The sequence below is a fragment of the Sceloporus occidentalis genome, unplaced genomic scaffold (assembly GCF_023333645.1).
Source record: "Sceloporus occidentalis isolate IW3139 unplaced genomic scaffold, rSceOcc1.0.p SCAF_36, whole genome shotgun sequence".
NCBI classification, from domain to species: Eukaryota; Metazoa; Chordata; class Lepidosauria; order Squamata; family Phrynosomatidae; genus Sceloporus; species Sceloporus occidentalis.
Genome location: NW_028317016.1, coordinates 9217139 through 9289227, shown reverse-complemented (window position 1 = coordinate 9289227; position 72089 = coordinate 9217139). Strand labels below are relative to the sequence as shown.

At 39.5% G+C, this 72089-nt stretch overlaps 3 protein-coding genes across 3 annotated transcripts; 2 read left to right on the top strand and 1 right to left on the bottom strand.

Annotated features, from left to right (window-relative positions):
• Positions 1-13943: 13943 nt before the first annotated feature.
• LOC149297921 (CREB3 regulatory factor-like) lies at positions 13944-20325 on the top strand. Its single transcript, XM_089488111.1, has 8 exons — positions 13944-14033; positions 14682-14807; positions 15725-16820; positions 17990-18184; positions 18396-18585; positions 19088-19161; positions 19937-20059; positions 20210-20325. The coding sequence occupies exons 1-8, from the start codon at positions 14025-14027 to the stop codon at positions 20323-20325; spliced, it is 1929 nt and encodes a 642-aa protein (XP_089344237.1). The 5' UTR covers positions 13944-14024.
• An 11017-nt stretch (positions 20326-31342) lies between these two features.
• On the top strand, positions 31343-38087 carry LOC149297920 (vesicle transport protein SEC20-like). The gene is made up of 6 exons (XM_089488114.1): positions 31343-31426; positions 32032-32124; positions 33959-34050; positions 34350-34451; positions 37516-37634; positions 37894-38087. The coding sequence occupies exons 1-6, from the start codon at positions 31343-31345 to the stop codon at positions 38085-38087; spliced, it is 684 nt and encodes a 227-aa protein (XP_089344240.1).
• Positions 38088-68920: 30833 nt separating this feature from the next.
• On the bottom strand, positions 68921-71254 carry LOC149297919 (homeobox protein Nkx-2.5). Its single transcript, XM_089488117.1, has 2 exons — positions 70960-71254; positions 68921-69525 (listed from the first exon to the last, which is right to left on the bottom strand). The coding sequence occupies exons 1-2, from the start codon at positions 71252-71254 to the stop codon at positions 68921-68923; spliced, it is 900 nt and encodes a 299-aa protein (XP_089344243.1).
• Between the last annotated feature and the right edge of the window lie 835 nt (positions 71255-72089).

Here is a 72089-nt window from a genome sequence, read left to right as displayed (position 1 = left end):
TCCAGCCGGGGCAGCGGGTTGACGTCGCCTTCTGCTGCAGCCGGAAGGAGGTGGAGTTGGCAGCGGGGGTTTGTATGCGTCCGTCGCGTATACTTTCCCCGGCTGTCAGAGATCAGAGATCTCTGACAGTCGGGGAAGGTCTACGCGACGGACGCAGACAACCCCCGCTGCTAGCCACACCTCCTTCCGGCTGCAGCGGACGTTGTCTACGCGGATCGCGTAGACGTCAACCCGCTGCCCCGGCAATACAGCAGGAAGCACCGGTAAGTGTGTGTATGATGGGGGGGGGGGGTGAGACAGGAGGATCCAGGTCCCCTGCAGCGGTGCGGGGGATCTGGATCTTAGTCTCCTAATCAGACTCTATTTGAGGTCTGATTAGAAGACGACCCCGATTAGAAGACGAGGGGTATTTTTCAGAGCATTTGCTCTGAAAAAAACCTCGTCTTATAATCGAGCAAATACGGTATATGAAATAATCATATATATCTATCTGAAATGATCATATATATATATATATATATATATAAAAATATATATATATATATATATATATGAAATGATCAATATTTTCTTAGACCACGGTCAGGTTCTGACATATAATGACCACTGAGCAAACTAGATTTTCAGCAGTCTGCTAATCGTATATTCTGTATACCATTAGCTATACACATGTCACAACCGCAGCCTAAAATGTTTCAGGCACGTTGTTCTGGTACCGCGGGACTCCTTTCTAACCTCTGCGGTCTGCGGAACTGAGATTATACATTCCATCATAGGTGTAGCTGATATATTTTCCCTTCTCTGCCGCATATTAATAGAAACACGCTCAGAAATGTGTTTTCTTTCAACCACCACATTCAGCCTTGTTTTAAACAAAAAAATTGTGGGAAAGTGGCCTCTGTCGATAATACTGAATATTTAATAGATGGAGTTAAGAGAATAATAAGTAATTCCACCATTAATTAATTGCACGCCGCTTGTTATTAATTCATAAATGCTGTACAGTAAAGATGTAACAATGCTCTTGAGCCTTCCTAAAGAAGTCCTTTTCAAGGTCCCAATGCGATGGACAAGATGCGTCTTTCGTGTTCATGTGTAGTCTAATAACCGATTTGCCTGTGAGATGTATCCAGCTCAATATCCAGTATCAATTCTTAAGAGTTCCACTGAAGAAAAATAATATGAAAATATATAAATATATATACTATAGTGAGATAACTTGAATTAGGTAATGCCTAAATCCTGGACCTCTGGTCTTACTTGTGAAAGCAGAACATAAAACACAATTGGCATGGTTCCAAATATCTCCTCACACTCCAAGAATGTTGTGTCCTAGTAGCAAAGACATATCCCTCCAATTAGACAGGAGCCCCATGGGTCCGTGGGTGCCGGCCTAAGCAGTTGTATAGGTTACACATATGGTAGTATTACCTACGCATAAGCTCCAAAAAGGTCATGAAGCTAAGCTGAAAACGATATAAAATGCAAAAAAAAAAAAAAATGGCTCCATGTTCTGTGGCCTGCTGCCCCCCCTCCCTTGGAGCTGCTGCCCTAGGCCTTGTCAGCCTATCCCAGAATACGACACTGGATGTCTCGCTGGCGAGTGTTGTAGACTTTGTAGTTCAGATTCCAATTGTGATGCCCTCTTATATTCTTATTTTCAACTTGTACACAAACTAACGCATCCCTTTTAAAGTCTTTCCTTGGGAAACAAAATCTCTTTTATTAAAGCCTTAATGACGCATTCACTTTTCATGGGCTTTTCACTTGTGACCTTTTTGGAAACGGTTCAGATGCACCGATGAGAATACTGAAATTGTAGAAATAGCTGTGCTCCAAGCCAGTAGACAAAATAATGTGATCCAGAACGTATTACAAAAATGTATATGTTATCAGATGAACTGGTTTAATCCACTGCAAAAACTATTCTAATATTCTGGGACTGAAACGCCAACGTTTATTGAAGGCTATGAAACAAAAATGGGCCGACACCATAAGAGAATATGTTTTAGCATTAGTATCGAGCTTAATTGGTTTAATTAGTGTGCAGCATTCAGGTGCTTGTTGGTAGTAACCATGCACTAGTTTTTACGTCTGAATATTCCATAGAACTTTATTGGGAAGAAATCCCAGAATTGAAGAGGATATATATGTTTGCTGTTTATTGGGTAGAAGCAAATTGGTTATGTCTCTAAAGTACTGGGCTACTAGCATATAAATAAAACAATACATACAATTTGGTATTGACATCAAGTATGAAATACAGGGTTCTTGTTCAGAGGTGACTTTGATATGGTTCGCAGTCAGGCTTCTTCAGAGGTGAAAAAATTACTGTAATGTGTGGCCTTAACGTGCCAGGACTGCCTTGTTATCCCAAGTCCGACCCTGGCTTAATTAGTTATTGTAGGAGAGGCAAGCAGGCAGCATTCTACAGGCCCAAACTGGTGATTACCAGTTTAAGAGCAGTGGCCACCTGGAAATGCGCAGGAGCAGGCAACATTTTCGTGGTCACGTAGCGTGTGGCCGGGTAAATCCAGCCACTGGACGTATGCTGGTGGCCAGTGTTGGCCCGCATGGGAACTATTGGTAAGTTTGCAGTTGACCCTTGCATCCTATGGAAGACAACAGCTATGGCGGTAGTTAGGCCATATACCGGGAGTATTGCCAAAAACGTACATGGTAATATAAGAGATTAAGATAAAAACAGGAGCTTCGATGGAAAAATTGAGTGGGAGAGACGCCAACAAGAAGGACAGGCAGTACCGAAGAGAGATATAATACAAGGTCTAGAGCTGACACGTCTGCTGGATGAGGTGGATGTATAAGAGGCTTTTCTTTAGGACCAAAAATGGCAGTGGGTTACCCAAACGACAGCAGAGTGACCTGCTGCTAAATCCCAGGCATCTTGAAGGAAATACCAGACATGGGGGCCCCATGTCATATTTAATGAGTTCCTGCATGTTTTTCTTGGCCAATCTGATTGTACGGCAGTGATAAAGCAAGGAAAAAGTCAAATATGGTTATAACATGTGGCTCATATCAAGTTATCTGACAAAAGCCAAGATGTGGTTTCCAGAAAATCTCCCAAAGAACAAGTATTCACTGAATGTTAGAAACCGTCATTTAAATGGTAACAATACCTAATAATACAAAAAAGTATAGCAACCACTGGAATGCTTCTGATGACAGCACCTCTTTTACCAATTTAAATCTAAATTGGTCTTTATATTTAGACTCTTGGTACTTTCCACAATTAGGTCCTTCTGATGTACCATATGCGTCATACCATGGACTCAACACAAACATCAATGGGCCATGTGCCGGAAACTCCTGAACCCTGTTTCTCCTTCTCTTTTTGCTGGTGGCATAGTTCTGTAGTTAGTAGGGGGTACCTAGTAATGCTTTGTAGGTAGGTGTTAGATGAAACAGTCTTTTAGAAAACTTACCTGGAGGTTTGCACGGGTCACCTTACTTCCTGAATTCCTCTATGCTGTACCATCATTCTTCACAAAGCTCCAGCATTGCTTCTTCCAGCCAGACCTCAGACCAAATGAGGAGATGATGTCCTCTACTATGGTCAGATGCCCGATGAATGAAGTTATGTGTTGGACTACGCAACTTCCATATGGGACATCAGACACTATTTGCATCCTCTGTATTTATGTGATTATATTTCATGCTTCCTTACACGTTACGTTTAAATCAGTGTTCTGGGCTCCATATGGCTTTCAGGTCGCAAAACAGAAGATCGAAGAGAGCCAGAAGATCACGGGTAGGGGAGCACTTGCGTGAAACATGATGGTTAATAAAATAATTATTGAGGTTTTAGATAAAACATTTGTATTACTTAATTAATACAATTAATTTCTTAATTCTTTGTTCCAAAAAATGTTGGGTATGGTGGCAACCATCTTTAAGATGGAAAAAATCTGCATTCTATATATTTTATTTGTGTGTGTTTACATGAAAATGAAAACCTTAGTCTTTGTTGTCACGGAGCTGGCTAGTCCGACCGACTACCTCCGCTGTCTTGTGCTCCCTTAGCCTGGGACAACACACTTTCCCCGGTTCCCCAGTCACTAGCCGAGACTCAGTGTAGGGTAAAACCAAACGAAGACTGATTTATTTTGGACACACAGGACTGGATATATCCAGCAAAACACACATTAACATAAAACAAGATATTGGGACACAAACCGCCCCCTTAATCTGCCAGAGACAACAGGGGCAGTAACGGGATTAACAATACAATAGGTGTGGGGGGGGGGGGGGGGAGACTGATTTATACAACATTAAACATCAAAGAATGGTGGTCACTCCCTGGTGGCAGATCCTGGCTGTCTGCTGGAGATAATCCCCTCAGTGATGAGAAGATACTGCTGGGGGTAGCCACAGAAGTCTCTACAAACCCAGGGCCCATAGTCAATAGGGAGGAGGCTGGCAGTCAGGCTTCTCCAGTGGCCCCAGTGATGGAGGCTTCCGTCACAATTCTTCCCCCTCCGAATTGGACTGACATAGGATGAGACCCCAAACGCGTTGACTCCGTAGTCAGTCAGTTTATTTGGTCCATTAATGCCCTCCCAAAATTGTTGCTCCTGCTGCTGCTGGGAAGATGGGCCAGCTGCGCCATCTCCCGGGTACCGCTGGGGAGGGATGCCTCCTGCATCCCCTCCCTGGTGCTCCTGCTGCCGTTGAGGAGGGAGTTCAGGTTGATCCGGTCCCAGAATTAGGTTCTGCCGCTGGGGAGATGGACCGGCTGTTCCACCTCCCTGCTTCTGCTGGGGGGGCGGGTCGGCCGCTGTATCTCCCTGAATTCCTGCAGCTTTGGTAGGTGCTGGGCAGAGGCCAGCGATGCTCTGCCCTGTTGCCAGCACTTCAGCTGGGGTTAGGGCATCTTGTGGGTCGGCCTGCCGCTGGGGAGGGAGGGCCGCTTCCTCCGCTCCCGGACATGTGAGCTGCCGCTGGGGAGAAGGGCCGGCTGCCGCATCTCCCTGGATCCCTGTAGTGATTGCAGGTGTGGGGCAGAAGCCAGCAGCGCTCTGCCCTGTTGCCAGCTCTTCAGCTGGGACTAAGAGATCTGGGCAGACTGCCTAGCATTCTGAGGACCCAGGTGTGGAGACTGCAGTGTTATCCACCCCTCTTGGGTTAACATCCTCAGACAATAAATCAAATAAATCCCCAGTCTCTGGTTGTGGTGTAAAGTCGCGCAGCTCCAGTATTGGATCTGGATTAGCTGTCCAGCATCCCTGTGACTCAGGGGTGGAGACCGCAGTCCCATCCACCCCGCCTGGGTCAACATCCTCAGCTGACCACTCAATCACATCCACAAAATCCACACAATCCCTGGACACTGGGGCATTCTGTTGAACGCGTTCGAACAGTTTTTTATACGCCTTCTCCAGTTCCCACTCCTGTGTAATTAAAAAGTCTAAATCACCTTTAAGTTCTAGTGCATCTGGGAGGTCCCACTCCCTGAAATCCCGGATGTCCTCAATCCGCCACTCCGCTGTGCTGCCGAAGTCCGGATCCTCCTGAAGACTATCCCATAATAATCCCAGGCCACCGAAGTCATAGCCCTCTGGAGAACATTCTTTCGCAGTTCCCCAATATGCTTGCTCTGTATACCACTGCAGAGCCCTATAGTGATCTTCCAGCTCTACCTCCTGTTGGACCAGCTTGTCCAATTCGGATACCCATTGCTCCTGGGGTTGCTGTCCCAGGAAAGACATCCGTAGTTCCCGCTGGTCTCTAATCTTTTGTTCGGAGCTTGGAAGACACTGACCCCGGCGTATAACAGCCCTCTGCCATACTGACCGTCGAACCACTTGCCTCAGGTTCTGGTATTGTTCTGTAGGCAGGGCAGTGGTGTAGCAGGAGAGGATGACCCGCAGCAGCCCCTGGAATTCTGATACCACATCCATGTCCTCGTCAAGGCGACTGAAGTCTGCCGTCCTGTCGGTTAATCCCGGTAGAAAGTAAGTGTCCCTCGGACTAAGAAGCAATCCCACCGCTGCCACCAATGTCACGGAGCTGGCTAGTCCGACCGACTACCTCCGCTGTCTTGTGCTCCCTTAGCCTGGGACAACACACTTTCCCCGGTTCCCCAGTCACTAGCCGAGACTCAGTGTAGGGTAAAACCAAACGAAGACTGATTTATTTTGGACACACAGGACTGGATATATCCAGCAAAACACACATTAACATAAAACAAGATATTGGGACACAAACCGCCCCCTTAATCTGCCAGAGACAACAGGGGCAGTAACGGGATTAACAATACAATAGGTGTGGGGGGGGGGGAGACTGATTTATACAACATTAAACATCAAAGAATGGTGGTCACTCCCTGGTGGCAGATCCTGGCTGTCTGCTGGAGATAATCCCCTCAGTGATGAGAAGATACTGCTGGGGGTAGCCACAGAAGTCTCTACAAACCCAGGGCCCATAGTCAATAGGGAGGAGGCTGGCAGTCAGGCTTCTCCAGTGGCCCCAGTGATGGAGGCTTCCGCCACATTTGTGTTATATAATCATTGTAGCGGCGGGTTCCTTTGTATAAATATTTATAGAAAGAACAGACTGTAACACCACTACTAAAAGTTAATCTTTGTCCCGTTACTCACATTTAAAGAAATGGGGGGTAATCAGTCCACATTCACCATGATAGACTGTATGTGTTTCTAAAGCGCTGCTTTATTTATTTATTTTAGTTAGTTGGTTCTATGCCTACAGAGATGTCAATGCAGTCTCTGGATTTATTCACTTGGGTGGTATTTGCCGCCACACATTTGCTTATAGGGCTCACTAAGCAGGTTTAAGTCAACTTTGCCTTCAACTGAGCACCAGCTCTTCAATCTTGTAAACATTCTTAAAATTATGTCTATTGTATTTTCTGGCCCTTGGTGAACAGGCCACATACATTCCATACTATGCCCAAAGTTCCATGTCACCCATTCCCAAGATAAATGTTCTCCCCACCGCTTCTCAAGAAAGGCCCCCATCAAGAAATTCTGCCTGTCCCCTACTCATCTGACAAAAATAAAAGACTACTGAACCCCAATAAACACAATTTTTTCTAGCATTCTTGAGAAACAAGGGGAAAAATCTTAAAATATGGCTAGAAAATGTGAAAAACCATAACAGATTTATTTCAGCTGTATAAAAAGGTTTTGGCTCATATAGTACTGTCTCATTTGTAATGACCATGGTTGCGTGTGAGCTGGTATGTGATGAATTTGTTCTGGTTTGACATCATTTTGAGCCTGCAGCTATAATTTTATAATGTTCCAGATATATTTTCATGTTCGTTCATTTGGACACGTTATGGCTGGCATGCATTATTTGATTACAGGGAAGGGAGTAGCGTATGTGATTAGCCGCTCATGGTGGAAGTCACTTCACTTACCCTTAAAGTCAGCAAGGTCCACCAAGGAGCTGATAGTCACGCAGATTAGTTTTAAAGGTATGTATTTTAGCAGTAATGGAATTGTTTTATCAATAAGAACCGAAGTCTGTAGGCCATACTGGATTGAGACTTTGGCTTCATTTGTATTGTGGACATCATGATGTAACAGAACCCAGGTTCTGAACAGGCAGGTGGTCAGGTAGACTTGACACCTGCCTTTGCACATAACAATACCACCATCAGGTCCATCACTACATTGCTGAAAGTCCCAACAGTGCACGATCATAACCAGGAACTTGCTGGATTTGACCTGTATTTTCAGCAATGTCTCTGGTCTCCACTGACATCAAAGGAAAACAGGTGTCTGGCTGCACCTGCTGAGCATCACCGCCGAGTGATGTGTCATCCATTATTAAGATCAGTACATTGTAGACGCCGGCCACATGCGTCTTTTCCCCGTGTGTTGGTCAGCATGCTGGGGTTGCTCTCTAGTGAGTCCTACTTGAGGCTGAAATGAAAGCATAGCTTCACGTTGAAATGAGCTTGCCCCTTTAATCGAGTCTTGCACGTTCCAAGCAGGGCTGCTGCATCCAGGAAGAAAGGTAGCCCCGCCACTTTAAGGCCAGCGACCGCTTAGTGATGTCTGTGCGGCAGCTGGCTTGGTAATTATGCTTAATTCTTACGCATCATGTGTGATCGGCAGGAAAAGTAAGAGGCCTGCGCCAACCAGCAACCGGGCCAACAGGCGTTCGCCTGGATCGCCAGACAGACAGTATGGCTCTGTCTCCCAGGAAGCCATTTCTTAAAGTTCTCAGGTATATGCAGGACATGATGGGGATAATGTATACAAAGCAAATATGGTGGAGGAAGCAGTGGGACCAGTCCATTGGTTGCTATGGTAATAACTACACACCCATTACATTCCTAAACAAAAAAAACTAGTCTTTTATAAAAGTTGGTAATCATGATAAAATGGGTTAGCGTTAAATCTGTTACTGACCATCTTTGCAAAAAGTGAACGGCATAATTCCAATTTATATGAAGATTTGTCGGAACAGAGCAGAAGCAGAATGAATGCAGAGCTGGCTACGGTCACGTGATTACAACGGAAAACTACAGAAACCTCTTCTAACAGATCTCCCCATCCCCTTCCTAACAGCGCTGTATTCTATCCAGCGGGAATAAACCACCCCATCGCCCATGTAAAGGGAAGGCAGGTATTTACCGTTATAATTAAAAGGTACCCATACACTATTAACGCCAGTAACGGGATCTTCCATTGAACATTCCCAATACCCTTCCACTTGTTTCCTCTCATTAGCAGGACGTGCTGATGAGTTCAAACCTATCAGTGACTGCATCACACACACGTTTTAATAAAGCGATGCATAATACACCCCTCCGTATCGCGCAGCAGTGACAGGCGCGTCTCTCCTTCCGAATCCGTGAAAGCCCCTAATTATGTAAATGCATGGTCCCGACCCCTCCCACCCAGGGATTCCCTATCCCGACATAGCCAACCCGATGCGGATTCTCATACGTCGATCTCATCCTATGTATTCGGGATAGCTCCTATAAAGGAACTATCGCCAGTTAGCACGAGCGTACTAGGCTTATAACGATAAGGAGGGGCCACTCGCTCTAGACATGTCCCGGTTAAATAGTAATAGATTTCAGGACGGGTTTTAATAGATCATGCACTGAATAATAAAAACTTTCCCTTCCCGGTAGAGCCCTCCACCCTCACCGCTTTTACATGTCTATGGCCTTCCCGCAGCCCCATCCTGCTTAGAAATAAGCTACCCCGCCTCGTTATTCCCACCCCTGCCAGTCGCGCGGTGATTGGTTACATTGGGGTGCCAGGCGGCCCTGATTGGTCCACTGGTATGTCACATGGGTGGAGGAGTCACGCGCTTTCCGGGAACCCGTCAGGAAGGAAATAAACAAAACAAACCAAAAAGCATGGAGACCGTATTGGGGTTTGATCGGCAACAACGGGGACCCTGAGCATTCACTGGACGGCCCAATCACTGCTGCCAGGTGAGGGAAGTGGTAGGGAGGGAGGTGATCACAGGTAGGGGGATTCCTGAACATGGGCATGGAATGCACAGGTGTGTGCAGAGGATGCTGAGGCTGTTACCGAACAGGATACATTACTCTGAGTGGGTGTGAATAGCAAAGGGGGGGGGATAATAACAGTCTATTGAATGGGTCCAACTACTGACAATGGGCTGTTGGCACTATAGTGTGCTGTGGACAGATCCACGAGCAGATAGTGTCAGTTTCACGTTGTGATTTCTTACATAACCAGTTCTGATAATATAGGGGGTGTGGTATAGTGGGTAGCAGTGTCACCAGTGCTTGGCGATCGTGGCGTGGAGTGTTTGTGACCCACGCGATTCTTTCTCGGTGCTTTGAGTGGGTTGTTTATGAAAAGCGATGTAACTGAAAGACCCCGCTTGGAATGTGTCTCTGCAGGTCTCGGGGTCTGTTTTTGTATCCACGGCAGGGAGGGCTCGTGATATGAGGAGCATATAGGGGGCGTGGTGCGCTTGGATACAGTGGAAGCTGCAGGAGCGGGTGTGTTGGGGAAAGCGGACAGGACAAAAACAAACATCTTCAGTGGCCATTAATTGATACGATTAACGCTTTGATGTCACGGACGAGTGTCTTTAGCACGCAGGGTTTAGAGGGAGATCTGTTTATCTCTCCCGATAGGATGAATGCTGTCTCCCCCATTCCCGATAGAAACTTCCAGTTAAAGCAAGAATTGGAAGCGGGTGTAATTTCTACTAGGGACAAGTGGGCGGAGTGTCCTCAGTCCTGCATATATGGGGCATGTCTGCTCCTAAATGAAACACGTGGATCCTAGTATGACTAATGCAAAGGAATAATCGGTATTTTGTTTTGTTTATTTAATTGATGTTCTTCATTAACTCTCTGGGTACCAGAAGGGATTGGAAGCTAATGTGTCGCACGCCCCCTCTGGGGCATTTTAAGTGTTGATGCATCTTTGGCCCCGTCCCTGGTGATTGCATAACCCCTGTTTACTTCCATTGCAGTCGCTAACGTACTGGGTGCGCTTCGTAGCGCATGTACGCGTTTGCTATACTGCGGGTGCTCTGAACCCCCATGTTCCTTGTTTACAGACTAGACGTGCAGGAGAGCGTGTTGCTGGGTAGAGGGGTCTCCTGTGCTGTGTCTATCTAGGGGGGTGTGACTAAAGGGGTGGAGCCTGGCCCTGTGTTTTACATAACCATATTCCCAACTATCAGAAACCATCACAGGCCTCCCCGGCCCTCGTCATCCATGGAGAGAGGCGGGAGCCTGCCTTCCCTAACACGCGCCCCCCTATTCTGAATGGGAGCTGACGATTGTTTACATGTCGACGCACAGAAGCTTTGCAGCGAGAAAGAGGCGGGATTTTGACGAGTGGCAGTAGCAATTGACCAATCGCGGCCGGCACTTTTTCCTTTTCGTCCAATGAGAAGGCGTGCAGGCGCTAGTAGCAGGTTAGGCTGTCACTGGGCAGGAGGTGAGGCCATATTGGCTGTGTACAGTGAAAAGGGGTGTGTGAGAAGAGTCTAATTATTTGTATTTAGCGAGCTGTCTGCTCGCCTTCAGTCTAGTATTAATTAAAAGCATAGAATTGTGTAGAATTACCGAGTAGCTGCTGCTTTTTTCTTTAATTTTGTACCAAAGTTTTTCGGTGTTGTGTCTTAATTGCTGTCCGTGGCACGCTAGAGACTTGACTTTCTGAGGTATAGGTATTTGCAATGTGGCACGGGCCTGGTCCAAATGACATTTAGGAGCTTTTCAGGCAGAAAAAGGAATAAAAAACACGTCTGTAAATATCCTGCAGGGTGTGCACGGTTAATTTTGGTTGAAATGTGGGCATCCTGTTCTTCATGAGGTAAATTGGGTATATGTTATGTGGCTGTAAATTCTACATATAAGATTGAAATCTAGTGAAATACGTTGGTAAGGAATGTAAGATGTTAATTATTAAGCGGTTGAGTTTGTTTGTTTAATTGGAGGGTGCGGTAGCTTCTTAACAAAACGTGTTGCTTTTTCTACTGTTATGTGCGCTATCATAGTGAATGTCACGACGGCCCGGTGAGATCATTCGCTAGCTGCAATAATGCCACATGGAGTGCTTGTTCTCTCTTGTTAGGTCATGTTCATGACCTAATGTCAAGCAGGGCTCCAAATCAACAGCGAATGCCATCCGTAATGTTTATTGATGCACTGTACAAAATGCCCATGAGAGGGCGCCACTGGCATTCTCTGTTTATGTTCGCTTAGATGCTACCAGAAGAAAACAAAGGTCGGGATATAGTCGCCACGATCAAAATATTTTTATTAAAGAGCTGCCGTTTAAACGATTGGGGTCACATTTCTAGCTGTAACGTGATTGCAAAAGGGTTTTCTAATGATCAATTAGCCGTTTAAAGTTAGACTTGGATTAACGAATACAGTGTGCCAGTGGAACACAGGAGTTGATGGGAGTGATAAAGGGCCTCGATACACCTATGATGATATTCCATTAAACATCAGCCGTTTCCAGCTACAAGAGTGATTTACAGCATTAGCGACGTCTGCGCTGTATTTCTGATCCTTTTTTATGTTATATTAATTGGCAAAGTTTGCTTTTCTTAAAAAAACAAGGACATTTTTTAAGTGACCTAAGCGTGTGTTTTTATATATGTATATGTATATAAATGTTGTGTTAATAAACTTACTGCATTGCCCCAAGGTAATTGCCAGGGTTATTGCTGCACAAATCCTTGGCAGTTTTTCATTAAGACAAACCGTTTAGCTTTGCGTATTAAAACAAAGATTGAACGCTATCAACATCGCGACCAATGAAAATCGTGCAGTTGGCAGGAACTAAGCGTTCATTGGTTGCTATGACGATAACATATTTCATACCAAGTCACCTTTTAAACATAGCCCCGTTGCCCAATGTTGCATTAAGTATGTTTTCCCCTATGGAAACTGGTGTGCTTTTTGAGTGTTGTGCTTCCGTGATCGCTGGCCATCACTGATTATTTTGGGGACGGTGTTATTACAAAGATGGTTGTAAAACCAGGTTTGCCTCTAATTCCAGTTTTTCAACTGTGCTTGTTGTTTGCGTGTGATCCACAGAATCGGGCCTTCTGCACTAACCCTTCGTTAATTCGAAATATTTTTTTTTCATTAAAGGAACAATAATGCCATTTTTTTTTTTTATGCGTCTTTTCTTCTTACTGTCGCGGCTCTACCTTTTTTTTTTTTTTCTTTTTACAGCTAGTCAGGAGACTAGCGTGGCATTGTGCTGGGCAGGTGTCAGCAGCAGGGTTCAATCCTAGGGTAGCAGGGAGACCATTCGAAGACTGTCTCCATGGCAACATCATGGAGTGCCACCATGACATATTCATTTTGGCATGAGTGGGTAAAATTGGTCCCCTATAAAGGTTGGGCAATAGTTTTTACGATGTTGGACCTGGTTTTGCATAAAGCCGCACAACTTCAGTGCTTAACTTTTTTGTTGTTGTTTGGAGTATGACTTGGCATTTGCGATTTTGCTCTACTCACATCTAGTGTTTCCGTGTACTAAATGCCTACTGTTGTAATTCAGCCGGCTGCCGACAAGAGATTGCGGTGAATGTTGAACTTTCCCGTTTATAAAGGTGTGTGTGAATGAACGACTGGGTCAGCGGCTTTATATGTGCTACTTGACACATTGCTTTAATGAGAAGAAACACAGCCGGTAATACTATGTTTCACAGGCTGGTAGGGTTGCCACAGGCAGAATATGACAAGCAGGCATGCTTCACCCATTTACTGTTACGTGCACTGGATTTACAGCAGATCGGTCATAGACGTCTCTAAGTATATGAAAAAACGAAACTACGTTGCGATCCCCGCTATTAGGCAGAGATCGCAGAGACAGCTGCCCCACCACAATTCTAACCCTCCTCTCAAAAATAATGTAAGAAAAATTTTGAAAAAAATCAAATAAAAGCAAGGCTCGATTTCACAGCTAAGTGGGGCCGGTCAAGAGAGACCCTTTTGATTTCCCTAACCAGCTCCTTTCTACTGGCAAAAGCCGGGCAGTAAGGCAGCTCAGTGACACACTAGGCAGGTACTGGCATTTAAGGGAATGCTCTGGTACCGGTTATTGGAGTTACCATGTTGGTTTTCTGGAAGGCCTCTAGAGGGCAGCATTTGTTAATAAATGGATAATACATCCCTTAACATTGAAGTGCTTGTGCCTCCTATTCTAAATACAACAAAGCAGCTATTAAATCATTTTTTTTGCTTGTGTATCATAAACTGGTAATTTGCTTGTTCTGTTAATGCATTAATATCCCATAACATAACCAAACTTTTGTGTTTATTTCCAGAGGAATTCAATTTTGCCTTTATACCTTGCCTTTTTGTCTTTCTCTAGGAACCGCGTAAAACATATTCTTTGGATGGGACGTCTGTGACTCCTTTTTCCTGTATTTGGCAAACGGCGACGTTTTATTGCATGTATAATTTTCTTGCCACTGATAACAAGGAAAAGCTGGAAAGAAGGCCCAAGGGGAGGCAAAAAAGGAATTTAGGATTTTGTCTGGAAGACCTGGGCTTTGAGATGCCTCAGGTAATTATTTCAGTTGTTTTCTATTAAATGCAAAATCAAACATGTTGGACAATGAAAAAGTCTCATGTATCTCATTGTAGTTTTACCTTTTGAGTTGAACTTTGTCTATTATTCCTTTGTTTTTATGTATATTTTATTGAGGCTGTTTCAGCTCAACATGCATTCTTGTCATTTAGTGGGTACAATAGATGAATGGGAAACAAGAAAGAAGAGAAGGACCATCTAGCCTGCCCATTTTTCCATCCGGTGTCTTAGGCTTGAACTTTTCTTCATGTTTGTGCTGTGGACTTTAATGCATATGATAGGTGCATGTTCTCTTTAAGATGATTATGCTGTTCCAACTTGCAAATGTGTGGAGGTAATTTTGTAAAATCCACAGTTATGCATTTGCTCATTTGCCCCCCCCCCCCCCCCCCCCGCTGCTTTCCTTGCATCTTGTCACTGCTCATCTACTGGTCAGTGTTAGTGAAAAATCACTTAAAGTGAGCTGGACTTGATGAATGTGGTAAAGCTTCTTCAGAAACTGACATTTAAACTTAACCACACCTTTTCATTGATATGGCACTGCAGATTTATTTTCTCTTTCCTTTAAATCAAAATGGGAATGTTCCTGTGTAGCTTGCTTTAATCACTCTGTTTTCCCCATAGCCCAGTATCAGTGGAATGGACCCTCCTTTCGGGGATGCGTTTCGAAGCCCTGCATTCGCAGAGCAATCTTTGATGAGCACTGATCTACTGGCAAGTAGCTCAGATCCAGACTTCATGTATGAACTGGTAAGCCTACATCAACATCTGTGCTCCCCTAGCTTTATTATGGAACACGGCTAGACTATGAAATGGTACCGGACAATAATTTAAGCCATTATGCAATACTATGGATGCATGGCTTTACTGGTACTGTTCCTCAATTAATGCTTGATTTTCTTTACAATTATAATCTCGTTAAACCTCTTATTTTACTATGTGAAGCAGCTTGCTCAGAAAATGCTTTTCGCTTTATAACTTGGACAGCAGCTAATGCTGTGGATTTCATGGTATCCAGGAAGGACCTATAGAGTCCGTAAATCTACACCTTTCTGATTTATTAGAGTTTCTTGTACCCCTTTTAACTTCAGAATGTATAGTGTTGTTTCATGAGGGTGGCCAAGTTGGATGGTGAATAATTTTTTTTCTAGGGACTGGAGCAGTCCCTGCGGTGATCCATCTTCAATATGGATTAGAGGAGAAATTAATCCCCCCCCTTACCATGATGCATTGAGGTACAGATTGGACAAAGGACAAATAAATGGGTTTTCTGTTTTACAAATTGTAACGTGTTCTTAATATTCCAATTTACAGTTTTGACTGTTAACACTCATGTATAGTTAGATATTAGTTCCGTATTCAGGTAATCTACGCTTGGTTTCTAGTTGTGTTGCTGAAATATGGGAAAGTGTGCTTTAGACATTTTGCTTTAAATGTGTTGGTTCACTTAGATCAATATTAATTGCACGCTCTCAAATGTTTAAAAAATACCCGTGATTCTTTCCCTTGAAAGGTTAATTGTACAATAACACAAGAGTTTTAACTTGTCTTTTCAATTTCTATGGCAACAACCTAACAGTGCCTGCTTTTTCTGGGAAGTGTTTAGTTACAAAGTGTTGAACTTGGAGCTGAAGGAACTTTGATTTAATTTTCTGAATTTCTTTCAGGATAGAGAATTGGGCTATCAGCAAAGTCCAACAGAAAACTTGCTGACACTGGAGGACTGCAGAGACTTTGAAAACTTGGATTCCTTCACAGATATCTTTGAAACCAGTCCACCTTTGTGCTCCAACTGGGAGCAGTGGGACACATACTGCGAGGACTTGACCAAGTACACAAAGCTGACAAGTTGTGAAATATGGGGAACCAAAGAGGTGGATTACCTTGGCCTTGATGACTTCTCTAGTCCATATCAGGATGAGGAGGTGATCAGCAAAACACCCACACTTGCACAGCTTAACAGTGAGGACTCTCAATCAGTCGCTGACTCCCTTTACAATACAGATGGATTCTCATGTCCCAAGATGACCTTTTTCCCAGCAAAGAAAATTGCATCTGCCAGGGCCACTGCTCCTGTGTGTTCATCCAAAGCTACTGTTGTAGATGTGCCATTGGCTGACTGGTCACAAAAGGCTGCTAAGCCAGTGGCCACCACCCAGATGGTGGTGAAGACTAATGTTGCATGTGAAGAGAAAATAAATATCCACGGAGAGTGCAAAGATTATGTGAAGAAAGCTAAGGTCAAAATTAGTCCAGCGCTTCCTAGCCAGCTGTCGGCTACAGTCGTCTCAACAGACGCAGCCAAAGAAAATACTTGCTTTTGTGGTGCCGTGCCCAAAAAGCCAGAGAAGACAAGTGGGGAGGTCTCACTTGGACGAAAAAGTTGTGCTATTCTGCCTTTCAAAGAGACTCAAAAACTTTTCTGCCCACCACCAAATGTGACAACAATTGGTGCGGGGGATGGAAGTGTTGTTGTAGGTGCCTCAGTCTCTGACCCCTTGCAAAAAAAAGAGGAGCACAACTACTCCCTTTTTGTCTCCGAGGGGCTTACAGAGTCAGTAGTAAAGAGTGAGAGCCCACAGCATGAAGAGGATGAAGAGGAGGTTGATTTTGATGAGGAAGATCACGATGAGGGATTTGGTAGTGAGCACGAACTATCAGAGAATGAAGAAGAAGAAGAGGAGGAGGAAGAGGAGGAGGAGGAAGAAGAAGACGACTATGAGGATGATAAGGATGATATCAGTGATACGTTTTCTGAAGCAGGTATTGTAATTCATTTCTATATATAAAATAACTTTCCAATACCCAAATAATTTTTGTGTTTGTAAATTAGAAACTCCGTACTGAAAAGCTTAAAAATTAGAGGCTGTTGACATTTTTGGAACTTGGTTCAGATCCTCTTCTGAAATATGCTTTCTGTGATTGCACCTGCTCATTCTCTTTCTAGTATTCATCTTTTAAATTAGTGAAGGTGTATAATTGCCCATTACCAAGAAAAAAAAATGTTCATTACTTATTTACAAAATACTTCCAAAAATAAGCTGATAAGTTTGGTAAAATAAAAGCCAGGGCCGTACTTAGAGTATTTGGCACCTGGGGTGGATCCTATATTTCACACCCCCTGCCGCCCCCTACTTTTAAAATGTAAAAATGTTCATGCTCTTACTTTTTCGCATGCGTCCTGTCTTCTCCACCGACCACTTCTGTGTCCCTGTCTCCTTTCCCTCAGCTCTGCTCCTTCTCCTCTTGCCTCTTCTTCTCGCTTTTCTCTGTGTCCCCTTTCTTCGTCTGCTTCTCTGTGACCCAGGCCTCTCTAAGCACTTCCGCAAACGGGTGGATACGCCAGGGACCCCTGATTGGAGGAATGGGGAGAGGCTGTTCCTGTGTCAAAGTGCTCTGGGAGGCCCGGTTTATGGAGAAGTGGACGAAGAAAGATGACACTGGGAAAAGAGGAAGAACCGGAAGAGGCAAGGGACAAAGCGGAGCTCTGGGTAAAGAGGCAGGGACACTTAAGCTGTCGGCAGAGAAGGTAGGGAGACACAGAGAGAGAGTGAATATTTGAGAGGCTTGAGATCTCTGTGTGGAGGATGTGCTGCCATTTAAAACGTCCCATACACCGAAATCACCAAACGGTCGCTAGCTTCTTTAAACACCTTTCATTATTGTTCCCGTTCCATAGCGATGTGCGCAAGTCTTGCATTTAGCGGTATTATTCTCATAACTTTCTTAAACTTGTTTCCAATTGTGTACTAAAAGGATTTAGCGTGATAATAGCACGCTTGCTTTGACCGTGTTTTGGGGGTTAAGCCGAGATGACGGCTTCTGGTTTGCTCCCCTGCGCGTAAGGATGTTGCATGTTACGTTATTCTGCATTTTATTGCACTCTGGGAAATTAAGTTGTGTGTTTTTGTTTTTTTTCTTCCTTGTTTCAGGCTGTGAAAATGATGCAGTGGAAGATTTGAAAGGGATCACTGCTGTGTCTTCAAGGAAACGAGGGAAGAGGCGGTACTTCTGGGAATATAGTGAGCAGCTCTTGCCTCCTCATCAGGACGGGATGCTGAGACCATCTGAATGGAATAGGGATACCCTCCCCAGTAACATGTACCAGAAGAACGGATTGCATCATGGTATTTAACTATGGGAAAAGCTCATTCTTGAATTTGCCTGTACCTGTTCTGTGTAATTAGGTCAATCTCAACAATTTGGTTCAAGATATTAATGTAATGCAATTGCTGATGCATCTTGAATTATGCAGACCGTATTTATGTTACCATAAATCTTAGATGTAGACATCTCGAATTTTTTTTTCTTATACATAGCGCTTTGTGTTTTAACTAGGCAAGTACACCGTGAAGAAGTCTCGCAGGACAGATGTCGAGGACCTTACTCCTAACCCAAGGAAGCTCCTGCAGATTGGTGGCGAGTTGCGTAAACTAAACAAAGTTATCAGTGACCTGACGCCTGTGTCTGAACTTCCTGTCAATGCCCGGCCACGATCCCGCAAGGAGAAAAACAAGCTGGCTTCAAGGTAAACAAGGAAACCGGTGAACTCATCGCTCAAATTGTCAGCCGGTTCTTGTTACAGAAAATATTTGATATGTAAATGTTAGAGGTGTGAGTTCCACAAAAAATAGCCCAGCGAAGGTACTTCCAGTGAAGTTACTCATTCCACAACTACACATTTCCATTGGTAGTGATCTAAAGCATTTTGCTGGATGTGCTTTTGATGAGCTTCTTTTGTGGCCTTCATCAGTTTTGGGACATTGCTGTGTTTTGACATTAACGTTGGGGTTATTTTTGATACTTGATCTCTATGTACGTTTATAAGACCGTTTGGCTAGTGTCGGTCTCTTCTGGTATTGCCTCCATACTGTACCGTTTTGCTATCTAGCACAGCTCTAACCTAATTTTTTGCCCACCCTTACTATTACGCTTCGACTAGACTGTTAGTTTTCTGCGTTTTATTTGTACTTCTTGTTAACTGTATGAAACGTGGTGTTTTTCTCTTCCCTACTACTCATCGTATTCAGAGCTTGTCGTCTAAAGAAGAAAGCTCAGTATGAGGCCAACAAAGTCAAACTCTGGGGTCTGAATACTGAATATGGTAGGTGTTCTATTTCTGTTTGAATTTGGGTTAGATTTGCTTAGCTTTAATGTTTCACGTGTGTTAAAGCCATTTCCAGTAACTTTCCAGTGACGTATGATCATCATTTATAACACTTTTATAATTGTTTTTCTAATTGAGCTTAGACCATGATTATAGACCTACCCCTGGAAACTGCAAGGCAAAATTAGTAGGTTTTTATTTTTCCCTGATATTTTTTTTTTGTGTCTGTGCGTTTTTTTGTTCAAATAATAACCTATTACTTAGAATAATTGTCCTGCTACTGGGTGTGAAAGACTTGTCACCCATCCTTGTTATCATCTTTTGCCTTCGGTGAGGGGTTTGTCTTGTACATCTGTTTAAACACGTTGTGTTTAAATACTGCTTGATAGGCTGGTCCACCCCCAAGTCTTTTCCTTCTGGAGACTTTAGAGGTGTTCTGTTTTAATAAATCTCGTGTGTGTGTGTGTGTACGTAATTTCTGTAGTACTGAGGTGTGGGGCACGGGCTGTTGTGTCCAGGCACCCCCTATGTACGTTTTTTATGCTGCTCGTGTAGCCAGTCTCGTCCTTTTAGTTTGCAGCCGTGTCAAGTAGCAGGTGGCATGCCTGTCATTAAAATACCAGTGCTGATTCTAATCCTCTGTCTCATTCGGGTTACGTTTTAATGGCAAAACAAAGTATAAGTATATGTATAGACTAGGTGTGGAAGAGTTGCCATCTGCTGCAAATGATGTCCATTTTCCATACAATATTGTTTTATTCCCTTTATGCAGATAACTTGCTGTATGTGATCAATACAATCAAGCAGGAAATCATGAGCCGGATTCAGATTCCTTGGGAGGAATGGTCTTCCAGCATGGAACAGAAACTGGAGATGCTTATTAAAGATACATTGGGTAAGGTCATGTGTGTTCTTCTTTCTGGATTGCCCTCACACATTTCACAGTACCTTTTTTTTTGTAATGTAATTTTGTAGACCACACTATTCCATAGGTGTGTATAGATTTTACTGAAACCTTGTTAATTCGTATCTTTTTCTTTTTCAGGATCACCAGTTGGTTGTCAGACCTCTGAATTTGTAAATCAGGTTTTGGAGAAGACCTCCGAAGGAGACCCAACTGGTGGCCTTGTGGGGCTGCGTATACCCACCTCAAAGGTGTGACCACCTCCCATCATAGCCAGCATCGATGTCCGGTCCTCTCAAGTCTTCTGAATCTCTAGTGTAAATTTTTCATTCCGTTTTTTGCATGTATATCCTCCTGTCAGTTATTATGGTTAATTTATTATTATTATTTGTAGACAGACTACATAGTCTTAGAAAGCAAGTTAAACAAAATATAAGCATACAGGGAGGACTCCATGCATGAAACAGTCGTTCATCACAAGGTCAACAACTTAAAGCCTTGTAATATTTGTCTCTTTCTGTTTTAGATTCAGAAACTGATGCATTAAGTTACTATAGTGAGCTAATGCCAAAATTAGCTAGTGGATGCTTTTGAGCACAATTTTTTTTGTTGTTGTTGTTGTTGTGGAAGGCACTATTTCGCACCTGATTCTGCTGGGATTTTGGTGATACAAATCTACTCTGTCCACAGAAGACTTTTTTTGGTTTAAGGTCTTAGCTAAAGGGCCCAACATCATATAGTCTAGCATAAGTACAGCTGTTGTAAAAACTAGTACTAAATACAGAGCGTAAAATTCTTGCGATTATGGAAATGTTTGTCGCAAGCAACACTATCATTTAAAGAAAACTTATCTTCGTGCCTTGTACTATTTGGAGTGGGAAGACACTTCTACAGCTTAAAGCCGTTAAAATTGTTTTTTCTATGCTTTTAAAAAAGTGAAAAAAAACCACAACCAAAAAAAAAAAAATTGTAGTGTAGTGGGCAAAAATTCCTAATACGGTATATAAGTATAGGGTAAAGCTTAAGTGTGCAAACTCCCTGTGACATCCTTTTTTTCTGAATGTACATAGAAACAAATGTAGATACGTGCCACAGAGTCTGTGAATTGTATAGATGTTAAAACAAAACAAAAAAAAGAGAAAAAAGAAAAAAAAAAAAAATTGAAAAAAAGTATACAAATGGTGGCTCTTGAAGTTTCTTAGCCGCAATATTGTTTAATTTTTTTTTTTTTATTTTTTTTTAACGTTCCCTTCGGTACTTGTAACCGGAAAAGAGAAAAAAAAATCTAGAAAATTGCACATTACTTTGATTGTTTTCTTTTTTGGTTTGTACCAAAGACAAACAAATTGAGGTGGCAGATTGCCTGTCAAAGTAAAGTTTTGCACAGCTTATAACATACTGTAATGAATGTAAACAAATACATATATATATATATATATATATATATATATATATATATATATATTATATATATAAAAAATTGAGGTAAGCAGAGAGGGATTCCAAACTGTGAATATTTTTTTTTTTTCTTACTTAGTGGTCCAATTTATATGAATATGTATACATGTATAATGGAGGGTGCATTCACAATCTCGTGTCTATGGTAAAGAGTGTTTCTTTCCCTTTTGTAGATATAGAGAACAAGTATATACATGTATCTTACATGCATGTGTATATACAAGCTATTTATATGCTATGATATGATATTTTCAGATATTTGGGAAATATGTTGAGCTGCTACATTTCAAATAGTTGAATAAACTTCCAGAATCTGAATTATTTCCAGAAGGTGTACAGCTTAATATAAACCATTTGCCACTCTTGGGTATTAAATACAAAATCTATATATATATATATATAATACTATATCTATATTTTTGCTATTGTAACATGCACCTGGATATATCGAGGAAGATCTAAGAGTCCAATACTTTATTTGCCAATTTTTTTGTTTCTTTACGATACAGAGCATGGTATAGTTTCAAATATTTAAAGTAATTTAGATCGGTGAAAACAAAAAAGTAAAAAAAAAAATATAATAAAAAATCTATATATTTTTGTACCTGTTCTGTAAGAATTGAAGAATTGCTTACTTGGTAACTTGATTTTTATTTTTTATTTATTTTTTTGTTGAGGTGAATTTGTTTTATCCTGCATTTAGTAATTATCTGATGGAAATAATCTGGATGTCAGTGTTAGTTTGTGGTAACCTAGCTGTGTTGCAGCACTAAAGGGATTGATCTTTAACAGTCTCCTTTCATTCCCTATAGATCTGTGGCCTGACCGGTTACAGAGTTTTCATTCTGCCCAGTTTTATTTACTTTCTAGGTTTTGTTTATCTAATTACAGAGTATATGGAGAGGTGAATCTTTATAATTAGACATATATATATATATATATATATATATATATATATATATATATATATATATATATATATTCTTGCTCCCCTTTAAATTAGTTTATATTTATGATTCACAAGGCACTCGAGTATCACCAAGATGAAATCTTACCCAACCCTGACATGCCTTAAATGGAGCTCTGAATGGTCCATTTCAAGTCCATAAATATATTCTTTAAATTCACTATATTCTGTGGATTGTCATAATATAGAATAGTGTTTATTAAAGTAATATAGATAAGTAAAAACAAATCCAGTGTGGCAAAGTATTCAGTATATAATGTCTATGGAAGTATCCCCCTTGTGTACCTGTATATTCATATCATGTTATTCCAGCTATTGAGTACACTTACTGCTTTTTTTTCTCTCTCTCCCTCGCCCCTGTTTTCCTATAGATTTTTAAGATCTGGATTACATGACCCATGCTTAGCTGCAACACATGGTTGTTTAGCATTTTTGCTTAATGCAGGATAAAAGAGTTTGCCTCCTATAGTGTAGTGGTGCTATATAGGATACAGAAAGAGATTACTTATATCTTTGTGTGCCCCTGTTGTCCATCATTGGAAACCGAGGTCAGGCGCAGGGGTCCGCACCTTTTAGTCAGTGTTATGTTGTGATTGAAAGTTAAATGATTCTCAACCGTTTGATAGCCTGGTGTAGCAATACTTCTTGTTCTATCGACTCGTCGCTAATGTATAGCTCTGTCTCTAGTTGCATAGTTAGATTTCGTAAAAGTGCAGTGTTGCAGATCTAGCTTATAATTCACAATACCTTACCTAGACATCAGCGGCAGATATTAGTATGCAGCGTCCATGTAATCGATCGCATGATGTATTGATAAATCCTAGCCAAAGCCCGGGTTGTTTCTCAAAAGAATATGTATATGCCTTTGGCCCATAAACTGAAGACTTAGTCTTAGTATTACTCTTCAGTTGCTGCTATGTTGAGTGAGTGAGTTTGTTTTCTTTTGTTTTCATTTTACATTTTTGGAAGGTGCTTGTTCACTTTATTGCACTCGTATTGTCCAGTAGAAGGCCAGACCCTCTATTAATAAAATAATCTTTTTTTATTTAAGTGATTTCTAAGGTGGGAGTTGGCAGGAGTTTCGGAGTGCCTTATCGACAATTGTGTTTCCCAGTCTCTTCCTCCAAAGCCTTTTTTGAGAAACGAGAGGTGTTCGAGTACAAATATTTATTTTTTTCTTGAAGACCTCTGCCTCAATGGTATTCTCTTGGCATTTTAAGGCAATTCTGAAACTGAAGGCAAATAAGATCTATTTGCATGAAGTGATAGGGTTTATCAATGCACAGTTATGCCAAAACCCTTTACCACTTTCCACAATAAGAGGGTCCTTTCCATGTACTGTAACGTCTCCGACTTTAACTACTGTAACGATATTCCAAGCCATTTCAACAGTAGACTGTAACCAACAGAAGCATCCCGACTTCCAGCAAATCTTGACCTCTTTAATTGCATCTGCTTTATAATGAACAGGGCTAGCAGCGTGCCAGTTATTTGTAAAGGTGAATGGGATAAACTTCTCTCTACCTATGCTTTTCTTCACACAAATGAATATGCTCTGCTTTCCCTCAAAGCACAATTGAATAATAGGCTTGTAAGGCTCAGGAAACTTATTTATACAAGCCAGCAGTATATTTCAGTGGCTGCTCAAAATAAAAAGAGTAAAATGTATAGCAGCAAATCCCAGTTTCGAGGTGGTGGACTTGGCCGCGTGACGTCACGCAATCATGCAGAGTCTTTAAAGTGCGTTGTGTTGTTTCAATTAGGAGGTAATCTGTCTTGTAGTCTGAATAACCCTTTACTTGAACAAGTGCCCATTAACATAAACATTTATTTTAATATTTAAAGGGATTTTTTTTTTTATATATATATATATAATATGGAAATTTCCAGATCCCAGGTTCTGAACTTTTTCTATGGTTCAGTGAAACCGGCTCGCAGAATTCTGTTTAAAAGCATCTTTAACCCATACCTTAGGCCATATATCTAATTCATCTCCGTTTGGGATGAAGTGTTTCAATTTCCCAGATTAGTTTCAGTCCGGATTCCTACAATTCCTTTGCAACATTAGGATGGTTTGCCAACACCACACAATTGTTATCGTCTCTGGTCTGATATTATAAGTATCTCAGGGTGGTGGCCTTTTACGGATGGGCCTGGTTTTCTGTAGCGGTTCCTTGTAGCGAATTTCTAACAAAAATCATAGATTGTGGTTTATGATACCAAAATGTCCAACTAAAATAATGAGAATAATGCACTTACGTTTATCTATCTAGTCCATCTGTGCCGTTGCCTTACAACAACCCTTTTGCTGCTACTTTATTCGTTAATACAAGGCAAACCACATTACAGACAATCGTGCGACAAACCCCCGGAGCTTTATCATGACAAATTCAAAGCAGTTTTGATCATGGGTTAATGATCTCAAAATGAGCAGGACTTGTTCCAAGAGAGATGATCCAACAAATGTCACTGCGCCATTAGGACAGCGTTTATCCTTTCTGCCGCTGGTGGCAACATTAGCCTCTGCGCGGCGGTGAAAAGTGTTTTCTCACCAAAACGTTGCAGATTTGTAATCCCCTCCCCCTGTTTTCGGCACGTCTAAGTCTATTGTTCAGGCACTGTGTTCGTTGTCCCCACCGTTAGGCGTAGCACTTCTGCCTCTTAAGGCCCCCTGACTCAAGAGTGCCGGCGTTGACATTACTAGGGTTCTTGTTCCCAAACTGACACTTTATTTTTTACGAATTTATACGAGTATCTCAGAAAAGCACTTTGTTCAGAAATGAAAAATCGAATCTTGGTTTTGTTTTTTTTTTGTTTTTTTTTTCGTAGATATTTTTCCTACAATTTGCTGCTAATAACTCCTGGGTGCCTCTGTATGCTGCGGCATTACTTGACCTGAAATAACCGCTGGCAGTAGGATACAGAGGGGAAACTATGTCTGATGTCGTGTTTAACTCACGCGGTTGTCCATGCGACCTCTTGTCATCAGGAGCATAGTCAGACAGTCCTAAACCTACATGTTCCTTCGTGCCAGGTCCTGAAAATATCGTGGCATCCAGTCATTATCTGTAGAAACTTTTTTTTTTTTTTTCTCTACTACTAAAAATGGTGACTATAAGTATCGTTGGGTACCTTCATTTTTGTTTGCATTCCCGAGGCTGCAGCTTCTAGCCTTTAGTGTTCTGCACAAGAAAGCTGCAGCGCTTGTGGTCCTTGGCCAAGTAAGATCATGGAAACCATAGTTTAGCGGAAAGCCTGCGATTCTTACGATGTGTTTTCCGATCATCGCAAGTCAATTAGATTTATAGAAGTTTGAAATTCTAAATTTTTTTTCTCTGGGACCATTATGACTCCGAGATTTATTTATTTTTTTCTCTCCCCCATTTCTTTTTGGGAAGATGGATTTTGTTATTTGACTGTCTATCTATGGTCCTGACTACCAGGAGCCACCTTGCACCCTCCTCACAATGAAAGAGTGACATAGGAAAGCTGTGCGGCTTTACACTTTAACCAGGAGACTCTGTGGTATTTAAACAAAAATACAGTCTAGATATGGTTTTACTTTGATGCCAGTAATATTCTGCTTCCTCTATTGTCATGTAAAATGTGTGTATGTATGTGTGTAATATATGCATATATATATTACATACATTATATCTAATATAAATCTGTTTAGTGTATAGTTATTGCTTTTATGAAAAAAAACAATGTTTTAAGTGTATAAGTAAAATCATACTTGTATGGATATATATATATATAAATCTCTTGTTTTCTGCATTGCGTGTTCCTCATGTACTTGGAGAGCCAGATTTCAGCTACTTGCACAGCTGCAGGTCCGCTCCGACTCCTGTGGCTTCTAAATCACATGTAATTCACTTGTTCCTATTGCTCTACCGGCCCCTTTTTTGCACATCGTACGCCTGTCACTAAAGTTGGTGTCTCAGGCGGAATGGAACGTTTCCTTGGTCTCCATGCCTGATCGAGATTGTGACCACGTGGAATGATTATATAGTTGGCAGCTCTATTCATATTTATTAGAAATAGATCTGGTTGTGAAAAGCGTGGTCACTGCAGTATAAGTTTCCTAATAAATGCGGTAAAACGTAAAGGTACCTGGGACGTCATTAACCAGAGGTCTCTAAGCACTGTCTGTTCCAGTATTCTTTATTTCCCATCATGCACATTTGACATTTCATAAATGTCTTTCTGTATGTTGGGATAAACATAGAAGCGTACTTTTTTCATTCTAGCGTAACTTTTACAATGTGTTTTCCTTGCCTGCCGTGTGTATATATGACTGTGCCTTACTTGTACATTCTGAATACTAGCCTGGGCGCCTCCTAAGCCCAGATCTTCGGACCATTCAGGAAAAAAAACTTCATTCTGTGCATGACGCGAACTAACTAAAAGAAGTGTCCCATCTGGGGTTAGCTTCCCCTGCTTGGGAACGATACAGCTTCATCTCACACAAAGCATGCTACCTAAGGTAGTGGGTCAAGGAAGAAAGTCTGGGTTATTTTTTGCACTGAGAAGGTACTTGGGCACCTTTTCATTGTTACGTGGAATGGAAAGGTAGTGGGTAAGGATGACAAAAACTTCCTTGATAAAACCAATCTTACTGCAATATGAAGTATTATTTTCAAATAATTATTAATAAATCTACACACACACGCGCACACACACTCTAGACCTGTATGTTGATCATGTTCTGTTTTGGGTCTCGTGAACCTTCCATTTCAACATATGGCTTCCACCAACAGATGTTTGTGCACAGTTGACACAATTGGTGATTTATGTTCCTTCACGGCATGTTTAGAGAATGACCAGCTATCTTGGTCGCCATGATGTTGTAAGATTGCAGTCCAAACCTGGCTTTCCAAGCATTCTTCATTCTGTGTACTGTAGTTTGAATTTCAGTGACCCTGGATGAACACTGGGACTTGGAATTGAAATTTGGACTGGATTAAAATAATAAAGTGACAACACCGCTGCTTTTACAGCAATACTGTAAACTAATTAGAAAGTGATGATATTTGCTATGGTTTTTTGCTGCTATGGGTATACTTGGTGGTTATGATGAGCACGCCACCTTTTTTGTTTTATGGCCGTTTATAAGCAAAGTATTTTGGCATATATAACAACGGAACAAGACACGCTGCATGTCTTGTCGCTTTCTTGCCATTGGCGGTGCTCTCTGAATTTACTTAAATTATGATAAGGTACTTAATAGAAAGGAGGCACGTTCCCAGGCAACCATGGAAGCTCCATGCAATAGTTGTCTTTGAATTAGCTTTATTATTCAGCCAATGGAATACAATATAAGGGGAGATACAGGACAAATAAACTTTTTTTTCAATGCTTTATGACTTATAATCATAAGCATGCAATAGTATTTTGACACTGAAATCTATCGCCAGAGGGGTTTTTTGGATTATTGTTTGGATTATTACTAATCCTTTGATGCATACCCATGTTATTGGTATTCTGCATATAAAGAGCCCATGAAAAATAGTGTTCAACTACATAACTGTCTGATGAAACAAACCTTTGTCATTGTATTTAAGCGCCACTTTATGGTATGGAATGTCGTCGTCTTTTTTTTTTTTTTTTTTTTTTTTGATGGGCTCTTAATCAGTCCACTGGGCTACCAGATACCCCCTCCAGAAACGTATTGGATGGTTAGGCGTAAGGAACAGCTTTGGGGAAAACCTGTTTTAATGATTGACTCCCAGAGTCTGTGAGACTGTACTTGGGTCAGGTGTAGGCTCCTCTGTCAGTCAAGGGTCGTTCGTACATGTTTATAGTTGTACAATTTTCTATGTATGTTAATGTACATGTACAGTGATGTATACAGACATGTGTACCTCCGTATGAGTTATTTTGCCCATTGTATATAAGCTCACATGAGGACGGTAATGCAGTTCTGTTTGTGGCTGGAACTAAATATGTGTATAATGCAAATACGAGAATACTGTAAAAAATGTAATAAATTCCAAACTTCTTTTTTCAGTCTGTTACCTTTTTTTTCTGTTTGCCTTTATTTAATAAAGCTGTCTCTTCACAAACGTGTATTGTTATTTTTGCATTTATACTCGGTTCCTGTTCTCCACTCCCTGCATTGGCTTCCAGTTAAAGAGCGGACATATTTAAACGTTGGCCTGCTGACCTTCTATGCCCGCTGTAGTTAAAAGAGCTCCTCACGGCCTATATTCAATCTGGTTCTTTTTGGTCAGCCAACGGACCCCCTGCGCACTTAGCTATGCTGAACACAATCTGAAACTTTTTACCGTGCTCAGAGACCCACCTCTTTTATCAGTGATTGTCAGCTCATCTGACCATCGGAAAGCCTTAATTTGTCTTTTATATATGTCTCTCTACCTTATCTGGTTGTCTCTGTTTGTTAGAGTCTTTAATCCTGTTACTTCAATCAGGGGAACAGGTGTGACCGGAAGCTCCGCCCCCCCCAAAAACATACAAACATACAGTCGATATAAAAAGTCTACACACCCCTGTTAAAATGCCAGGTTCTTGTGATTTTAAAGAACGAGACAAAGATAAACCATGTCAGAACATTTTCCACCTTTAATGTGGCTGATAAGGTGAACAATTCAATTACAAAACAAACTAAAATCTTTGAGGGGGAAAAAAACACAACCTGGTTGCAAAAGTGTGCACACCCTCTTATAACTGGGGCTGTGACTGTGTTCTGAATTAACCAATCACATTCAAACTCAATTTAAATAGTCACTACCCACCTGCCATAATTTAAAGTGACTGATTAATCACAAAGTTCAGCTGTTCTAGTAGGATTTACCTGATGTTTGCTTAGTTGCTTGTCAGAGCAAAAGCCATGGTCTGAAGAGAGCTTCCAGAGCATCAGAGGGATCTCATTGTTGAAAGATATCAGTCAGGAGAAGGGTACAAAAGAATTTCCAAAGCATTAGATATACCTTGGAACATAGTGAAGTGTAGTCATCATCAAGTGGAGAAAATATGGCACAACAGAGACATTACAAAGAACTGGACGTCACTCCAAAATTTATGAAAAGACGAGAAGAAAACTGGTGAGGGAGGCTTACAAGAGGCCCACTGCAACATTAAAAGAACTGCAGGAATTTCTGGCGAGTACTCAGGGATGGCCCAAGACATTGTGCTGCCTGGGGCGAAGTGTGAATATATATATATATATATATATATATATGTATAAAAAAAAAACTATTAGACCTTACAATACATTTTATAGTGAAAAAAAACGCTTCACGCTCCTTAGCATGCAATCACTCCCTCCGCTTGGCACCACAAAATAGGTATAGATCAAATAAACAACACATAAAACAGCACATGCATGTATCGACTAAATAAGACACAAACCTACATACATAAATAATGTATGGAAACATTGCATATCAGGGATAGATCAACACATTAACACACAAACCCAGCTTTGCATGTACAGATCAATTGGAATTCACATGCGAATTCAGCACTGAATACATAGAATCAGACAAACAAATCCTGTATTTGCAGGTATACAATAATAATGTATGGAAACATAGCATTGCAGGTATAGATCAACTGGAAACCACACGTAAACTCAGCACTAAAGGTATAGATCAAATAAACACACAAACCCAAATCCACGAAAGCATGGCTTCACCAGAAGAAAATTAACATTTTGGAAACATCTGTGGGGTGATCTGAAGAGGGCTGTGCACAGGAGATGTCCTCGCAATCTGACAGATTTGGAGCGCTTTTGCAAAGAACAGTGGGCAAATATTGCCAGGTCCAGATGTGCCATGCTAATAGACTCCTACCCAAAAGGACTGATTGCTGTAATAAAATAAACTAATACTTTGCTGAAGTACTTTTTGAAGGGTGTGCACATTTATGCAACCAGGGTATTGTGAGGGTTCCCCCCCTCAAAGATATCAGTTTGTTTTGCAATGGAATTGTTCACGTTATCGGTCACATTAAAGGTGGAAAAAGTTCTGACATGATTTATCTTTGTCTCATTCTTTAACATCACAAGAACCGTGCATTTTAACAGGGGTGTGTAGACTTTTTATGTCCACTGTAACTTTTATAGGGCCAATTTCCCTAGGTAGGCAAGTGACACACCATGGTGATAACGTCTACAAACCAACATGGTTACTTCGTAAGTTAGATACGTTTCTGTACACTTTAATTTTGATATACTCAAAAAAATATACTGTGAAGGAGGACGTATGCTGACCTCTGAACTTGTACTTGATTCCCAGGTCATCAGACACAAAAAAGAAGAAAAAATAAAGAACGTATTTAGCCCTACCATCCTTATGCATAAACTGTCTTGGGAAAAAGAAAAAAAAATATGCATATAATTAAAGTAAAAAGGGGGAAATTGATAATTGATGGCAACTATGCCATATAGTGATGGTTTTATATCTTCATAAGGTTCAAAAGTGTGGAGATTTATTTTTCCAGGCCATCCACTTCACTACCTGGCTCCTTTTCTTTTAATATTCATCATTAGTGCTGCCCTTAGTAATGACAAAGCATTGGGCATTTTCCAAAAACCATTTGCCAATGATTAAAGTCATTTTTACAATACATTTGACTCAATTTAACTCAATAGAAAATCAGTGCAGCTTTATCTGGTATTGAGAAACGATAAGAAAAACGAAAAAAGTATTCTGTAAGAGAATCTCAGATAATCAGTGGAAAAAAGCATTATATGAATCCAGAGTATAATCGCTGCCTGTACCACTGTACATACAGCAGGTGGCGCTAATACAGTACAATTTATGTCTTCCTTGCGACTGTTTCCCATTTTTGTCCCTAGTCGCCTGCCGTAGTTGCAAATATTAGCGATGGCGACTTCCCAGGATATCCACGTCCAGATCTGTCACAAAGAAATTGTCAAATACGATCTGGAGATCAAAGCTCTGATTCAGGTACATGTGTTAGCGTGACGTATTCCTAAATATCCATCGAGGGTTGCGTGGAAGTGGATTATCTTCCCCGTGTTCGTGGACAGTTCACACATTCTGGGCTTCAGTAAACGTGGCAATTGACTTATCTGTGATTGTCACCTGCCGTATGCACTGAAAGAAATATTAAGGGGGCCTTGTCTGGCATAAAGACTCCAAAATATATGATAAGCAGTGTGATACACATCATCACATACACATATTATTATTATTTTATATAGCGCATTCATATACATGTATATGAAGAAATGGCTAATTCCTTACCCTGTATGTTATTCATTTGCGTAATTGTCTTTATAAAGCTGGTACCCGCTCGCGTATGTGTACATCATATATGTCGCACATTCACATCAGAATATTGTAAACACGTTTGTATATTTTCATTTTTAAAAATGGCTACTGAAGTGACCAGCGAAATGTTACCAGCTGGCCGTGTAGTCTTGCTTTGATGTCACATAATTCTAACACAGTGCTGATGTCCAAGTATCTATATTGGTAGTATGTAAAGCTAGATAAGTCTCATCTGCCTAGACTTAAAAGTGCTAACAAATTGTACATATTGCTTGTAGGACATCCGGGAATGTTCTGGTCCCTTAAGTGCCCTGGGTGACCTCAATGACCAAGTCAAGGAAAAGTTCCACCTACTGAGAATGAGAATACAGGTGAGCACGGTGTTCTGGAAAAAAAAAAAAAAAAAAAGCAAATGGTATTTAAAATAATTAAGGCAGAGGGATCCGTAGCACAAATACAAAAATACTAATAAAAAGGCAAAAAGAGCAATGAGAATTGCAGAAGTAGAAAATGAAGAATGGATCGCCAGTGACAGGAAGACACCCAAAAGACTCAAATGACATTAATGGCAAAATCGGAAATAAAGTCCACTGGAATCTGAATTTGGTAAGATGGTTTATGAAGAATATTCACTCTGTATGTATCAATGAAGGGCCGATTTCTGCAGGTCTGCAAATGAAAGCGTGCCGGAAACTTGTGATCAGGACCAGGTTAAGGATCTTTGGGCTGTAGAGCAATTACACGTGAACGGCCCTTCTCTGAATTTCCTGCGTTAAGCAAGCACTTTCTGCCTTCCTTTTTGGCAATTTGCTTTTCCCCCATCTCTATTTTGCACCTCACTTGCTGACATCTTTTCCATACTTCTTCTGTTTTTTTTCCCTTTTTTCTTTTATCTTGCCTGTCTGCCTTTTACGTTTTTCATCATCTTTCTAACTTATATTCTACCCACACACACATATACACATATACTCCCACGCATGTATACATATATACAGATATAGCCACATACCTATCCACATACATATACACACACACACATATAAACATATACACAGATATATCCACATACATATACATACATATACACAGATATATAGTACACCCTATGCGTATACATACACAAACATACATATACAATACTTACAGCATCCTCCACTTCACACCTGTGTGTTCTTTGTGGCCTGCAGCACCCAACCCAATCAAGTCCCCCCCATTGACACTGCGTGCCGTGATCTCACTTCTGGGCACTCAGTGTCAGCGAGGGACGATGGACCAGTTAGGGCCACTCAGAACGCTGGGGACCCTGGAACAATTGCTCCGTGTGCTCTGTGGTTAATCCAGCCCTGCCGACGCAGAACAAAGTGAAAAAACTGCTAAATAAAGTTAAAATGGATAAAGAACTAGAGCCAGATGGTATACATTACTGGGCAGCTCAGGAACTTTGTAAGAAATAGGCAAAAGATTGGCATATTCAAAAACCGATCACAATTGCCTCTGCTTATTGACTTTTGTTTATAATTGTGTATCTATATATATATATATATATATATATATATATATATACACACACACACACACACACACAGACAATACAAACCACTCTCCGGTGACCTGTGATTAAGTTATAGTTTTTCGATCCAGTGAGAAATCAGATTGTATTATAGAGCCAAGAAGGAAAGTTTTCCCGTTTTCAGACACAAGTGGGAATTACGCCAAAGTCTTGTTCTGGGTCAACAGAAGGGTTGGACTCAGTGGACCTAAATTACTAAATTATTCTGTATGCGAGATTAAGGTTCCTCATTTGTGAGACCTTTTAAATCCATGAGGCCCATAGTTTGTGATGACATAACAGCTTCGTTAAGTTGACTTTCAAAACATCTTCCACATTATCTACCCTTTATGCAGGATCAGCTGAGTAGCTATTGTCAGAGAATCTTTTTGGAGACACAGAGGTTTGGACACAACCTCAGTTGAGATGGAGGTGGACAAGCATAGAGAGAAATCAACTGGAACATTCAGTTGATTTCTGTGTTGATTGCCCTGCATTTTGGACAATGCCTTCTAACTTTTATGAACAATAAACACTAAAATGAGTTGTATCTTTATTGCTAGATTGGACATGCTTGTTATCTTCTTTGTTCAAACGCTTCTGGCTCTAATTCTGTTTTTGGATGATTTAACTTGGTGAATTTTCTTCTTATACAGGATCTTGATCAACTGGCCAAAGAACAAGATAAAGAGTCGGACAAGCACGTTTTGTTGAAGGAAATGGAGTGTCACAAAAAGCAGATGCTTAGGTGTGTAATCATTGTACGTACATCTCACTCTCTCTACCAAAGTGATGAGAAGGTGCTGGAGAAGGGCATGGATTAAATAGTATAAAATCCACACACATCTTATACAAAGGTTTATATGATTAGTGCCATGTTGGATAAAATTAAATTAGTTTATTACTCTTCAGAATAATTATTTTCTATGCTGGAAGAAGCCATCCTCCTCGGTTGAGGGTACTGGAAGCAATTCTAATGCTGGGTGGCTGGTAATACTAACAAAAAGAGCCCGGCAATGTATCCCTAACTTTTCACTTGTATTTTAGCAACCAGACGGTGTGGAGGAAAGCAAACCTTTCTTCTAAGCAGGCAATAGACAACGCTGAGAAGGATGAGCTGCTTGTCGGAGGGGATCCTACAAGGCAAAGGTATGCTATTTGGATTATGTATTACTGTCTGCATTATTGGTTAATGCATTGCTGTCTTTCCATAAGAATTTTGTGCTTACATATAAAATGCTCACCCCAGAGTTAAAGGACCAGTGACCCCAATACGAAAAGTGAACTCAAAAGTTTAAGAAAACAAAAAGCAATAGTCTGTACTTTGAACTAGGGCTGCAACAACTAATCGATAAAATCGATAATAATCGATAATGAAATTCGTTGCCGACGAATTTCATTATCGATTAGTTGAATCGATTATTATCGATTATAAAATGAGGGTTTTTTCAGAGCAAACGCTCTGAAAAATACCCCTCATTATATAATCCGTTTAGTCTGACTCACAGCAGCAGCTCCTACTTACCAGCCCCTCCCTGTAATCACTGTGACAACTTGCCCCGCCCCCTTCCTTCTCCCAGAAGGCCAGAACCACATGGCTGTGACACTCATCTAACTGTAAGTATAAAATTAATATTTGGGCTGCTGAAAGTTAGGGGAGGTGGGAGTTAATTTAGGGGCAGTTATGGTTAATGGGGTGTTTAGGGTTAATTTAGGGGAAGTTATGGTTAATGGGGTGTTTAGGGGCAGCTATGGTTAATGGGGTGTTTAGGGTTAATTTAGGAGCAGCTGTGGTTAATGGGGTGTTTGGGGTTAATTTGAGGCAGTTGTGGTTAATGGTATGTTTAGGGTTAATTTAGGGGCTGTTGTGGTTGACAGGGTCTTTAGGGTTAATTTAGGGGATGCTGTGGTTAATGGGGTGTTTAGGGTTAATTTAGGGGCAGTTATGGTTAATGGGGTGTTTAGGGTTAATTTAGGGGCAGTTATGGTTAATGGGGTGTTTAGGGTTAATTTAGGGTAGTTGTTTTGATGGGGTATTTAGAGTTAATTTAGGGGTAGTTATGGTTAATGGGGTGTTTAGGGTTAATTTGATTAATTTAATAAAGTTAACTTAAGGTGCAGTTAGAGATAAAGGGGGGCCAAACTAAGGGGAATCTAAATCCTGGGGGCAGTGAAGATTAACCCAGTACTTATTTAAAAAAGTATGATGTCAGTGTGATGTGAACGGGTCTGTGACTCTATGAGGGCACCATGAGATATCTGGGGGGTATAAGGCATATCAGGGGAGGACGGAGAGACATATCCGGGGGTATAAGGCATATACGGTATATAAGGCATATGTGGGGAGGGCAGTGTGGCATGTCTGGGGAGGACGGAGTGGTGTATCAGGGTGTATAAGGCATATCTGGGGCCACAGTGGCATATCTGGGGGTAGACTGGAGTGGCATATGTGGGGAGGGCAGCGTGGCATGTCTGGGAGGTAGTGTGGCATGTCTGGGGAGGATGGAGTGGTGTATCAGGGGGTATAAGGCGTATCAGGCACAGTGGCATATGTGGGGGTGGAGTGGCATATGTGGGAGGCAGCGTGGAGTGGCATATGTGGGATGCAGCGTGGAATGGCATATGTGGGAGGCAGTGTGGAGTGGCATATGTGGGAGGCAGCGTGGAATGGTATATGTGGGAGGCAGCGTGGCATATGTGGGAGGCAGAGTGGAGTGGTATATGTGGGAGGCAGCGTGGAGTGGCACATGTGGGAGGCAGCGTGGGATATGTGGGAGGCAGCGTGGAGTGGCATATGAGGGAGGCAGCGTGGAGTGGCATATGTGGGAGGCAGCGTGGAGTGGCATATGAGGGAGGCAGCGTGGAGTGGCATATGTGGGAGGCAGCGTGGCGTGGCATATGTGGGAGGCAGCGTGGAGTGGTATATGTGGGAGGCAGCGTGGAGTGGTATATGTGGGGGGCAGCGTGGAGTGGAATATGTGGGAGGCAGCGTGGAGTGGCATATGTGGGAGGCAGCGTGGAGTGGCATATGTGGGAGGCAGCGTGGCGTGGCATATGTGGGAGGCAGCGTGGCAAGCCTGGGCTCAAACGTGCATAAATTGGGGGGGGCTGGTTGGGAAATAAAGACAAGAAATGTATTTTATCAAAGTTTTTTTTTATTCTGATGTTTGTATTTAACAATTTGTTTATTAAATTATTTTAAATAAATGAAAAATTTACATTCATTTTTTTATCCGATTAATCGATTAATCGAAAAAATAATCGGCCAACTAATCGATTATGAAAATAATCGTTAGTTGCAGCCCTACTTTGAACCAGCAATAACTGCCTGAGAAAATGAGTAACCGTAGTTGCCGTTTCTTTTGTTAACTTGTCAGGCATATTTACAGATACTGGGAAATTTCAAGTTAAAGATAAAACTAGGGGTTAATCTAACCACGCATCATGACGGGCCAACCCTTGTAGGAAGAGGTGAACTGGTCTTTCCTATTACAAAAAGTACTGATTGTACTATTTTAGTAAATAAAGCCCTAGGTGTTTGGAAAAAACACTATTAATACATCTCCCCAAAGGGCACTTCTGTATATAATTATATACTTTTAATTAAACTTTAATAGTTAATCAGATTCTGTTCTGCAATGCACAGTTTTCTTAATGGAATTGGTTTCCAGAAGTTTACTTAAGATGTGAGAGAGCTGCAGGTACCTCAAAAGGTTCATCCTTATGTCTGATTTAAGTGTTCAGTGTGTGAAGACAGGACAGAACTTTTTCCTTATCATGCCAGTTTATGTCACATTCATATTTTTTAAATGTCTGCCCGCCGCTCTCGAGGATGAGTTCTGTTTCCTCTTCTTTTCACTCTTGGAAAACTAAATTTCACTGATTGCAGTACCATTTCTGTCCAGATGGCATGCTAATCTACTTTTCATCTCCTGAGCTGGATCCCTCTCTTCTAAATCCCCATACAAACGTCTTGGCACTCTATAAATGTATTAATTCTAGGCTAGTCATAGTTTTTTTGCTGTAACAGTAAGTATTCAATAATTGTAATAATTCTGTATTCTTTTTGTGTTTGAACAATACAATATGTTCATGATTGAACAACATCTTTGTTTATTATGAAAATATGGTACCTCTTTTCATCTTCATGTACGTATTGTAAAGTATATGCAGACACATTTGTAATGCAATTAAATGTCAATTTTCTCAACAGGAAGGTAACGAAAGAGAACCTGGCCCAATCGGCGAGCAGCATCACCGAGAGCCTGATGGGTATCAGCCGAATGATGTCACAGCAAGTACAGCAGAGTGAAATCACTGTGCATACGCTAGGTATGGAGAAGCGGTGCACAGAGTTAGTCCTGGTTTTAAGGATAGGGGAAATGGAGAGGGGGATGGGTTTGGGTTAAAATATTATAGGGACGTTAACTTACAACTGGATAGGTTGTTCTAAACAGGGACCATAACTGGTTTGCAAAGATGTAGCATGTGGACTAGCTATAAACAGAGAATGTATAGAGTGCATACGGAAACCTCTGGGCTATATTGCAACAAGCAGAAATTTTAATTCTATACTGTTTTTTCCCCCTAGCGACCTCTTCCAGGACCATCCAAGAGGCAAATGAAGAGTTTAAATCCATGTCGGGGACTATTCAGCTCGGACGGAAGCTCATCACCAAGTACAACCGGCGAGAGCTGACAGACAAACTTCTCATCTTTTTGGCACTGGCGTTTTTCTTGGCGACTGTACTGTACATCCTGAAAAAAAGGATCTTTCCGTTTTAAGCAGCGGCTGTGTGGTTCATACATGGAGGGACTATGGGGGATCCTACCCCAGTGCAGCTGTTGCACCTTTCCTTGGCCTTAATAACAAGACATTGATGGCCCACTTGGAACTCTAGCATATTCCTTCAATTCCCCTGATATCACATTAGACATTGCATCGACTCTTAATAGGAGTACTAAACAGGGCTCCCACCATAAGCAACTCTCCATTGTACTTGCATTTTATTTAGCAACAGTTAACGCGATGTTTTCTTTATTCCTAAACTGTTAAAACTGGAAATCTCACAAATTGCTCTATCCCTATAATGAAGAGCAGTAACCTTCAAGGTTGGGGAGACAACAAGAAGCCTTTCAAAAAGGACTGCGGATTAAACTGTGGTTAGAAGAAATCAACAGCGTTCTAACGTGAAGAGAGAAAGTGAACCTTGGAAGCTAGTGGCCTTTGCTTTCATATGTGCAGCAGCAGTTTACTTTGTAAATGACATATACCACCCCAAAAAAGGTGGCCCCAAACATGGACAAAACCTTCTATTTGGATGCATTCGAAAAGAGAAATCTGATTTACACCGATATTTAAAAAAAAACCCCAACAGAATTGTTAATTGTAAATAAATTTAGGGAAAAGGGTATGTTTTAGATTCCCCTTTGCAAACAGCCAAATAAAATAGAATATAGAAAGCACTCAGCACCCATTAATAATGATTTACATGATGGTGGGAGATGCCATAGTTGCGTGGATCATACTACTCATTATCAGCCTTCGATCTGTTGGAGGGAACAGTACAAAGAACAAACGCCCTGCTTCTCCACGGACCAAATTTCTCACGGAACTTAGTATCTCCTCCATTTCACATGGTCTTCGTTGTATATACCATTTAACCACTGTCATGTTAACTTGCACAATGAAAAAGCATAATTCCTGCTCTGTCAATAAAATATTTATTATACAAATATATATTCTTTCCGACCATAAAGAACAGTCAGCTTGGAAAAAAATCTGCTTTGTACTCATCCTGTAATTCAGGCTGCTGGTTCTACATGATATATGGCAGCGAGTCCTTAGAAGCCATATGCGGTCACGTATATATATATGTTGCAGGAACATCATATTGCAAACCTTTACTTCACTTTACTGGCAAAGTTGTATTTATTAACCTTGCTCCATTCCGAAATAGATGCAGATAATAGAGGTAACTAATAAACTAGCCCTTCTCAAGGGTGAAGACTTGAGCAAGGATGTAAGGCAGTTTGGTACTTTATTAATGAGAAGTTAATGCGGGATAGCTCTAGAAAATCTACCATTAAAAGCAATCGGCCTTCTGTGAAATATATCCTTACCATCATAGAGGAGAGCCTATAGAGCTTCTTTTTCTTTTCATCATTGCAGACATAACCTCATGGGGAAAACTTCCAGTGACGTCCTCAGCCCCAGCTGGAGCATTAAGGTAGAGGATGTCACCGGAAGCAACGGCATTTTGCGCTACGATCCCCTCATGTGAACGGCTGGTGACATCCTCTCCCTGATTGGAGGATTGGCGGGGAGGGGTCATCACTGGAGGCTCTGCCAAGGGGACATGGCAAGAGGTTAAAACCTGATAATTTTTAGTTTCTGTAAATGTCTTCAAACTTGATGATGAAACCTTAAAACACCTGCTTAGAATATAAAATGCTTTGTGTTGGGGAATGTTTGTGGCAAAAGATGTAGGATTAAACTCTAATGGGGAACCAGACTCTCCAACTAATCACATCTAAACTGGACTGGTTGCCTGAAGAACAGCTTTTGGAAATACAATCATCATCCTACCTTCAGAAGAGCCAGTAAACCATGCCTGTCTCAAAGCAATTGACAAGCCCCCAGCCAAACACAACCAAAGCCCTACACCAAGAGAGATGTCTATGCCACCGTAAACATGGCAGAAAACATGGCCTGTTTATAAGTTATTAAGAAATGGGTATTTGCCATCACTGAGCTAGTCAACCACTCATCAAAAGTTTTTTTTTTGCAGATGTCAATGAGCTACATACGTATCTTTGTGTGTGATCAGATAAACTAATCTGTGGAGGCAGCTGTCTGTCTGGACTTTGCGGAAATGGTACAATACAAAGAAGAAGAATGTGACAGATTGGTGGATTGCTTCAGATATTACTTACAGCTGCTTTCTTTTTTGGTTTGAATTCTCAGTTTATGGATTTTGTGCATTTCTTTCAACAGCTCACTCCAGTTACATTTAAATATTTCCTGTGTGTCTTAGATGCCTCGATGTGTATGTGAATGCTGTGCTAGACCATTTGACATTGAAGGCTAAGAAACAGCTGCATGGCCCACAACTCAGAGCTCTGGGAGGCATTTGTATCAAAGGATTAATTGCAATCAACTTTTCAATTAGCGGCACTACACGAAAACCATTCATAGCATGTCACTTTAAATCACAGGAGCCATGGGATGGATAAGGCAAAACACTGGCAAAAACAGTCTGGACTTCTGAAGACAAGACACCCCCAAGGGAATGATCAATCACACAAGTGACGTGTTACGTTGTTTGGTTATGGTAGGGAAGCCAATGGTACCTGATCTTCAGTGGGAACTTGTTCTACCAATTTATGTTATTCCTGATTTCTCTTCCTTGCAACAAAGCTTGCTTGGTGGCAAAGCTATGTGAAACTAAGATACTAAGCACTAAGATCCCTTTTTTCAACGTATTAATGTTAACTTATTAGCGTTTTACTTGATTCATTCTTTAGGGTGGCTTTATGCACATCCCATGCTTTATTTAATTTGTTTTCTGTTTCTTCCTGTGCTTCCACCAGACACCTAATCTAGGTTACTACCCAGTTTATAAAATAACATGTATATATATCTTTATATATATATATATATCCCAAAAAGTAAAATTTTAACAAAAAAAGATTTTAAGGTAAAGTGCAGTCACATTATTCACCTCTATTTATATGTGCCAGGATGTATACTGCCCTATCAATTAACTTTGTTTAGTCTGGCTTGCTTGGCCTCTGGGTTCAGGCCAAAAAAGCAAATTACTCTGGAAAATGCAGAGCAGAGGGTAGAGACGGTGGTGTCAGAGAGTTTTCCTCTACATGTATTGGATTCTCTAGTGTTTCTCACTTTCTCTATGGTCAAATACTCACATGCAGACCAGCCTAAGGTACCATCAAATAAGGTTAAGAATATAGAGGAAAGATGGTGGTCCATACGCACACTTGGGTTTTGGCTAAACAAGAGCTTCTGATACTTTATTTATACAATATGCAGCATAATATATACATATACCAACAAAATACACATATGACCAAAACACCTGACCACCACACCCTTATGAGCTTGTTGGACATGCCGTTCCAAAACCATATAGAGTTGACCCCTCGTAGTGACTATAATAGCCTCCAGCACTCTGGAAAGGCTTTCCACAAGGTTTTATAGTGTTTCTGTGGGAATCTGTGCCCATTCACTCAAAAAGATTTTTGCATGTACTCCCACCAGATGCCTAGTCCAGTGTTCACCCCAATGGGGTGGCTGAAATACCTCAACTCAGTAATTAGGAGGGGTGTCCACATAGGTTTGGTCATATAGTGTATTTGCACTTAAATTATTTTGTTTATATTTCACGTGCATATTATGCTGAAGAATGTATTATACTTGACATTTTGTAAAATATAGACTATAATGCCTGTAAACATATGCCTTTTAAAAAGTCTCAAGTTTGTATAAACTGAGTACCGGTATATTAAAGCTGTTATCTTCACTTTTTCATATTATTGATCCCATTAGATTTACCAGGAGCTCTTATTCTAGTGCCAGCACAGCATTATATAATTATATTATACGTTTATATAGAGAGAGCTGCTCAGGAGTGATGAAGGAACTACACTCAAAAGTCTTGTAAAATCAGTAGTGGGTGAGCTTTCCATCTGACATATTGTAACACATTCTATTAGAAACAAATAATACTGTTATTATTTTTGAGGAACCTATTTATATTAATGAGACCTTTTTAAGTGTATGTTGACAGGACATTTATACAAGTAGGTTTCTAGTGCCCAATCTTATGTGCCACTGATGAAATGACACACAGTCACTCAATGTGATGGGGGATTTCGTCAAATGAACACAATGGGGCCTTATTTTCATGTAAAACTGCGTCTGGGGAAGAAAGCCCCCTTTCATTGGAAAAGCTAAAGAAAGGACAGATGAAGCGCCAGCCACCTCAAGAGACCTGCTTATACTGCCCAGCATCGAAATAATATTTAGATATATTTCCAGAAAAATGTACACAGAAAATCTGTGAAAAAAAGACATTGGAAGCTGTTTGTTTCAATTAATCTGCATTATACGACAAGGGGCCAGAGGGCCAATATTAAGACTCAATCTTATTAGCAAAGTTGTTGTATGGCCACTTTAGTAAGCCAGCCTGCTCCATAGACCATAATGTCATTCGCTCACCCAATGGAAAGGGCCATATGCGTTCATTAATATAAGCCTGTCAATACAATTGGATTTGAATGGTTCCCTGTTTAAAGCTGTTATTGCGTAAATAGTAAAGAGTGATTGAACCTTTGTGAGGTAGCTGATAGCTATAATGATATGTCTATTTATGTGTCTGTGTCGGAATTGCCCTTTATGGTTGATAAGTCAGGCCTCAACAGTTCACCACGATCTGCCCCTCGCGTACAGTGACAGATGCACCTCAGCTGCTCCTCAAAGTCGGCCACTTCAAGAGAACCAGCAATCGTTAAGATGGCTGCTTCCAGGTCTGCATGAAATAGGAGTACAAACCAGTATACTGGGCCTGGGCAGGAAATTGGGCAGCTGTGCCCGGCCATCTTCAGAGAAAACTGTCCAGTGACTGACGAGACGTCAGAGACAATTAAGATGTATAGAAATTAGGGTCTTTCAAACTCCCAGGAAATTGAAGCAGAGTTATTTTGTATTTTGGTATAAATCAGAAATCTGTGACATGGGAAATCTGTTTTCTGCTATAATGTCAACCCCTCCATTTACTAAAAGGACCATGTTGTTTAGAGGCTGTTGTGTTAAGAGATCCTGGTTAGTATCTTGGGAGATTGAAATAGACTGCTTGTCAAAATGTGGAAGCTCCTATGTAAAACTTTCAATCAGCTTTATCTGCTTTGCAGCCAGCCTGTCTCTCCAGGACAGTGCTTCGGCAATGGTTCATCACGCATCTTAAAAAAGACCTGTCAACACTGAATCTGTCTTGCAATTTAAAGTAAGGTTTCCCGGTGAAGAATTCTTAGCTTGGTGTATTAATCAGAGAAACAGAATTTGATATCAAATTAAAACTTCCCACTCTATTTAGTCTGCCCATTATTCTACCAGCTCTAAAAAATGCCTCCATGTTTGGCAATTAACTCCCCCTGTTGTTCTTTTCTCACCAGATGTCCATTTTTTATAGTACTTTCTATTAAGTTTCAAGATATTTCTAGTTTAGCATATTAGCAATTTGTATGCGTTGTTAGCTTTGTTATCTTAGCTCAATCTACTAGACCAACACCCTAAATCCTTATCATACTGCCTGTGGTGAACAATACAATAGCCCAGTTTTAATTACCCAGGCAAACAACCTGACTAATTAAACTCTATGCAAGTATGAGTTTTATTAACATTGTCGTGTGGTGTTTGAGCTTAAATTGTCACACAATAGGCAACAATGGCAGCCTCAAGGATAAAACTAAATTGCTGCATACAACACTGTACTAGTCCAGAAGTGAATTTTGCGGCAAAACTCCTCGGCATGATGGAACCAACACCACCAGACATCGTATTTTTGGTCTGTACTGGTCCTAATCAGTAAACCTTTTTTTTTATCCATGTTCCCTTGGAATCTCTTAGGGTTCTCCCTAAATGTAAAGGTGAGGCCAGACCTGGCCTTTTTTGCTCACTGTACTTTCTGTTATTCCTATTTACTTCTTATGCTGAGGGACTGTGGATCACCATCTTTTACAAACAGAACTAATGTGGACTATTGGGTACCAGCTGGCAAGTTGTAGTTGGCTTTTGTGGAGGTTGTCCATCCTCAGCAGACCTGTTGTATCCCACAATACATTATGAAGACCTGCAAGGTGTGAGCTTCTCTGGTCAGTCATAACCAAGAAAAAGCTTTGGCTCCTTTGTCTCACAAATCTATGGGTAGGCCCCTGCGAAGGATTGCCTTAGAGATGTTGACCTAATGTACCAAGACATTTACAGCCTGGTGTTGGAAAATGGCCGAAAAATTTACCCATTTCCAGTTTGCTTCTGGCCAGTCTTCCACTTTTTTGCCTGTTACAAACAGCTTTTTGTAGACTGCATGCGATGTAATTCTGGAATAAGTGGGGTCACCACATTAAGAGGAAGAGATTAAGAAATAAAGACCTCTCTCTTTCTGGGTGATCCGTGCAGATCGCCCTTCTGTCTTAACGCTCATCCAGACATGCAAGGACTTCTGCAAAGCTTTCGGAGCAAAGGTCACCTGGGGAAGTAAGACACTTTGCTCTTCAGGGATTAGTTAAGACTTCATCAAAATCCATGTGGTCTGGTTTGGTGAATATGGCATGGTGCTAAAGATCTGGGAGAAAAGAGTGAATATAGCCAAACAGTTGATACACCCTGGTTTACCTGGATGTTATCATGTTTGTGAGGGTACACCAACTGGAGGAAGTTAGACCAGACTTATGGTCATCTAGGGTTATTAAAAAGCTCATCAGAACCAAGGACATCATAGAGCATGTCAGGGCACCCTGATGCAGTAGCAGCAACTGTTTGGACGAACATGGCATAAAGTAGGTTGACCAATAGGAACAAAGACATTGCATGTCACACCTCCTCTCACCCAATCACCTCAACCTTTTGGACTTTTGTGATATCCCTTTTCCTTAAACCCTCCTCACTTTTGCTTCTATATAATATGTTACATGCTTATGTATAAATAATTGTTGGCGGTGTGCTGTGGTATTTAAATATTATTGACTGTACACATGTTGTGCCAGTGTATACCTGGTGAAGCTGTCAATATTTGTGTTCTTTGCTGCCTTATATATAAACTGTACAACCTGTCTTTAAATATACTCAATGAAGCTGTGATCCTAGGGTTACTGGTAGCTAGGTGCTGGTGCTTTCCTCTACCCCTTTCCTGTGGCTAACACTCACTCACTCTAACACTATACACTAAGGCAACCCCCCGTGTTCCTTGTTTACAAGGGTACTTTGGTGTGGAGCACCTACCTCAGTGTGTCCCCAAATGTATACTTCTTAAGGATTGACTTAGAAACACTGCTCCTCCTGTTGGTCTTTGTAGATGAGAATGAGTCACATATATCCATGGAGAGAGTTTGGCCCATGAAGAAACATATTGGCAACCTGAGGATCCACTGGGGCTTTATGAAAGCATGAGATTACTATCCACTTTCTTCACTGACAACAATGAAACATGATGACTTTGGGCTTCAAGAAAAAAAAAGAGTGATGTATCTTTGGGGTCGTTGGTTCCATTGTATGGAAAGATATTTGCCTTGTAGTTTCTTTCTATGCTACCCTTGTGGGTCCTAGTCATATATATCAATACTGTGTAGTGGAAAAGGGAGCTGAAATGTGGGATTCACAGGACGGCAGGCTACTTAAGCACTATCTGTTCTCAGTTGAGCTAATTTCTGGATTTTGTATACTTTGTGAAAACTCTTGGGGCTCTCCTCATGTGTAAAGGTGAGTACCAAAGTCAACATCTTTCCTCTCTGTACATATATCTAAGAAGACTCAATGAATAATAGTATCTATGTCTGGGGTTGTTGTAGAGGAAACGTTCCTTGTGCTTTGGTTCTTGATTGTTTGTGTGACCAACATGGGCCTTCTTTTCTTTTGGATACCAACTGTGAGTTCACATTACTTGCTACCACTTTAAAGGCTGGCAGTCATATCAGTAAAACTTGCCTACATGGACTCAGTCCAAGTTGTGACTGCACAAATAGTTCAGATGTAAATAGAAACACACATATACAATTAAAATGGGTTTATACAAACGGCACATATGCAAATGCACATGGTAACATTAATAAATGGAAGTTTTGCAAATGCGTATTCTGTATTGGTTTACATCACTACACACTCATTCCCCACCTTCACTGAAATACGACAATATAGATCCAGTGTGGTATGTCTACATATGACATGCAGGTGCCTGTGATTGTGGTATTTGTCTGTTCCAGGTTTCATGTGGCGGCAGGGCAGTCAGGATCTGAGTGATACTTGGCCTTCAGCGATTCCCGGTCTGTGATAACGCTTTTTACGTCTCCCTGTTCCCTAGATAAAAAATGCTAAGGGCAGGCAGGCCGAGAAGGACGCCTTTGTTGGGATCAGCACACACTAGGCGAGAGAGATAGAATATCTCGTACGTATGTGGCGCGGCGGAGAGTGTTTGAACTTTTTTTAGCGGTGTGATATTGCAGCATCAGGCAGAGTGACCTACTTTATTTCTCCTGATCCTATCAGAGAAATTGTGCTTCACATGAACGTTCTGCTTGTTCCTAATTATCGCCAGTGCCTTTAGTTTCTGATGTTACGCCTACCAATTATTCAACCAATTTATCAATGAATTAGGTTTACACGGGCTGTTTTCTCCCAACATCTTTTATAACAGTGATAACTTACCGAAGCTACATTTTTAAGCCACTGTTATGTCAATTGTACAACTTTAAACTGACGTACCGCTTCATGTCACATAGTTAAGCAAGACAGGTCATGGCGGTGTGGTTAGGTGTGGTAAAGATTGTAAGCTCACCATTCCTGCCGAAAACTGTATAAAGTACCATAAGGCTAGATGGCAAGCTCACGGACAGGGTTCTCCACTTCTAATGTGTCTATATAATAATGTATAATTGTTATGTGTGTGTTAACTGCCCCAATTTACAGCACTGCGTAATTTGTTGGTGCTTAATAAATAAAAGGAAATAATAATAATTAAGGTAAGAGCCTTGCATTTCCATCCATCATGTGATCTGTAGAGGCAGAATGTTGGGATGTGATGTCATATCCTGGTACTCTACTTCACTAGGTTACATAGTTACGTAGTACATAGTACATAAGGTTGAAAAAAGACCCAAGTCCATCAAGTTCGACCCTTCTATCTAACCTTTCCTACTCTTGATCCAAAAGAAGGCAAAAAACCCTAATTAAGCTACTTTGAATTCTGCCATCAGGGGGAAAAATTCCTTCTTGACTCCAAAAGGCAATCAGATTTCTCCTTGGATCCAGAAGCTGATTCATGTTCAGAGGAAGCCGAGTGGGGACTCTGATTTAAGTCTCCGCTAACTACTTACTAAAGCTCAGTGGGCCTGGACGGGGAATGGGTTCTCCCTAGTTAGCCATGATCACCACTGCTTGTAAATGTGGGGCAGCTCTGAGGGACGGTGCCCAAAAATGATGGGTATTGTTTAGAAGTGGAATGGTAAGGAGGGATGCTAACTCCAAGCAGTGAGACTGTTTATATGGTCACCATAATAATAAATTATTATTATTTTATTATCTAATACATTTAATACATTATTTTTATTAGTTTATAATTTATTAGTTTATAAATGTTGGATGCAACATTTTGGAAAATGAAATGTCCCTGCTGATTGAACCATTTCTTTGGTAGCTATGGTAATATGACCACTTTTGAAACTTTGCACCAGAAATTTCTATTTATAATTACCCCTAGAAATGTTGATGTTGCGATTTTTTTATGTAGTACGCAAAATAAACACTAGGTGGCAGGGTAAGCTATATCATTCTCTATCTGCCTATGTATCGTCTCTTAGCTCTATAGTGGGGTTTTTTTTATTGTGTTTGGCAGTGGATTTAAACTACACAGCCACATAAAATCACTAGATTTTAGTGTTTTTCTATTAGTCATTTTTTGTAACAAATATTTTTTCATATAGTTATATTTATGACTACATTTCCCCCCAGCATCTCAATGACAATGGGTAGTATTGCAAAAATATTTATTTTATGATATAAATTGGAAAGTGCATATTTGATCAATAAAATAACTTAGGTGAGGTGGGGTGTGATATAATATTTTAAAGAGTCTCTGCAAATTTACTAATACCAACATTTTAAGTTCTTAAGGAATAGGGAAATGTGAGAATACGCCCCAATATTCCAAGGATTTAGGAACATTTTTGGTTTGGGTCTTAGAAGGCCTTGTCATTATTGTAATGCAACTTTGTGGCCTATCTATGTAATTTATTAAAGTGAAGTTTGATTTGCAAACTTGATTTATTGAGCTTAATTCATTAAACCATCTAAAATCCAAACTAATGAAAAAAGAACAATAAAACCTTACTACCAAGCATCTAGAAGTCATAGTTAAGTGGCAACAACTCTACCTCTTGTACAGTTTTTTTGAATGTAATGTTAAAATATATATATATATATATATATATATATATGATATGTGTCAAATATATATATATATATAATTTATAACGGTAATAATTATATTTCATTAAATAATAAAAAATAAAATAAATAAGAAGATGGGCTTAGAATAAGTAACAAAAAGGGCCATTGTGTGGGTTATTTATAAAACCCCTTTTTGTACTGTTAGAATTGTAACACTTTTCACTTTTATAGATCCCTTCCATTGTTGAAAGCCCTTTTGTAATTTATATAGACACATTTGTTTCAAATTATGTAACTCAAAGTTTTAAAACCGGTTATTGAAAATGATACTTTTTTGTATCATTCCCACTCACATCCCAGAAAACCCTATGAAGGTGGAACGTTTAAAATATAAATATAAAAATAAATATATAAATAAAAGTATATTGAAAAGCAGATCTTATAAGAAAAGAGCATTTGGGGAGAAAAAAAATTCATCTGACAATGGCCAGAATGCTCAATGTGTTGTTGGCATTTGGGCCGCCAAACCACTAGGCATTGAGAAAGGGCCCCATAAGATTTGCCTTTCGGTGCTGTTGATGCACATATACCCAGCTCATACTGTCATGCACAGGATCCCATTCCCTTATTACAGCTGCTCCCCATGTATGAAGGGCTACGTGGGCATGTTCCTTGCAGTAGGCTCCTGACCTTACAAGTGAATGCCACTAGGAGCCTCGTGTGCATGCGCAGCCACTGGGAATGGTTACCTGCTCTCCCAGTGCTTTCTCCACTTGCAAACCCTACTCATGCCATTGACACAGAAGCCAGCAAAAAAGGAAGACTTTAATTGAAGAGGGGATTTCAGTTATGTTACAAGCTTCATTAATTAAAACAAAAAAACTTGTTTCTTTTGACAAACGACCATTAAGTAAATATTGTATACATTTGTGATCATGGGTTCAAAATTCTGTCTGTTGAATCATTATGTTGTTGGAACTTCTATCCCTTCTCTTTTCTAATTTCATTTTTTTTTCTTGGATTAATACCACCCTCAGTACTATCGACAGCATTCCTGGGAACTAGCATTGCCTAGAGGCTCCCAGAAGTCACAGCTGACCAGATCTTTTGGGTCAAAATGTTTAATTTAGGTGCATGGGTGTTGTTTGTCCTCATCCAGGTCCTGTCCCAATCTTGCCCCTTCAAATTACTTTGCGGCTTAGCCTTGCCCGTACTTGTGGCAAAACCTGTCTGCTTCAGCTCGATATAGATCCTTCCTGCCTACTATGAGGAGCAGGCCTGGGCTACCCAGCTGGCAAAGCAGACAAATGCCCGCTGTGGGCCAAGGGTGCGGTACACTTACCTTTACTGCCAATCTTGTGGCAGATCCAGTTCTACAGCCGATGGCTGAATACACGGCTGTATGCTGGAAGGGTGTAATAGCGTTACATGCGCCCCCATGTATGAAGCAGGTGGCTGCATGTGCATCATTTATCGGCTGCTGCCTTAAGGTGCCAGGACTGATTTTAATTCCTAGTCAATCCCGGCATGTATGCATTTTCCAGTGTTGTTTTATTTACTCCATTGGATCACCTAATTGTTAACATTCAACACTGACAGGGTTAAAGATGTTTATATATGTAAGGCTTCATCACAGATTGCGCTGTCCCCAGCCGCCACCTGCCATAGCACCTGTTCTTGCCCCACATTCTGTAGATGGGCCGCTAATCTGTTTACTTTCTTCACATATGGACCACAGTCAGCTGCTGCTAATTCTATTTTCCCCATAGGGCCCATCTCATATCCTCTCCTCTGCTCCCCTTTGGGACCTTCAACCCAAGATCAATACACTACTGATACCTGCAGATTAACATAAACTTGACCTTTCACCAAAAGAGATTAATCATCCTGTCCCACTCCAACCGATCACTCCTTCGCCAGACCTAGTGTTCATTTCTCCTTAAACCATAACTTCACCCCTCCCATCCGCCAAGGTGAAAAGTCAAAGTGATTAAGCTCCAGATCTTCCTAATATATATATATATATATATATATATATATATATATATATATATATATACATATATACACAGAGTATTTGAGGATTGTTTTTTCCTGATTGTTAAAGTTTAGTTTTAGAAATATCATCTACAATGCCAATTTATTAAAATAACTTCTGTAAGATTATTATGAATTTCAATGCATTAGAGATTGTTGATTCGATGTTAAATCTTTAGAACCACAGGACCTTAGTGCTTGTACTTAGTGTCGTAATACATTGCGTCGTGACACACCATTCCTCGCTGTAGGGACCATCTATCTATTTTTATTCACCTACTGTACTCCAATCACAACGTCTAATACTTGCACTAATTGTATCTCCCCTTCACTATTCTGTAAATGAAAGGAACTATAAGTACAGTTCCTACTACAATATAATACAAATAAAAATAATTTTTTGCACATGTCTACAAGACATACAGAAGTGTAATAAAACTAACAACATGAATCAATGTGTCATACAACTAAGCTACCAAAAATGCCCTGTGGCATTTACAATTAACAGGTGCCCGCTGGTAAACAGATGATATATTTTACTGATTAGACTTAAAGGGACTCTCCAGCCATATGCATATGATAGCTGTTGTCCCCTTTAAATTTTCATTCCCAGTTGGCTTGGAAAACGCTACCGGGGTAGGTCTGTTCAGACTGCCCCCCCCCCCCGATGCGCATGCCCATTGATGTCGATGGGAGCACTCCACGCAGCCATCCAGTAGTGGAAAAATACCATGGAGGAGGAGGGCAGTTGCAGCAGCAGGGCTGCTACTTTAAGTAAGTGCTTTTTTATATTTTGGAAGAAAGCATATTAAAGTACTCACGGAGTGTCAGAGACATTAGACTGTCCCGTTAACATTTATGGCAGAATTCAAAGCAAAAAAAAGGGACCTATGGCAATCGCTACATCATATCCAGTAATTAACATATTAGCAATTGCCATATGTTCTGTCTCAGCCACAAACTTTCTCTTTGCATGCGTTCTACGAACGGACTCTCCTTCCTGTTATGTCTCAATGCAGCCTCAAGCTGAAAGCTCTGTAGAGTGAGTACAAAGGAAAAGTGCACGTGGACACCTTATTGTCTGACTCTTAAAAGGTTAAGTATAGATTTACACTTCCTTAACAAGTATTCTCAGGGAAAATTAACATCTTGAGGAGTTGTTTCCACCATCAAAGCCTCCGAGTTTCCAAGCATAGCGCATAGTTTATAAACATGACAAGAACATACCTTGCTGACTCTGTACCACCTGCTTTTCTCTTTCCTTCCAGATGGCCAGGCCTCTGGCCTACTAAGAAATGGAGCTTCCTTGTAACAGCTGTTCATCTCCGCCGTTGAAGAGCAGGACTTGTGTCTGAGAATTTGTCTTTTTATCCTACGAAGGCAGCAGAGGGTCATGTTGCTAGTACAGACAGCAGAAGGAACTCTAGTACAGGTGCTGGAGACCTTGGGGACGACCTCGTAATTAATCATTTCCTGCACTCATGGTGTAAGAAGAATGGAAGGTAGAACGTGTAGGCCATTAGGACTGCCACTGGTGAGCGTTGCTGTAGAGAGTCATATCTTGTCAACCGTTTTAGGGGTTGTTTTTATATCTTTTTGTTCTACAGGAGGCATATAGGACTTGAGTCTATCACAATAGGAAGGGTGAACTTGCCTTGGAGATGGCATTCTATTGCATGTGAAATTCAGATGTTACCAGCGTCTCTCATACCACCCTTTCATCCCATGGAACAATATAGAATATCGCGTTGACATTTAATAACATAAAGAAAGCATGCATTACATTTTGCCTGCTCGGTGAGATCCAGTGTGTCACTTCTGGAGAAGCGATGGATTAGAGAAGAAAAGGTGACAGATTTGTAGACCTTTATTGGTGTAACAGGTAGCTGTTCTGCTGCTGTAAGGGGAGCAACATAATTACTTTCTCCTACAATTAACACTAGGGTCAGGTTAAGGCTCCAATCACTCCAAAAACCAAAAAGTTCATCATGTTTCTCTTGTATTTGTGAAATCTTACCCCTCTTTTACTTTCATACACGAGTTCCTTTTTTAAAAAAAAAAATTATTAGTTTTTTGATTCGAGCCATTTTAAAAGGTGTCACACATCAGCACACATTCACACTCTAACTATGCTACTGATGTAAACCAATTTGTGAATTTATCATAAAATACAGAACAAAAGTATAATATACATTTTATGGATGACCGGTCTGCTTAAACAAACTTACACAGATGCACCAATATCAGTAGAAGCAATAGGACACCGATAAGTATTCCACATATGTTTCATGACAGCTCCTCTTTAATATGATTGATGTCTTCTAGACCAATATCACTACATGTATTTAAATCAGTTGTATACTGAGTAACCTGAGACTAGAGAGGGTGTTATACCTGAGTGTTCAAAAGCTGTCTCTTCCAATTCTGTGTGTGTCTGGAGGATCGGTTCCTAACAAGTTCAAGAGAACACTACTGGTTGTGTGCACCTAGCAGTGACAGACTTGAGATCTTATATCATATATAGGCAATCCCCAAAATTACAATCCTCAAATTTTCTTCTCCCCAATTCTACATTTTTTTTAATTTTTTTTCCTGAACAGTTCATAATCTCCATTTAATTAAGTGCTTTTGGCTATTATAATTGTTATCTTCCCAGCATTTTTCTGTAGATGCACAGTCTAATCCAAAAGCTGGTACACATAGTATAGTATATATATATATATATAGTATATAGACTATATGGTAGATATATATGGCTTTGTTATCAAGTTTAATCAAGTTAACCTTTTGTTAAGGTTTAAATTTTGTTTCCAATAAAACATCAATGTTATTAAAGTACAGCCTCACTCTCCATCCTGGCGTGTGGGTACCAGCAGAAAGTTCTAATGAAGTTAAAGTAAGTAAGGTGAGACTTTTGACTTTGATTTTGTCTGATTGGAAATCATCAGCAGGGACCATGGGGCATTTATATAGAGATAAAGAGGGTTTGCAAAAGTTCCTAAACTTTCAGAATCAATCTATGGTTTGCCTTAGTGTGGCATAGAATGAGCACCAAGGTACCCAGACCGTAAGATGTGCATGCTCTGCATTACCAAGTGGAACAGGCCAACAGTACTAACCACTAAGTGTTCAAAGCAATGCTCTTCATTCATTGGCAGCACGTAGAGAACAGGGGTTCGGGCCATTTGGAATAAAACACAGCACAAGCACCAAAATTACTTGATGTCATCCACCCCCCCCAAAACAAAATTCTGAACACATAAAAAAAAGTGTTTTCAACTACTTATTGAGTGATCATCACTTTGGGCTTTGAGAGATTCTAGTGGTTACACACTTCCTAAGAGAGGCTATGAGAGGACTTTATCTCTACAAGAGGAAGGAAATAAATCACTTGCCATTTTTCTTTAGGTGACCTGTGCAATCATCACCAATTTCCAAATGCTGTATGATGAACCTTGAAGTTATGACTGTTTTCAATTGTCTTGGTATTTCATTGGTTTATTCATGTATATAATATCATTACAAACAACTGGGTTGCCATGATTTATTACAATTATTTTTTATTCATTTTTTTTTCAAATCTTTGCATGCATGATTATAGTTGCTTTTCGTTTTTAAACAAAATCTTCATCGTCACCTAATTTAAAGGAGACACTCGGTATCAGCTTTAGTGACATACTATATTCACTAAGGTCAAATACATTCTAAGGCAGATAAATACCATACATCTCTATCTGAGTTGCAGGGGAAATTATGTTTTTTTTAAAAATTTAACATTTGCCAGAACCAAAGCTATGAGCTTGGCCTAATTGAGTTGAAAATAAGCCCCGGAAAGTTAACATGGTATTTCACATACATTCTGGCACTAACACGTAAAATGCGTAGTTATAATCACAGTAACCTAAAACCATACAACCTGACAATATATTTAAGTTACATTGAGTTAAAAAGGAATACTGTATTATTGTTGCCTATGTTTCCAGATGGCACCATCTCTTATATGTATGCAAAGCTCAATTCACTGACTTAGGCTTTTAAAAAAACATATATCTATACATTAACAGATGACATGGCCCAGAATGAACCCGGTATAAAAAATAACTATGCTAGGCTATGATTAAACAAATGATGGGCTGAATAGGATGGTTTTCTATTATAATGTATATTTATTAAATATTTGAATGCCCTCTTTTAAGTGCTGTAGACTAATATATATATATATACTAATGTCACATTTGATTGAACAAACTGGCTACAAGGAAGGGGATGTCAATCAGCGCTGGGCTTATGAGAATATTGAGCCTCTGCTGCTGTGTGTCAAGAGTAGCTTTGGCCAGGAATCCTTCCACTTGGCAGGGCTGCTCCATCCCAAAAATATATCTCCTCTTTAATATGCTAGAGAAATGCCGGGGAAATAGCAAGTACGTTGCCAAATTTTCCCACATAAGAATTGCTCTTATATGTGAGTAATCTGTATATAACATTTGATAATTAACCCTACCTGAATCTCAATGTCCACAGAATAAGGTGTGTGGCAACATGTCGGCTTATAGGCTGCCAAACATCCCATTGTGTTGTGATTGTCTGTTTTGGACAATTCTCTTTCATATAGGTAAAGTGCAGCTGCACCCGGAACCTTAGGTCTGGTCTAGAAGAGACGTTTGCCCATCGAAGACACAAAACTTTAGCTACATTGCTAATTTATCCAAGTGTGTAGAGGCTTTTCAACCTCAACACATTTGAGAGGCCATAGGGTCTCACCTGCTTGTGCTCATGGAAGCCGATCATGAAAGCTTGTAGTGGTGGCTGCTGATTAATGATTTTGCAAATTTCATTGGAGTTGGAGACTCCTACCATAGACAGAAATCTAGTTTACCACAGACTGCGACTCTGGTTCTTGACACAAAAAGATCTACGGTACATCAACAGATGAGATACATTAATAACAGATAAACATCCTCTTTTGCACTTGATATAATCTTAGTTATGTTTACAATCTAACAGATGCAATCAAGACACAAACTCTCGCTCAGCCCTGTAGAAGAGGAGCGTTACATTTGTAGCTTGTTTTAATTTAGGACATATATATATATATATATATGTTACAGCACATAAGATTCTTAGGTTAACATACCACTGATAATCTTGTTATCATAGGACCTGTCAGTGGGTGGGATATGTTAGGCAGCAAGTGAACATCTCGTCCTCAAAGTTTTCGTCAAAAACTGGAGGTCTTGTGGGGTGGTCCTTTGAAGGAAAAGCGGTGAACTGCTGTTAGGGTCTTGGGTGGCCAAGGCTCATTGATGCATGTGGGGCTAAGGCTAGCCCATGTGGTCAAATCCAACAGATGAGCTACTCTACCTCAAATTGCTGAAAAAGTTAATGCTGGTTCTAATAGAAAGGTGTCAGAACACACAGTGTAGCCGCAGTCCGGTCAGGGTGCCCATGCTGACCCCTGTCCTCTGCCAAAAGTGCCTACAATGGGCACGTGAGCCTAAGAACTGGACCACAGAGCAATATAAGACGGTGGCCTGTTCTGATCAATCATGTTTTCTTTTACATCACATGGATGGCCTGGTGCGTCGCTTACCTGGAAAACATACAGCATCAGGATGCATCCATGGAGGCCCCACTTCGAAACTTACAGGACTTAAGGGATCCGCTGCTAACGTTTTGGTGCCAGATATCACAGCACACCTTCAGAGATCTAGTGGAGTCCATGGAGTCCTTGACAGATCAGGGCTGTTTTGGCAGCAAAAGGGGGACCAAATACACAATATCAAGCAGGTCATAATTGTATTGCTTATCAATATATATATATATATATATATCCACCCAAATTTACGAGAGGGCAATCTAAAATTGAAGAAACAATGAAGTCAGTGATGAATGACAAAACTGATGTCATGACTACCAGGACTGGCTTAAAAACTGAGCTCTAAAAATGAATCACAACCCTGCAGTTTAGACACAAACGCACATACCTGTGTACACCAAAACATCAAACAGTGGATTAGTTACCTGTTTGCTTTTTATACTATCATCTGCTATTGTTTTTGGAACATTTCCTCATATGGAAAATGTATGTTACCACGTGGCACTAAATCCTCCCCACCTCGTTTTATATATCTGCTGTAATGCACCCTAAAATATATCCAGGCCCAGACTGGCCATCGGGCACCCCATGCAGATTAAACACAATGCGGACTGCCAATATTTAATTGCCTGTTGTTACATTATCTGTTTTATCAGTATTCCTGCCTGTTACAGGGTGGTAAAGTAAATCGTCTATTTTCTAACACATTGCCATTTTCAAACTGCCCGGGGGGGGGCAATGCCCCAAGACACCTCTTTTAAGGATACTTCCAAACTGTTCCAAACTTCATTCACACCAATAGTTACCCTTTATTTATCCATTTTAAATACTTAATTGGGTACCTATAGCTTGGCCTACAGGCGCTTGGAACTTAGTGGAGAATTGAATCAATTTATAATTTGAAGTTGAATATTGGTAATGTTATAGGCTTATGGTAAAATATTTACTTTTTAATTTCTTCATGATTAATGTAAGGGCTTATGATAAGATTAACATTTGGGGCATTTTGTTCCAACAAAACGCAAACAAGTCCGTACCGAGATTCCTATTTATCATACATCGAAATACTAATGTATAACCAGACAACAATCATTTTTTATTTAAAAAATGACTAATTACTTTTTTAATTAATAACATTATTTATTTTTAGAAATTTTTTGTGTTTTTCTGTGTTAATTAATTTACCAATATTTGAGTTCAGGACTCAGTATGGATGCAGGTATATATCAATTTTAAAGCCTAGTTTAATCTCTGCCTAATAAACTGGTGGAAGAATTGTTTGAATCCGTCCTGCTTCTTGAAAATGTGTACATAAGGATTTATTCTCACATATTGGCACACTCATATATACATCTTGGCCTAAGGTCCACACTTTTAATGTCATCTATAGGAGTATGCAGCTATTATGCAAATCGTTCCAGTAACTTCTGTTTTTTGGAGGAAACTGTGTGGTCTTTATTTTTGTACCCCCAGAATTATCCAAAATGCAATCCGCGCAGATTAGCAAAGATGCCAGGCAATTAATAACACAGAGCTCAAATCCAATAACTGGCGCTGGCACAAAAGGTCTATTTTCATCGGCGTATCCTGGGCTGCCATACAGTCTTCAGTGGTGATGTGGGGACAATTCTATTAATTTACCCCAACTCCTTCAGCTGTATGCTGCTTTCTCAGCCTTGTGTGTGGTCCCAGAATCCTGGGATTAAAAACAGGATCATGAAAGATCCGTAGCATTAAAGTAGATGTGGCAAATGGTCCAAGAAAGCTAAGTGGTCCTTATCTGCTGTCAACGTATGAGCAATTCCTGGCACAAGACTTGCTATTGGTAAAGAAAAGGTTAATTTTAACTGCACGGTTGGGTCGTCAATGAGACACCAGCTGTGAATCCATGTTTATTTTGTGGTAATGATGGTCAGAAAGAACATGCTAGGAATTATGGTGACGTGATGCCTATGAATAAAAACAGGGGGCGCCACACTGCCTGCACTAATTTATATATACCGGTAATTATACTTATAAATATAATTATATATAAGTATTATGAACCAATCTGACCTTACTAGAGACTAGGTAAGATTATGAAGATATGTAGCCCAGGTGTGCATGAAAGGGCCTATTTTCTGTTACTTCTCAATTTGTAGAGTTTGGGATATTCTCCAACCTTATTAACGGGGACTCAGCTTTGGGATGCTCTGTAAATTGCTCTCGTTACCTGCTGGTTGCTTGAAAAGTTGTTGAGTTTTTGCTCTGCTGAAACTAATGGAATAAAGAATGTCCTCTGGGGTATATTCAATAAAGAGAGCTTTGAGTTGCAGTTTCATGTCACAGACTTCACTTAGTTATGAAAGGCCAACCCTAGAGAGTTATGCTCCAAGAATAGCTTGAATGGTCCTGTATAAAGCATATTGGATTCACCACACTGATGGAAATGCAGGGCCTCATCCACTATTCTTTCAGAGAACCATTGCCGAGAATGGCCTTTTATAATGCACAATGATTTCAGGAAGCTGGAAATACAATTCCCCTGACAACCCTCACAGAATGTACACTTTATGGTACAATCAAAAGAGACGACCTATGTTACCATTTTCCAAGAGTTAGTCCTGGGCTTATATGTGCCACCAGACTATTGATGGCCACTTTGACAGTCTAACCAAGAAGGATCAGATGCTAATTTATCTGGTTACTATTGCCCCTGGTACCTCTAAAACCACTTAAGCACTTCTTTATTTATACAGTTTAATAAAAAATATAATTCATCAATATTTCTTGCCCCAATTTCCTCTTAAAAGTCTAGTGTGTTTAATTTATCCCTGTCTTTGAATTAACACATTGTTGGTTCTTTATTAGAGAAAAGAGTACTTATAATTTACAAATATAGTCCAATAGGACCCATACTTTACCCATAATTTACAAACCTACCTCATACATCTACGTCTAAATGCATCGTATGCCGTAAATATTTATTATTAGACTTGTGCATTCGGATTTGTAAAGACTTTCATTTTAACAAAATTTGCCATTGTCTGAAAACAAAGAGGGACCCCCAAATGAAAACAACAGAGAAAGCTCCAAATTTTAATTTGAATTTTGTTGTTTTTTTTCCCACTCACACTCTCGCACACTTTCATTCATTCTCTCACACATTTTCACTCACACCTCTCACGTTCTCTCTCAGTGTCTTCTTCCTACCTTCTCTGATAAACACTTCTTCTTCTTCATCTCTTCTTCATGGTCTTCTCCCGGCTCTTGGCTGCTCCTGGCTTTCCCTTGCATTTTCCTGACCGTTTCTGAGTGGTATGCATGGAGCCTCCATGCAAACCTGGAGGAATGGGGGAGAGGTTGTTCCCACGGTGTGCGTGGAGACTCTGTCCTGTTTCGGAAATACTCCGGGATGATTGTGGATCCGCGGAGAAGGAGAAGTGCGGAAAAAACACTGTTGCTGCATTTGAACAAATCTATTTATTATTGAATTCATTGTGTATTAACAATTAGTTATGTATAATACAGATCTATCTATTATGACCGGTTCATTAAAAGGACTTTACAAAGAAGAAGCCGCAAATTATTTCTTTAGAGTTACACACAGAGGTTGTGCTATCAAATTCAGTTTTTCTAACAAACAATATATGGAGACATGATGGTTAAAAAGAACATGGTAATTAATAGCTTGTCTAGTGAGAAATAAGATTTCATTTGGGAATCAGGAAGGAATCGTTGTCTTTTTTTGAAGCACAACTGGAAATCGCTTCAATGTGAGTTTTTTTTCCTTCTTCTGGATCAACAGTGGGGTTGAGCTCTATGGACTTTTTTTTCAACCTAAGTTGCTATGCTACAACACTGGGTTTAAGAATACTGTGAAAAAAACTAAACTAAAAAACAAATTTATTTTATTAAGAAATTTCACTCATGCATATATATGTTTTACTGAATCGTTAAACTAGTAGATAAAAATCTGAAGAGAATAATCTAGCAAAAGTAAAAATTCTATCTTACTTTCTGTAATTTATCGCAAGGGTCATTTATATTGTGACATTTTCTTTTTTTACTGCAAATGAAATGCTGTTCTTTATCATGCAGTACATCGGAAGCAGTGAAGTGGATAGCTTTTCAGAGCAACATACAGTGAACCCTTGGCTGTCAAAGGGTTAAGTCACTTCCACGCCTTCCAGAAATAAGGCTGTTGAAATGTTGCCATTAGCACAACATGCGCTGGGACTTCCTTCAAATGGACTGCTTGGCCCGAGAACAAAACAGAAAAGCACTCCCAAACATTTCTGTCTAAAAAACCAGAAGCAACTGGAACACTTTATCTGTGGGATGGACATGGAGCTCAGCGCAGCTAAACATAACCAAAAACCTCTTCATAGTGGGTGTACTATGGAGACTACATACCCAATACACTTGGGGCCAACCTGAGGTGACATAAGCGTATCCAGAAGGGGAACTGAAACGGTGGTTCCTGCCAGGAACATTAAAGAGCATACTGACTGTGGCCCCATATAAATTTAGTATCCTAAGTTAAATGATATTTTTTGTGCAGCACTTTAAATATTTAGTGCCATTTAATAAAGTATAAAAGCTGGCACTAGGATGTCTGGTGCCACGGTAGCAGGAAGTGCCACCACACCACTGAGTGTCCATATGAGATGGGGCTGGTTGGGGAAATCTATGATCTATCTGCCTGTTAACTTTCTCTGCGGTTAAAAATCGTGACAGTGTGAAAGGTGGTAGGTGCCAGTAGAGACTTGCAGTGAATCGGGGAGCGCTGATGTGAAGGTCTGATCTGCACAGGCATCTTTTCACTCCTTACACATATTTATCTACAGTTACTACTGGCCCAGTAAACAAGGTAATCTTAGACATCCCCACTAGGCCCTGCTCCATATGGGCAACTCAGTAAGCATTCCCTCTGCTCTCAACATACCGTGCTAGGCAATGGCCCAGATTACCTATATGCTAGGGCTAGCCCTGTATCAATGGAGTCCTTTTTGGAGGAAAAAATGCAATATTGGCTCTTTCTTGTATAGCTGAAACAGATTTTTTTTAATGTATTGCTGCCATTACTGTACTGGAGTACATGTCCTACTACAAGCCCCACATGGGAACCCGGTAAGATTGCAGTAACATACTAACATGAAAAAATGTAAATTATATTGTTATCATGACTTTGAGATGAGTTTGATTGACCAGTTTTTGTAGGCCAAATTGACCTCAGGAGTTGCATGCTGAGGCCCCCTATTGGCTTTATGTTTAACCCAAATATGATTTACCCAGACGTTGACAAACTGCAGCAAAGTTTCAGATTATAAAATAAAGGGATCTTGTTCACTTTGGAGATCATCAAACGCACATCTGGAAGATATTAAAAAGAAAAGAAAAACGGAAATAGTAAAGTTACCTACAACAGGCCCCTGTTTCAATATATTATGGACCCCACTTAACCCATGGCTACATTTAATCCATCTATTTTATTTTATTCAAATCTATTGTTTTTTATAGTGATCCCAATGCCCTAAGATACAAAGATGGACATTAAACATATTACATGATTCATTCCATATCTGAGCCATGTTTTTTTTTATCATTGAAATCAATTAATGTAGCCTCTTATAAAACTTTTCGCCTAATATTGCTATACAAATTTAGTAAAGTAAAGAATATTGTATAGTATATATATTTACAGTAGTATATTATATTGGAAAATAGCACAGCAACCCAAAAAGTATAAAGTGCTATCTGAATGTTCATTTGGGGGCTCTAGGTCTCCTTGAGGGTGCTTCGAGGAGAACATGTCCTCACTCTATACTTCCCACACTGCCCTTTACAACCTTTTCAGATGTAGATGAGTTCATTGTACTCTTGAACTGAATCGAACCAATGGGGGGCACTGGACACAGGGGGTCAATGTCCTCCAGTATACTGTTTATCCAGACATGGAAAAAAATCTTTGCCAAACACACAGTTCTCGTTAATTGACACTGGGAAGATGTATAAATCATGCCATTTACAGCTACACATCATTCCCTTTTTTCATCCTATCTGATCTTGCAGGTGCCAAGAAATCCAAATGGACTTTTTGTATAGAAAACACATTAACACAATAGTTTGCTTTTTATCTTGCTTCTTAATCTTACATTGAATCTGTTTTGTAAATAGCTTTGATACCTGAGAAATATTCTGGTGGAAAATTCTAGCTCCATAAAATGATCCAAAAAATCGCAGATTTTGTACTATTAGTTTGCCTCTTCAAATCATAAATAATAATTTAATATGGTGCAACTGGCACACTGGAGTTAATTTCATGGTGAGCACCTATACGTAGATGTGAGTACCAGTTACGTTGTAACTGTGCTATCTTCCTTATTGTTTGGATTCAGGTTTGATGAGCAAATTATTTTGTCAACATGATTTCATATTAATCTAAAAGTGTGTTCAGGGATCTCAATATTTTGGCCTGCATATGGTATAAAACCCTTACAACAGCGTACATGATGATTACACAGCATGCTTTGTATCTCCAGTTCGCTGCTTGTAGGTTATTTTTTTAACCTAATGAATTTGGGGAAAAGTATGTTTTTTTAAACAAATTCCAGGTATGTTATTTGCAGTTATTTCTCTGTGAACAATGACTCAAACAATGGACTACCCCCCCAAGTGACTCCAGTTTAACATTAAGCCCAGTGCAGTTCTGTGATGCCGAATGACCATGAAAGCAAAGAGGTCCCATCACTGGTCCCCAGAGACCTGTCCATATCTCCAGTAAGGAAGGTGTTACAGACAAGCTCTTTGGGTGGGTGTTAGTGACAGGAAAGACGCTACAGTTCCCTGACGGCTTCTCATCCTGTGTCCCAGGGACACAGCCACACTGTCTCCTACTCTGTTTACTGATGGCGCAGATAGGAGTGCAAGGAGCTGCTACAGAACTCTCTAATTGCCTTATCACCAACAGATAGCATCTCAAACACTTAGAGGATGTTTTGACTGTATGTGAATTACAATGTTTGTTGTTTCTCACTGCAATAATTGACATTTGATAGTGACTACTGTAATACTTAAGGGTAATTAAAGTCACCACTTCTTTATCCGAGGTGGATCTCCTGCTCTCCTTCACTTAGCTCCTGTGAAGATACCTTCAGCTTAACCTCATTCCCACCAAGTAGCATAGTCCTCTTGCAGTGTCAGCAATAAGGTCAAAGAGAAGCCTGCAGTTAAAACATTTGTAAAGCCCTTCTTAGCACCCTGTGCAATGTATATAGGCCTTTCTGCCTATGAAGTAGTTATATGGGCTAAAGTATTTATTTTCTGCCTGCTTGCCAAACCAAGGAGCAACATGCAGGGTCATGTAACAGGAAACATGATGCAGTTATTAAACTATTTTTCACAATGTCTCTTAAGCTGGGTCTAAAAATACTTTTTAGAAATTTTAAAAAAAAGTTTATGTATTTATGTATTTTCTTCAAGATCTGGTTGGACGATTGTTTTCCTGCATGGTATTTAAATTTATTTTTATGTGTTGCTTATAATTGCATCTTTTTGTACCTGCTGCTTTTAGTTTGAACACACTGTACTGCATCCATCCGTGTGTAAATTGTAAATTACATTTGCACATCCATCCTTTGTTTTATCCTTCGACATATCCATATCCAACCAAGAGAAGAAGATAAATAACTCATTTTGTTCATTAAGTATAGCTATATATCTCTTGTGATACTATAAAAAGTAAATAATACGCTCTGATAATCATCCCCCATCTATATCACATTCATTGTATGTCAACTACACAATATTTTCATTAACACTTAATTTTCTAAGAAGTGAACACGAGTGTAGGATAAATATTTCTTCCCATCTCATAATATGGGAACATACTTCTACTGGTTGTATCTTTCCATATCAGTGATACTGGTCCACTAATTCTGACCTTTTATCACCCTGGCTCATGCAGCAAATATATAAAACTAAAATAAAGTTAATTCTATTATTCACAGGATTATGTCATGGTTAAATATAATCAGCACCTAGAATCTCAAATCAAGACTACTTGCTGGGGGTAGGTAACTAATCAGGATCCAGTTTGCAAAGAAAAACCATCACTATATATCTTAGAATTAACAAGTGTCATAATATTATTCATGCTAATCCTATTTAACAAACTCAGGAGAAAAAAAAAGCCAGCAAATTAAAAATGATTACGTGGCTACGTAAAAAAATTTTTTGTAATTTGAATTTTACCATTCCTGCAGAATTTGCTGGTGCTTTTTCATTAAAAATAATTTGTCTTTTTCCTTAATATTAAACTAGGTAGTTATAAACTTATACAAAATACAACATGTGTGTATTCTTTACTTAAATTAACTACACAAGTAATGGAATACTCCAAGTTTTAATAATAATAATAATAATAATAGACTTCTGTTAAAGTTGTATGTTTTTTTAATTCTACTAATTTTCTTTATCATCGTGTAGGTGAACCTGAAAATATACTATTATTACCTACAATTGTAAGTAACTCTTTTCTGGTATGGATTTTGGCATGTTAATATGCACCATAAGATGTTTTTTTTTTAATTCTCTACCAAGTTGAACATCAGGGGCAAGTAATATGCACTATGTATATGCACTATCCAACTCATGCCCTGCAAGTATATTATACATTTTAGATATCCTTATCTCATTTAAATATTAGTACACAATTACGAATTGTTGACATTGTTGTTCTAATGACCAAAGCCATTTAGGCCTGCTGTCTCTGCTTAGAATTGCTATTGTCTTTATAATCCATTGTACAACATTGTGAAATCTGTTGTTTCTATGCAAATAAAATGATATCTCCTTTATTTTTAGCACACCTAAGCCTGGCTCTGAATTATACACATGTGAAAATACATATTTCTTCAATGTGCATGCGCATATTATACAGAAGAGTGTATTTCTCAAGATTTGTGATATTCTATACTATTTTCACCCATATATACAATATATTTCTTATACAGATTTATTTTTACTTTTAACATATTTTGGTCGTATTGGTGTCTAATGGACATGGTTAATCCAACTACATTTATAATACATATAAACTGACAAAAATGAATATATATATATATATATATATATACACAATGGCTTTGCACTTTTGCACTGCATTAGAAATCACAGTGGTTTCAATGTTACTGCTGATAAGATACAATAATATCTAATTTTTACAATATCCTCTGCAGATGTGCTAAATCTTGGTTCGTTCTTTAGCAAATTCCTGGATAATGCTGTTATTGGCCATCGGGGATTTCAACTAAGTGCACAATGTAGATGAGGGACACTTATGAGAAAGGAACATGAGTAGGCTTGAGGTGGGCCTTGGGATGTTCAGAATAAGTATTTAGTTCCAATATGGTCCCCAGTTTCAAAATAGAGACATTAGGATAATTTATAATAGACTATGAATACAATTCTATGATATTTGAAATACATTTCCTTATACACAGAGCACCTATAAATTCCAAGTGGCACCTATAGTAGTCAGTCGTATCAGGCTGTGTAGCAGACAAAATAAACTTTTTCCTCCAAAACCCCGCAACCATTGACCTTATACACAATAAAATCTAAACAGCAAATAATCCTATGCCATTTCCTATTAATTCCAATTTAACCAAATGTTTTTGGTTTGGTTTTGTCATACTTCATGCAGCTGTGGTTTGTGGAGCCTGTGCAACGTATAGTCATGAAACAATAAATAACGGAAGCTTGCGTTTAATAAAATTATCTACTTGGTAACTCTTTACACTCTATATGGCATAGTGAGGACCATGACGAACCTCTGTGGAAACTCTGGACAGCAGGACATCACAGACCTAGACTTTAGCCTAAGATTTACTCTTAGAACTTAACCTGACTACATCTAGGTGCAATACCCCGTGTTATGGAGAGGTTTGTAGACAAATTACTCAGATTACGTAATATAACCTAAGAACATTCAATTCAATTCAAATGAATAATACAGAACATTCTAATCTGATGCTTTGAAACATTATGGTAAATACCATAGATGTCATTGACCAATTCGTGGCCCACCACAGTAAGGCGTTGGACAACACCACCACAGAGACTTCTAATTCATATCACGTTCCAGGAGATATCACAGAACATTCCATTGCATTTATCTCTTACTATACTAGACTCTTGACTTATTCGCAACTATAGATTCTATATGGAATGTTCTGTGTTATCTACTGTCAACAATTCACTAAAACAAACTATAGCGTGAATTCACATCCCACTGAATGTGAGCTAGAGGAAAATTTAGACATGAATATGCACATCATGTGTTAAAACAATTGCAGTATTAGTAATATTTTATTAGTAATATTTTATTATCTATTATCTTATTATTTTATTATCTAATAATTGTAATTGGTGCTTTATTTTTCCAGTGTTTTTGTCTCGTCTTTTTTTAGACAGTAATTTAGTGAGTGAAATGTTCCTATTGGCAATGATGTTCGCCTGTATCTGTTCATGTGAGCTATTCACGCTGGATTTTTGTTATGTTTAACACCTCGCTAACACGTCAGTAGCATCTTGGTGCCATACTTATAAAACTATTGCCATTTACTGTTTAAACTCCTGTTTTCGAGTGCCTATAACTTTCTAATTGGAGTGAATTAACAACATGGCATTCACAAGCTTTTTCATAAGCAAAACATGAATGTAGAAGCAAGTGTCTTAGTAATATCAATATCCTTAATATAAAACAAAGGAGGTTTCGTTCAATAGACATGTCAATAATTATTGCACCAGAACGAGAGGTCAATAAATTGTCTTATTTGGACATTTAGCTCTAATATAATGATATAATCAAGTAAAATATTATTACAAATCCATCATCGTAAATGAGGCTTGGACATGTATTTAGGCTGCTCTGTTACTAATATGCCCAAATGTTGATGAGACAGAGGAAAAAGTTGAAAGAGAATGGAATGAGAAATTTCTCAAATACGGTAAAAATAAATTCCCTACACATGGTCTATACAGTAAGCAATATAATCCTTTACCAACAAATGTATATCATGGATCAGATGCTTTCAAGCACAGAGTATTCTTTGTGTATCAGCAATTTTTGTTTAGAACCCTGTTTTATTTACAGTCAATGAAGACCAATATTGTGTGCAGGCCTTTTAGAATCAGTGTTATGTATATATATATATATATATATATATATATATATACTGCAGGATTATAAGAAAAAACATTGGTTTTCTTATAATCCTGCAGTATATATATATATATATATATATATATATATATATATACATACTTAAGCAATTCAATGTTAATAGGAAATAACACTGATTCTAAAAGGCCTACACACATTATGTTTCTCTTAAAAGTAGTATTATTGTGAAATTTATAGTATGGATAAAATGATTAGCACCGAAAAGAGTTTCTCTGTTGGCACTAAAAAAAAGTGATCGAATTTCAAGTTAAAAAATTGTCTCATTCTATGTATTAAAATATAAATGTGTGTTCTATGTAACATTGCAAGAACAAAATGATTTTCCAACAGAAGAAAGTACACATTAAATGCGTAGGTTTCTGATCATCATCATCATTATCATCCCATAGTTGCTTTGTCGCAAACAAAAATGATTTCTCCTACTAGAATAATTATAAAGCAAGCCAATGAAATTCTAGAATAAAGCCATATGTTGTGTAACTATCACAGATTTCATTTTTTTACTATCTAGCAATGAGAAGCTAAACCAGTGGTATTCTTTCCAGTAATACACATTCTTTCTTTCGCCCTTTGTTATACCAGATCAAAAAGAAAATAGTATAGTAATCATAGTTAAACTTTTAAGTACATTTTGAAATTTTATTATAGAACAGTGACTCTTATTTGAAAATAACTAAGTAAAAGATGAGATGAGAATATGTTTGTCTGAAATCTCAAAAATATTGCAGCCTGTGGGGGATTGGGGGATCAATGTCCTGCTTTGACATGGAGTAAGAACTGAGCATGCTTCCTATAAAGTTAGTAATGTGCACTAAACCCGGCGACTTGGGTTTGTACCCTTAGTTTTAAACATGTAACCCTTGGTTTTAGTTCAAAATTTATTAAAAATAAAAATTCTGATGTGGTCAATTAATTTTCCCAGTAATGCCATTATTTCAAATAAAACCCTAATTTCACAGATTTTGTTTTTGTTTAAATGTAACTTTTAGTATTGTGTACCACAGAATTCTTTTCGTATACCATAGTAAAGGAAATTAACACATAATTCTAGAAATATGTTTCTTTTATTCTTTTGAACTCAATGATTTCAGCATTTTCCCAAATAGTAGTCATTACAATCCCTTGCCTGTGTAATACTGCATGGGTTGTTAACACTTTTAGTGCTAGGGCAATGCAGGGCAACCACTGTGGTAGTCAAAAAAGTTTATGCAACCTGCAGTGAATGGGTTAAATACATATTAGGACACACTTTGGTAATCGGTAAATACCTTTTAGTGGTGCTAAAAAAAATCAACACTACACAACATCAACAAAAATAATAATAATAATAATAATACAACTCCCCTTGATAAGATGTGCATCTTCTGTTGATTAATCCGGGCATGTAGACCAAAAGCCCTGGATATCATCATGTTTTTGTCAAACACACACACTCCTAGGTCTAATAAGTCACATCTATTCAATGCTGAGTGCAGGACATCTTAGTTTGTCCACCAAGTCTCTGCAAGTCTTTCCAGTCTTTTGTAGTCAATGCCACCACATTATTGAGTGCTTTTCTGAAGTTTTGGAGCTAAGTTCTACCAGGCTCGAATTCCATGGAGTGTAGATACACCACCAGTTTGCTGGATTGGAGTCTGCACTGTGTTCAGGTCCCCCACACTGAAATTCATGAAGTTATTACCAGCTGATGTGGGTTGCATGCTTGGCATGGAAGAGTAGTTGCAACTGTAGCTACTGCTGCAAGCTGGGTTACTATAGTTAGAGTATGTAGGATAAGTATTGTAACTGTAAGGGTTGAGGCTGACATTATATGGGGAGTTGTAAGGAGAAGACTCTCCCAAGCATGGTTTACCATCTCTCACCAGCACAGGAACAGCTATCCTCCTTGGAGGCGGGAGTCCCACCATCTCCAGAGTCTGATCTTGCCTTTGCCTTTTGCATTTGTACCTTCTGTTTTGAAACCAGATTTTGACCTGAGTGGATGTCAGCTTCAAGATGTTTGCTAAATGGTCTCTCTCAGGGGCTGACAGGTACTTTTGCTGTTTGAATCTTCTCTCCAGCTCATATACCTGGGCTTGAGAAAAGAGAACTCTTGGCTTTCTTCTCTTCCTTTGCCTTGGTCTTTCAGGATCCTCCAAATCTCTCTTGTCATTGTCTAGATTCTTCTGCAAGGGGCAGAGGTCTGAAAGAGGAATCAAGTGAAGTGGTTTGTGATTTTGTAATTACACAAATTATATCTGCAAAAACATATTTACAAACTATATATATATATATATATATATATATATATATATATAAATATATATATTACAAATAACACGTCTTTAGTAAAACAATTAAGCTGATTAGTTCTAACTTGTTCTAGGACCCCAGATAATATTAAAGCTTTTCTTGTATAATAAAAATGAGTATGACATACACATACATTCTGTTAATATGCATTTAAAAATTAAGTTTAGGTCCAAATGCTTATTCTACCAACTTTATTTATTTAGCATTAGCAAGCTTACTAAAATATGTCCTGTTTATCATAGACTTTCTCCAAAACAAAAAAAATAATATTAAAACATTAACAGAGACAGAGAGAGAGCAAGAAAGAGAGAAAGAGGGGGGGGGGGGGCAATGGTTGTAATATTATGGAGACACTTCATCACATTTACTCAATATTTTTTGTCTTCTTATTACACAACTAATTTTCAATGCTTTAGCTTCTCAAGCCTGGTTTAATAGAACTAATTTGCTGAATGTTATTCTTTTAAAATATCACATATTTAAAACTACTGATCAAGGTACCGATTCCCCGACTTTTATTATGACTTTTGAGAATGTTGATTTTTTAGCTGGACATATTCAGCCCAATAAAATATTGGTATGAAAATAGATCTTTCAATGATATGATAAAGGCAATGGTCAGAAAGACGCTTGGTTAATTTAAATAAATACATTTAATTTAATTTAAATAATTTGTAATGGTTCTATTTACCATGAATATTTTTGAAGTAATGTAAAGATTATTTATATTTTCTGTTGCCTTATTTTATTTTTATTTTGTCCTCTTTTTAAGATTATTTAACATTATACAGGTGTATATCCATTATATAGAGCTATATTAGGAATATATGTAAATTCTTAATTGTAAGTCTTTACTCGTTAAAAGCAAAAATGACGTCACACCAGCGCCTTAAAACCTGAGAGTCTGCATTGTATCACCATTAAGATAACAAACGGTTAAACAAATAAAAGCGTCCATTAAACGCCATTGTGACTCATAAAATGATTTGGAGATAAGATAAATCAAGTGGACAATAATATCGCGCAATTAGCCAATTATTAGAAGATTGATATCAAACCAGGAGAACCTACCCTTCAAGCTGTTAGACGGCATTTTTTGGCGAGGGAAACTGATACTATTTGCACATTTAAATTTAGCCTCAGGGTATGTTAAAATCCTTTAAGAAACAGTATGCATTTATGTTTTTGGGGTTAAATGTCAAGCAACATTATTTTCTGGATAATACTAAATACATATAGGTGGGCTACTTGGTAGGTGAAGCACCCACATATTCACCACCATTTTTGTTAAAAAAAACCCCACAGATGTTTATATCATTTTTACCTTTCTTGTCTTCCTTGGGGTCTTTCATAGAGTCCATTTCCATATAGTTCTTGACATAAAATGACCCAGGGTAGGGTGATGAAGCTTTAGTTGTTCCTCTTTGAGAAAGGTCCTCACTTAGATCAGACAGACAGGGGGTCCCCGGGTAAGACTCCTGTTTGAAGGTGGACAGCATGCACGAAGAGGACTCCAACCTTGGAGAAATGTCCATGGCAGAAAGACCAGTCTGATGTTGCTCCAAGTTCAGTATGTCTTTCACAGAAAACGGAGTTGAAGTCACGGGGTTAGCAAACATGGTGGCACCAGATGAAACACCAAAACAGAGTCATGTAACCTCCTCAAATTTGAGTGAGAGAGTTAGGAGAGTAATTATATCCCAGTGCTCTTCAAGAGAGGCATCCCGTTCCAAACGTTTTGTCTCTTTACCAAGTAAGTGCTGTCCTCAGTAAGGTATCACTCTCCAGAAGGCACAAGGAGGTGGGTCTACCCTGATCTCCTTGGAGAAGGATCTCCATTGGCCAAACCTAGCATGGTGACGCAGAGGTCCACAGATACATGTCACCTAATATAGGCATACTTCTGAAAAACGTCCAGAACATTTAAAGGGCTAATACAAGTCTTATTTTTATTTATTTTTCTCCTCTCTTTAAACATACCATGTTTCATGCTGCATGTTATTTTTATACTACATATGGTTATAGCTTTTTGCTATTTTAACATATTACAATTGTAGGAACACAAAAAGTGTGTATCTGTGTTGTCTTCTGTTTGAAACAAGATATTACTTATATGTATTTTAAAAGTTTATATAAGTGAAAACAAAACATTCGTTTGTTTCACCATAATTATTCATACTACACTCTTAGATTTGTATACATTGATGTGTACTAGCCAATTCTAGATCTGTTATTTATTTTGTAGCTTTAAAGTTGTTGTAGGGATTAGTAAATGAGGCTGTGACATTATAACTGTTTTAATTTGTTGCGAAGTACCTTTATTTCTATTGTTACCTTTCTTTGTATGCTGTGATTTTTACATAGTTCTTAACGGTTTTGACAGGTTATGATTTCAGGATATTTTTTTTACTTGTGTGTTTTTGTTAAAATAAATTCACTGTATGTGTAATTTGA

Bases quoted from the DNA above. Each gene is read 5' to 3' on its own strand.
- LOC149297921 (XM_089488111.1), top strand. The intron at 18,185-18,395 runs GTATTTAACTAT...TGTTTTAACTAG, and splicing joins GAAGAACGGATTGCATCATG to GCAAGTACACCGTGAAGAAG. The intron at 20,060-20,209 runs GTAAGGTCATGT...TTTCTTTTTCAG, and splicing joins GCTTATTAAAGATACATTGG to GATCACCAGTTGGTTGTCAG.
- LOC149297920 (XM_089488114.1), top strand. From the start codon at position 31,343: ATGGCGACTTCCCAGGATATCCACGTCCAGATCTGTCACAAAGAAATT. The intron at 34,051-34,349 runs GTGTGTAATCAT...CTTGTATTTTAG, and splicing joins CACAAAAAGCAGATGCTTAG to CAACCAGACGGTGTGGAGGA. The intron at 37,635-37,893 runs GTATGGAGAAGC...TTTTCCCCCTAG, and splicing joins AATCACTGTGCATACGCTAG to CGACCTCTTCCAGGACCATC.
- LOC149297919 (XM_089488117.1), bottom strand. From the start codon at position 71,254: ATGTTTGCTAACCCCGTGACTTCAACTCCGTTTTCTGTGAAAGACATA. The intron at 69,526-70,959 runs GTAAAAATGATA...TTCCTCTTTCAG, and splicing joins CCCCAAGGAAGACAAGAAAG to ACCTCTGCCCCTTGCAGAAG.